Raw genomic sequence first — 65,401 nt, 5'->3', positions numbered from 1 at the left:
ATATCTGGAAAGGCATGCCTAAATTGGGCCTCAAAGTCTTAATTTCCCGCTGACAAGCAATATGTTACTAAAGCTGAATCAATAATGGGCTGAGGTCCTGGAATGAGGTCCCATAAATTCAGTTCAATGAATTGTGTCAAATATGAAAGGCGGGTGGCTTCTGGTTGTTGTGGCTTCTCATCCACTGGATTTTTAAAATTTCATGCGTTTTTTCCATTAAAATCATGATATGATATGATATATGAAACTCTCATTAGGAAATTTTGATGATTCTCAGCGTCTTAGTCAGATAAAGTAACATGTTTTGACTCAATGGGTAGAAAACAGATGGCTTGTCTCCATAAATTCAGTTTCATGAATTATGGCAAATGTAAAGGCTGGTGGCTTCTAATTGATGAGGCTTCTCATCCTTTTGCTCGTAAAATTTCATGCCTTTTTTCCATTAAAATCATAATATGATGTGATCTTATTTATGAAACTCACATAGGAAATTTTTAATGAGTGTTCTCAGCATCTAAGCTCTAATCAGATAAAGAAATAGGGTCTTTACTCTTTGTGTAGAAGTAGATGGCAAGAGCTAGATAAGCAGTCAAAGATGAGGGTGGTCTGAATGGGAAAACTATACTCCCAAGACTTTAGATCTCTGTTTGAAAAAACTTGGGATCTCGATGGGTGGGGAAAATTCTGCCAGATTTAGAAAAAGGAAAAATCAGCGTCATTGGGACTGGTTCTGTTCTCTCTGTGCTTATTACAATTTCAAATGGAGGGGTAGGTGTCGATGGTGCCATCAGAAGAAAAAGGCGTCACCATTTGTAGTCTACCGTCCGGTGAATGAGATACAGATTGAAAAAAGTAACAAAGACCGGTGGTGGCGCTGTGGGGATTGGCTCTGCTCGTCCTGCAAATATGTTTACTTTAAACGACGAACCAGATGTTGCTGGTGTCATCTGAGTAAAAAGGAGAAAGTTCCATGCTCTGCACCACCCCCCACCACCCCCCACCATATCAGGGGTTGGAGGTTTGGTATCTCCGGATATTGACCCTTGGCCTGATTTTGGAGTAATCTCCCCCTCTTCGGGGGAAGATGGGTCATTATCCCTTTCTATTTCCGGAAAGGAGGTGAAAACGAGAATGGACTCCCTCAAGGCCTGTTTGGTGGGCAGAAGGAAGGATTTGTCTGGATCCCTTCAGAACCTTTGGTCGTGGGCCAAACGTTCCTGGAATATCCCCACCCTCCCTTGTCCTTGTTTGCTCTCTAGGATGAAATCCTCTTTGTTTTTTACTCGGGGGAGATGGCCTTAAGGGTTTTGACCTTAGGGGCTGTGGCTTGGGGAGACTATTTATCCTCTCTCTCCCTCTCCCTTTGGTCCCCAGATTATATTCAGGGGTTTGAGGTTTTATGGGTTAGGTTCTTTGGCATCCCATTACATGTGTGGGCTATATCGACGGTTGAAGCTTTGGCAAATCTCTTTGGGCAGGTAATAGATGTGAAAATGGAAGGAACCCATAATCAGTGTATGAGTTTTATATCTGCCAAAATCATGGCCCCTAGATGGAAGTTGGTTTCTCCCTCAATGAAGCTATGGGTTTCCGGCCAACGCTACACAGTTGGAGTCTCAATTTAGGATTCTACAGGACTTCAACTGCTCCCTTCGGATAGCCTGAGCGAACCCCCTCTGTCTGATTCTCCCCCAACGAGTAGGCCACCGGCGATCCCCCTTGAGAACCAGTCCGAGGTTCTGCGGGCGCCCTGCGATCAGGATTCTAATTTCAAAATTTCAGAGGTGAGCGGTGGAAAGTTGCTAGGCTCCCTTCCCAAACCTATCCCGAAAGGACATCTGGGTCCCAACCTAAGCTCTCTAAAGCATGGATCTGGCTTACCTTGGAGCAATGGATTGAGTGTAGACTTATCTAAAGTCAGGGTTAATCAAAATTCAGGAAATATGGCCCGGATTTCTAAAAGTCTCCTCTGCCCTTTCACGGAACACGTGGCCGGTTCAGTCTAAGGGTAGGTTGTTTCCCCTGACAAGATCTAGTTCGTTTGACTCTTCTGGAGGCCTGTAGCTGTCATTAAGAAGACGTATGTTGGTGCATTAAGGATACTACTGAAGAATGTAGATCTGTCTTATCCAGAAGCTGTATAAATAGTGTTTTTTTTTTTGCGTGCGAAGTTAAAAAGCCTAGTGTATATGGGTTTTGGCGGTTATATTAATGTGCAATCCCTCAAAGGTAATGAGGTTTGCACGTTGAGAAATGGCAAGGACACCTGCTCTATTACGATTGGAGGATGGTTTAAGTGTAGTAGGGATAATCTTATAACCCGAAGGAAGAATTAATGAAGCTCTTGGGAAACGCCACTTTGGTGCAATTAATGTGGCCTCATGATAGCGGGAGTTTTTTCACAGATTTGGTTAACTGGCCCTCCCTTAGTACCCACTCTAACGTGGTTCGTTTCTTTTCTGGTTCATTACCTCCTTTGCTTCCTCTGGTTTTGGGGTCTTGGATTTAAGATGGAAAAACAGAGGGGTGCATCATCTCCTCCCTCTTGACCTGCCTCTTCACTTCTAGGCAAAAAGAGAAAGTTGCCAGTGGATTTGTTTGAGATGGAGACTTCACTAAGACTCCTAAAAAAGATGGCATACCTGGAGGGAACTGCATCTAAACATTCACCTACTCAAAGAGAAGTTACTAGGGACTTCTCAAAACGGCAGTGGAAGCTATTTAAGGAGGATGCAAACAGGATGCCGGAAGTGGTTTTCAGTCAAACTGGTTTGTGCACCATTAAAGAATCTCATTCCCCTCTGCACAAGCACCCCTTATTCATCACATCAAATTATTGAAGGAAGAATTGACATCAAGGCGCCTTCGTTGGGAGGAGGATAAGAAGATGGGGATTCAGAAGCTAGAGGCAACGATTTCTAGAAAAAGAGCATCAAAAGAGAAAGCTCCATCTGATGAAGAGCTCTCAATCTTGAGTCTTGATGAGGAGGCTTTAACTTCTGAGGTGGTGAGCCTTATTCTGGAATTAAAGAAATCCTCTGTCTAGATTGTCTCTTTGGGGTTTTTGGTGTAGAGCGATGCTTCAGACTTTTTGAGGTTGTTATAGTGGGATCCGATGGATCAGAGATAGCTTTGTTTTGGGTTTGATGATAGCCCTCGCGTCTGGAAATTGCTAGGGTTTGGTCACTTTTTTTGGTGAAGTTCGAAGTATCCCAACGGGGAGAATCAATTGATAGAGCCCCATTTTGGCTTGAGTGACCACGGTCGTTCGCCTAATGAGGCACTTCTGTCCACGGTCGTTCACCCACTTCAACTCCCCTTCTTCACTGATCTTTCTGTTTATATGCTTCCTTTTATCTCCATGGACAGAAGTATACTTCTGACCACCTTTAAATTGATGCTATGTAATACTTGATGGGACCTCTGGTCCCCAGTGTATCTTTCACAGTATCAATGAAATTTCTGTCAATTTTCAAAAATAAAAATAAAAAAATATTCCCAAGACTTTCAACATGCTTATCTTCCCAACCACAAAAAAAACTGACTTGTGTTATCCATGTAATCACTCCTCATTATGTGGCTTTGGATGTTAGAGGACGGAAGAGATTCCCTTTGTAGAAGAGTTCTTATGGGTAAAAAAGGGGTGAGGGTTGGGATGGAATGCGAGAGATTTAGGTAGTGGTAAAGGCTCGGATGCTTTGTTGTTAGCTTGTGGCGGTAAAGCTGAGTTTTCTTCTGTTCATAGGTTAAGGGTGGAGACTGGAGAGGGAGGATGAGACTAGATTTTGGGAAGATTTGTGGTTAGGTAGTGTCTATTTGTGTGAGCCTCGTGCACTGGGCCGCCCTTTTAGTGTCTATTTGTGTGATGCCTATGTCTATTTGTGTGATGCCTATCCGGGTCTTTATAGGTTAGATTGTGAGAAAAGGGTATGTTGTGGACTGTAATTAGAGATTGGTGGTAAGGGTAGTGTTTTGGTGGCCTTTATGGCATAACTTCAGAGGATGAAACTACGGACTATGCCTCTCTTCTTGGTGTCCTTGATGAGGTGTATGTCTCCTATTCCATTAGGGATAATGAGGATAAGGGCCTTAGATCTCAAAGGAATGGTATTTTCTGGTTCTGTCCTTTTTCTATAGCCTGGTGACCTGGGACCAGCCATCTTTTGGTTGGATAAGGGTTTGGAGTTCGGGTGCCTCTCCTAGAGTCTAACGTCTATGTTGGACTGTATGCTTGAAGTCTTAAAAGAGGAAGAATTTTTCTTGAGGCCCTGTTTATTGTGGATTTTGACAATCGTTTGAACCCAAAACTGATTATTTGACTCAAAATTACCTTTGTGAGTACAAAACTGATTATTGGATTGGGTGCCCCTTCTTAGCAAATAGGTGTCTGCATTGCAACGAGAGCAGAGAGACATGCAATCATATCTTTATGACTATGAGTGTGGATTTTTACTCTCTTTGGTATCTAATTGATGCTTCCTTTGTCCTTGATTTGGTGGAGAGATGGTGGTGACTTGACATTAGTGCTAAAGGACATAACCCCATTTATTTCCATAAATTTTTGTGTGATTTTTGCTAATATTTTTCCATACGTTTCATATGTTTCTCACGTATTTCACACATATTTCACGTAAGTTTCTCATTTGTTTCCCATGCATTTTGGAAACCTTTCCCACTCCCTTGAGATGTTTCCGACAACTATGATTGATTGTTTGGGATGATAAAGTTCACTTTTAGGGGATGGGTCAGCATTAGGAATGAGTTGGATGGGTATTCCATCCATTATATAAGGATGGAATGATGGAGAACAGCCTAATGTAGTAGAATCTAATTTGAGGTTGAAGATGAAGTACATCAGCATGTGCAAAGGATGGAGTGTCCAAAGGTTGTTAAAACATACGCAAGGAGAGTCAAGATGGGGATTAATTGTGACCCAAGACCGGCATGAGTCAAAGAAGAAAAAAGTTACTAATATTTCGAATGATGCAAAACTTGTCTCTAAAACCCAAACTTTATTAAATTCTACAAGATTTTTGTAGTTTCGCTCTATTAAATTTTCATTCTTTTAGACTGGTTATCAATTGAAGGTTAGTTGCTGAAATTTTCTACAGCAATTTAACTTGGTTGATTCTAAATTTAAAGTATGTTGTTGATATTTATAATCAGAAGCTACACATTGACTCTTAAATTTTATTTACGTTAATAAATTGCAGTATAATATGATATTAAAGCTACCAGAATCAATATTGGTATCAATTTCGACCTAGAGTTATATTTCCTTTCATGCCGCTCCTACATCGTTTCGCATCAGTGCATCAATTGTAGATTTGTCCCGCATTACTTAAGCTCTTTTCTTTTAAGATTATGACAACCGATTCCGAGTCCAAAACCAATTATTGGACTCAAATTTTTTTGTTCTACCTGTTGCTTATATAATTTTATTGCCATTTTTTTAAAAAATTGCCTACTGGCTCTGTTTGGTTGCACATAATCCAGGTATTTTTGTGGGTTTTAGTTGGTTTGGGGGTGCAGCTCATCAAGAACCACCGCTTGGTTAACAATTACTATATTAAAGAAGTCCTCGTCTTGTGGGCTTACCTGGCACCCTGTCCCCTGTAGGGTACTGAGATTCGTCCCAGCAAAAGTCTTCCATATCTGAGTTTTAGTATTTTAGCAGTTGCTGTAGAACTAGAAAGACCATGTTAGTACTTAGGAAGCTCATAAGAGTTGATATTATAGTGAGGAGAAGTTTGGTAAGCCCTACCCCTTCCCCCTCAAACTTTGGAAATTGATTTTAATAAGCTCTCCTAAAAAGTATCAGTGGGCTTCGCTTTTTATACATGCTAGAATGGGGAATTTTTTGGTTTAACACATTAAACCCTAAACCATAATATGCTTTTGTTTCTATATGTAGTACCAAAATCCTAAGAACGCCATTAACTTCAATATAAAAAATGTTAGAGACATTATGCCAATAGAAAGTCCCATTGTTCCAAAGCATCCGAACATTAATGGACAGGATTTGACCAATTCAGCAGCGTCCGATCCATATCCTAGCCACAAATGGTGCGTCCTAGATCTGAATGGGGTTGCCATTTTACATTTTACAATTTTATTCAAAACCACAAGCAAGATTTTATTTCGTGGCTTGCATTTCATTTTCCCTCTGCCCAACCCTAAGCCTTAACTGTGTATAATGTAAATAGGTGTAGTCGATTCTGATGGGCAGTTCGATTCGAAAAGGATCAGGACCCAACCTTAGAAAGTAGGATCTAAAAAGTATTCCCAAAAGGATCCAACCGATGAGAGATATGAATGGATCGTGACAGGAAACCAAGTGCAAGATGAGCATGGCAAATGCTGGCCTGCCAAGATATCCACTCACAACCTTGGGGACCAACTCGGGCCGGGTCGGGTGGAGGCCAACCACAGATAGCATTCCCACAACTCTAACCTGAGCCTAAGGTCAAGGATGGTAAACCCTAACTCAACCCCTCTCTAAATCTCTCGACCTCAACCCAACTTGTTTTTTCCAAATTGGGTCAGGTTAGCCTTGGGCAAAAACAAAGAAAGGAAAAGAAAGGGAGATGATATTTTCACTCCCGCCCTACATTATGTGCACACCCCCTCTTATAACCTGATTTGACGTGAAAAGTGGGCAACTTTATGTCAAATCACATTACAAGGGGGTGTGCAAGTACTGCAGGGGGTGAAAATATCATCACCCAAAAGAAAACATAACCCTATAATTTTTAAAATCATGATATAATTAAAGGATGGAGGTCCAATTTGGGTTGTCCAAGGCCTCAACCCTAACCCAATCCAAAATTAAACCGGCTTCGCTTTTCTCAACTCTATCCCAACCCAATATGAGCTGAAATTGGGTTTTATCCGTCAGGTTCAGGTGGAGCCTGACCTAAAATGCACCATTATCTCAATCTCCAACTGTACGTTTGATTACGATTGCTCATAAATCACATACTCGGGCACTGCTTGTTTTGGATTTTGAGAATCGATTGTAAGTCCAAAACTGAGTCTAGGACTCAAGCCTTGATAGGTGTAAAATCCATCCTCCTATAAGCGCATGACACGTGGCAGCAAACTGATTTTGGGAAAGACCGAACTTACCAATTAAGGAGGAAGGGCAAAGAAGTATTTTCGCACCCCTCATATTAGCAACTCCATTCATTAAGATGGGAAAGCGCCTAACTAGGGATTGAGCCCTACAACGAAGCTTTCCTAAAAGCTCGGAGGTATAAATAGAAACTGAGTTCCGTACGGAAAATTTAGAACCCTTGGGTAAATACGGAAACCGACCACATAGGGAAGTCAGCCAAGCACTTTAAGCTGCCAAGGACTCTGGCTCTATAAAAAAGACCTCCACGCTCAAGGTAAGTAATCTAAGCTCTAGCATTTGTACCCTTACTCTACTCCTTTATTGCTCAGTTTTCTACCGATGTGCCGATTTCTGACTTGAGCGTCGAATGGTCTTCTCGAGACCTCTAACGTTGTATTCTCTGAGGGCAGAACGGGCATGATCCGAAGCCATCCATGATTCCTCTTCACCAGATCAGATTTCGGCACCAAAAAGCCTATTCATTTAAGATTGTTTAAGATTATGACAATAGCTTGTGAGTCCAGAATGAACACGACCTTAGGTAGGTGGTTATGATAGAGCATTCCGAGTCAGATCCTATTGTAGGGATTACCGATGTAGGGCCCAAGAGCTTAGTGACTGCTGGTGCAGATCAGACACATGGGGGATACAGATGTTGTAGATGATCCTATAGTCACAAAGGAGACATTGGCAGATATTGTTCATATTGAGATGGTATTGCCGACAAATGAGATCTTTGATGCGGATATTGTTAGTTGACATGGACGACCACTATATCTTTACCATTTTCACCAGATATTTGGATTGATCCAGGTCACCATTTCACCATTCCGTTGTACACATTAGGGTGGACTAGGGGTGTCAATTTTGGCTGGGGCTTGGAAGCTTGCTCGAGCTCGGCTCGAATCCTTAACGAGCCGAGCCGAGCCGGCTCGCCAGGCTCGTTAAGAATTTAATGTATTTAAATATATATATTATATATTAATATATACACTAAAAGGGTTGTCCAGGAAGTGAAAGGGGGAGGCAAAATATGTCACTTCATTTTAGGAACCCCATTTGTTACTTGGACCACCCCCCATAGTGTAAAAAAAGTAGTGAAATTACACTATATAGGGCTGTCCAGGGAAGATGAGGGGTGTGAACTTAATATAACCCAAGCTCGGTAAGGCTCGCGAGCCTGACCGAGCCCGAGCCTGGTTCGAGCCCGAGCCGAGCTTTTGAGCTTAACGAGCTGAGCCGAGCCTGGCCAAGCTCGGCTCGACTCGGCTTGTTTACACCCTTAGGGTGGACTGTTTCTTATTTTCTTTCTCATGGGAAACTACGATGGTCTTATATTCCTACTTCGCAAGTGGGTCATTTACATATTCGACCCAAGTGGACTACTACGATGATAAGGCTAGTTGGGAACTCGAGGAAGAGTTCTTTCAAGAAGGGGAGTTAGACGCAGGAGCACTCTATGGCATTTCTACATCAACCCTCAAGTGCTCATTAGTACATGCTTTTCTTTTGTTATTAGTATGTAGGTCATTTTAGTGGTTTTACATGTACTTTTGTGTCATTTACATTTGGAGGGATAGTTACGGAAATTACATTTCGTTAGGGGTATTATGTACATTACATTTAAAGCCTCATCTCATGTCATTTTGGGAGTTTTGCATGATTTTGAGATGTGGAGATTCTCTTACGGAGATACTATGAGAAAGAGAGTTTTCTCTTCTCTTTTATCCATATTTCCTTAGCGTTTGGAAATTGAAGTGCTAATCTTTTTTCTGAATCTTTCATAATTTTTTTTTATTTCTTGTTGGATTCAAAAGCCCTGCCTCAACGATTTCACGCATGATTTATGTCTTGCGTCCCCTCGCTCGTGATGAACAATAAAGAATGAAATATCTTCCTCCGAAGAAGGATCAATTTTTCAAAGAATCCGAAGACAGCTTCCGCGGCCACTTGCATCAATGTCCCATCGATCTACCAAACCTTGTTTTGTTTGTGGTTGTAAGATGGGAATGTGGGATTGAATCCCCGACCTCTAGGTCAAAAAACAAACCCTTGACCATTTGTTCCACCAAACCTGACGTAGCAGGAGGACAGTGAAAAGGAGTAGAGGACATTCTCCAAACCATTTACAGGCCTTTCCTTTTCTTACGCATAGGGCGGGACCAAGACCAAATGTATTAGTCGCTTCTTGGTGTACTACAAGATCAACGGTCCAGGATGTAGGATGTCGCACCGTGGGCCCCTAACTTTTGTTTTAGCAATAATTGGAAAAGTGAACTTTGTCAAAAGGGATTTGCTAGTGTTCATCCCAGAAGGCATTTCACGGATGAGCTGCTGCATGTGAGAGCCGCCACCTCATAAATGAAGACAAAATCTGCTGAAAAGTGAGCATGTTTGATGGACACTAGCAAATCCCTTCTCAAAACCGAAAAAGACGAGTAATCTCTAACAAACAACCCCGATCCAATTGCGTCGCCCAAATGATAAATCAAAGCGGGCCCATCCCAACCTTACCGATTATAATAGAAGGATCAATTACCAATGGGGGACAAAGTTTAGGTGGAATTATCAACAGAACCCATGCTTTTCAGAAATTATCAACGAGGGACAAAAGATGTCTTCATTAAAAGCTGGACGAAAATGCCATTTTCTTAAGCAACACGTTTTACTTTTCCACTTTTCCCTCCTTTTTTTTTTCACTTTTGATTTTCAACTTTGTTTTTTTAACCTAACAAATCATCTTCTTCATCATTTAGCCACCATTAGAGGCGGGAAAACTCAAAATTTTGAAACACGAGTTCATTCCCATCTATCTCTCAATATCTAGGTTTTGTTTTTCATTTGTTTTAGCGTTTTGCATTTCTCCTTCTCCCTTTCAATGGAGGATGAGGAAGATGAATCGTAGGGTAGAGAAAGAAAAAAACGTGAAAATGAACGAGTGAAAAAAAAACATGAAATAAAAACGTGTTCATAAGGGACTTGATAAGCCCATTCGGAATTTGGTAACCCCATTTTGATATTGGATAACCCCAACCCCAGAGACTTGAAAACCCCCTTCCAAAACTTCAGTACCCGTGGGCAATTTTAAGGGACTTGATAAGTCCATTCGTAAATTGGTAACCCCATTTTGATACTAGATAACCTCAATCCCAAATACTTGAAAACCCCCTTCTAAAATTCTAGTACCTTCAGCCAATTTTCAGGGGCTTGATAAGCCCATTCGGAAATTGGTAACCCCATTTTGATACTTGATAACCTCAATACCAGAGACTTGAAAACCCCTTCCAAAACTCCAGTACCCTCGGCTAATTTTCAAGGACTTGATAAGCCCATTTAGAAATTGGTAACCTCATTTTTTATACTAGATAACCCCAATCCCAGAGACTTGAAAACCCCCTTCCAAAACTCTAGTACCCTTGGCCAATTTTCAGGGACTTGATCACCTCATTCGAAAATTGGTAACCCCATTTTTTATACTAGATAACCCCAATCCTAGAGACTTGAAAACTCCCTTCCAAAACTCTAGTACCCTCGGCCAATTTTCAAGCACTTGATAAGCCCATTCGAAAATTGGTAACCCTACTTTTGAGAGTTTGCTAACCCCCTTCCAGAGAGTTGATAAATCCCTTCTGCTACAAAACTCCCTGCTCATAGCAACTCTTCTATTGGCATTACAATTTTACTCATGATAGAAATAACAAAAGAAATGGATGTTGTTTTCATTAAATGTGCTTCATGTATTACATCCCAATTTGTGTATTACAAATAATTTTTTTTTTTTAAGTAAATCAAAACATGTGTGGCCATCCATTCATGTATTACATCAATTTTTCCTTATACAACCACTTGTCTTCCAAAAAAGTGAGTGAAGCCATCCATGCATTATCTCCAGAACTCACCCTAAAACACAAATCGCTTAAACCCTAAACAAGAGTAATAAAAAATAGAGGAATGAAAAATAGTCCAAAACCCTAAAAAAAAGAAAAAGAAAACCTAAATACAAAGAGATAGATGGTAAGAACTCAACATTCAAGTTTTTAAGATTTGCCAGCAACAATGGTGGTTGAACAAGGAGGAAGATGACTAGTAGGGTAAAAAATCAAAAAAGTAATAATGGAAAAGTAAAAGAAGAGGGAAGAAGAAAAAAACAAGTTCAAAACATATTGTAAATGTCAAAGGGCATTTTCGTCCAGCTTTTACTGATAAGACCTCTTTTGTCCCCTGTTGATAATTTGAAAAGCATGGGCATGTTAATAATTTTGCCTAATGTTTGTCCTGCATTGGTAATGGCATTGATAAGACCTCGAACTCCTCATTGAAGTCCACATTCAGTCTCCTTCAGACTTACAAAAGGGCGATCATATTTTCACCCCTGGTAACGTGATTTGACGTCAAAAAGCGTTAAAGTTCCGTACTGCAGGGGGGCGTGGGGTGTGTGTGAAAATATCATCTCTGCTCTCTTTTTACCTGCTTCTGTATTAAAACACAGGGACATAAAAAATAGCTCTCACCTCTTCCAGTAGAACTACAATCTCTCTTCCCTTTCCATGGCCACCGAACCAGACGAACAATCTCCTTTCATAAACGAACCTCTCTTAATCCCCGACCTTGATCAGCAGTATCAGAATCGCCAATTAAACCGTAGATCTGCTTCAAACATCACTTCTCAAGTCGCGATCATAGGCGCCAATGTCTGCTCTATCGAGAGCTTGGATTACGAGTAAGTTTTTCAGATCTGAGATTTTCCTCTCTCTGTTTTTCCCTCTGCTTTCCTGAATTTTAATTTCCTTTTGACTCGCTGCATAAGTGATGTTCGTTTGTCTTTTCAGGATACCGGAAAACGAGTTCTTGAAGCAGGACTGGCGATCTCACGATCGGACTCAGATCTTTCAGCACATCATCATGAAATGGACTTTCTGCTTCCTCGTTGGCATTATTGGCGGTCTCATTGGATTTTTTAATAATCTTTCTATTGAGAACATTGCCGGTATCAAATTCGTCATAACATCGAATATGATGTTAGCAAAGAAGTGAGAATTTTGTAATTCCAGGCTATTTTATTGTTTTTAATTATCCTGAAAAAAAGAGAGATTCATAGATGTTGGCAAAGAAGTTGAGAATTGAGTAATTCTTCTTATTTTCTTGTTTTTAAGTATCCTGAAAAAAAGAAAAGAAATTCATAGATGCTAGCAAAGAAGTTGAGAATTGAGTAATTCTAGGCTTTTTTTTACTATTCTGGAAAAAGAGTAATTCATAAGGTCGAGTATGATGTTAGCAAAGGAGTGAGAATTGAGTAGTTCTAGGTTTTTTTCTTGTTTTGAAGTATCCTGAAAAAATAGAAATTCAGAGATGTTAGCAGAGAAGTTGAGAATTGAGTAATTCTTGTTATTTTCTTGTTTTTAAGTATCCTGAAAAAAAAAGGAATTCATAGATGCTAGCAAAGAAGTGAGAATTGACTAATTTAGCCTTTTTTTTTTACTATTCTGGGAAAAGAGAAATTCATAAGGTCGTGTATGATGTTAGCAAAGAAGTGAGAATTTAGTAATTGTAGGTTTTTTTTTTTTTTTTTTTAATATTTTGGAAAAAGAGAAATTGATGAAATTCTCTTCTAGGTATGGACAGGCGTTTGGTGTTTTCGCAGTTTTGAACTTTGTTCTTACTCTGTTCTCTTCAGTCATCACTGCGTATATAGCACCTGCGGCAGCTGGATCGGGTATTCCAGAAGTTAAGGCTTACTTGAATGGTGTGGATGCTCCGGAAATACTTGCGCTGCGAACTCTGATTGTAAAAGTAAGGTTTTTCAATGCCTTGAAGCTTCTTCTGAATTGGAATGATTCTCCTGTTCTTGATTGTTTATCCTGTATTGAGTGGCATAAAGTTAAATTTGTGATGTTCTGTTAAAGAAATATGAAAAGAAAGTACTGTAATTGAAAGCTGATTGGATTTACTAAAACTGTAAAAGTTAAAGAGTGACTGAACTCCTCCAACAAGCCACACAGGCTGCCATAGTGAGCAACTTGGGGATCTCCTTTATGATTACAGAGCTATGTCCTGATGAAGTTGGTAAAACCTAGCATTGTTGTTCTTTAGGGCATACAAGTAATACAACTCATTAACTATACATCAGATGTTTTAGGCAGTGGGCAAACATTAGCTTGTCACTTACATGTGATGTTGATTCCATCAGTTGAATAATCAAGACATGATAGCAAGCTTATTTGTTTCTGAATCATTCTTCTTGGGATCGTCAACTTCTGTTTGTTCAATCCTGCCACAGATTATTGGTAGCATTGGTGCTGTATCTGCGTCTCTGCATGTGGGCAAGGCAGGCCCTATGGTACATACTGGTGCATGTGTTGCAGCACTACTGGGCCAGGGTGGGTCCAAAAGATACGGCATAACTTGGAGATGGCTACGGTATTTCAAAAATGACAGAGATAGGCGTGATCTTGTGACATGTGGATCAGCTGCTGGAATTGCTGCCGCATTCCGTGCACCAGTTGGCGGTGTTCTATTTGCTCTCGAAGAATTATCATCATGGTATGGCATCAGCTATTTGTTTGCACTTGCATTTTCCATTTATGTTTCCTGAGTCCATATTTCAAAGTAGAGTTCTGAAGGGACCTTTTTTTTCCCTTCATTGGTTGATGATTCAATTTCAAGCTTCAATTTGGCAATTCAGTAAGGCTACGTTTGGATACCCACATGATTTAGATTTGGATTTTTGGCAGTTGAGATTTGGATGTGGATCAAATCCTTAAATTTCCAAATCAACTACAACAGTGAAAAGGATCTGATTTTCAAATCTGTTCTTAGGGGTGCAACTTGGGTTGGGTTCAACCCGAACTCGACGAATTTGGGTTAGGTTTTTTTTTAAAATCGGGTTGGGTTGGGTTGGGAAAAACCAACCCGAATTGGAAACCGGGTTGGGTCGGGTTGGGGTGTCGGGCAACCCGACCCGACCCGACCCGACCCGAAACCCGATTTCCAAATCCAATATGTATAAAATCTTTACTTCTATGTTTGTTTTGTCATTATATAACTCAAATCTAGAAAGAAATAAAAAATTTGGTGAAAGTTGTCCTAATTAACCCTCTTGTTGGGGACTAGGATGAGATGGAAATACAAAAATAAAATGGAGAAATCAAACAAATGGTGAAATCGGGTTGGGCCGGGTTGAGAAAATTACAAATCGGGTTGGGTTGGGTCGGATTGGGTCCAGTCGGGTTGGAAATCGGGTTGGGTCGGGTCGGGTTGGAAAAATAGGTTCCTTGGGTTGGGTCGGGTTGGCCTCAACCCGACCCAACCCGACCCGAGTTGCACCCCTATCTGTTCTGCAAGGACATTATTTGGGAATCCATATTTGTGGCAAATACCTTCACCCTTGCTGCTCCTCGACCTTGCTGCAGCAGAAGCAAAATGTCCCTCCCTCCCTCTCTCTCTCTCTCTCACACACACACACACACAACATGAGCATGAAGATGATTGATGTATTTTGTATCCAAAACTAAAATCCAAATCCAAAAAACATGAGGTATCCAAGCGTGGCCTAAAATATTCAGAATTTCAGATTACTAAGGCAATGAACACTAAGACAAACAAGTTATGCGAATGTCTTGTTTTTGTTCCACCTTCTAGTGTGAAAGTTTCTACTGCCTCTTTAAAATATGCCAGTGACAAAACTTGCAGGTCTTCTGATTTTTTGTAACTTGGATCCAGCACTATACAATAGACGTGGGTTTGCATCTATTGTCACTGGATCGAATCCCTTGGAGCCATGAACTTCTAATTGGTCTCTACACACTAAAGAACATCGTTCTGCATTAATTTCCTAATGTTGACAGCTAGAATTTGTTCGGCAGGTGGACGAGTGCCCTTCTCTGGAGAGTGTTCTTCACAACTGCCATAGTTGCTGTTGTGCTTCGGGTATTTATCGAGCTTTGTAATTGTGGAAAGTGTGGCTTATTTGGAAAAGGTGGGCTAATAATGTTTGGCGTGACCTCAGCAAATATTAATTATTACCTCAGCGACTTACCTCCAGTGATTGCTCTGGGATTCATTGGGGGAATATTGGGGAGTTTTTATAACTTTCTCCTGATTAAGGTTCTCCGAGTTTACAATCTTATTTATGAGTAAGGACTGGTTCCTCATTGCACTCAATGAATATTAACTTAAAATGTAGAAAGAAATTAAACTCATTTTCCCTTGTCATTTCATTGTTATTTCAGGAAGGGCATTGCCTATAAATTGATTCTTGCATGCTCCATTTCAGTATTCACATCATGTTGCTTATTCGGGCTACCCTGGCTTGCACCTTGCAGACCTTGCCCAGTTGAGGCTTCAGAAATTTGCCCAACAATTGGCAGGTCAGGTAACTTCAAGAAGTTTCAATGCCCTCCTGGTCACTACAATGATCTTGCCAGCCTATTTTTCAACACAAATGATGACGCAATTAGAAACCTCTTCAGTACTGGCACGGACAATGAGTTCCTTCCTTTATCTATCTTTTTATTCTTTTTCACAGCCTATTTTCTTAGCATTTTGAGTTATGGCATTGTGGCTCCTTCTGGTCTGTTCGTACCTGTTATCTTGGTAGGCGCAACTTATGGGCGCTTTGTTGGATTCTTGATGGGTTCACACACAAACCTCAGCCATGGTCTCTATGCTGTTCTTGGGTCAGCTTCCTTTCTAGGTGGAACGATGAGGAATACTGTGTCCATGTGTGTTATTTTGTTGGAGCTGACGAACAACTTGTTATTGCTTCCTCTGATTATGCTGGTTCTGCTCATATCCAAAACAGTAGGTGATTCTTTTAATGGAAATATCTATGATTTGATTGTGAAACTAAAGGGACTTCCATATCTAGAAGCCCATGCAGAGCCATACATGAGGCAATTGATGGTCAGTGACATCATCATGGGCCCATTGCAGTTCTTTAATGGCATTGAGAAGGTTGGTAATATAGTGCACGTCCTCAAAACTACTGGGCATCATGGGTTCCCTGTGATTGATGATGCTCCACTTTCAGATTCACCTATGCTGTTTGGCCTAATTCTCAGGGCCCACCTCCTTTTATTGCTGAAGAAGAAAGATTTTTCCTCCACACGAATGGTTATGGGCATTAATGCTACAAGGCAAGTCCGGGCTGATGATTTTGCAAAACCTGGTTCAGGAAGAGGTGACAGGATAGAAGATATAGAAGTGACAGCCGAAGAGATGGAAATGTTCATTGATTTGCACCCATTTACAAACACTTCACCTTACACTGTGGTTGAGACAATGTCACTAGCCAAAGCTCTCCTACTTTTCCGTGAGGTTGGCCTGAGGCACCTGCTGGTGGTTCCGAAGTCTTCTATTGTAAGCGACCTTGTCTCATTTGCTATTACTGCTATTCTATCACTATCACTGTTGCTACTGCTTTTGCTACAACTATAACCTATGTTGCATGGATTCTTTGCCCCCTATGCCAAATCCGTGTCGACACGTCTCCACATGCGAATCGGACATGGATTCATGTGGGACACACCCGGATTCTTGTCGTAGCCGTGTCTCGCACGAATCCTGTTTTTTTCGGGCGAATCCGATTCATTGTTGTCTCTTTTCCGCACGAATCCTATTTTTTTTTTCCAGGCGAATCCGATTCATCGTTGTCTCTTTTAAAATGCGAATCCTGTATATTTTCCCTTTAAATGTGTTTTCTTAACTTTTTTTTTTATATGAAAGCACCAGCTGTACTCTTTTAATGAAAAACCCTAGTGCCTCAACCGTCGAACATCAACCCCCTTCCTCCTTCGACTCTCTTAATACAAAACTCGCAACAAACCTCTACCCTCAATTTTTTCATGAATACACACACACACACACATATGCATATACATATATATACATATTTAAATTTTTTATTTTGAAAATTTTATTTTATTTAAAAATTACCAAATCCGAATCCTACTTTTGGGGCTTGCCGAATCCAAAACCTCGAATCCGTGTTGGATCCCGACACGCAAATCCAAATCCATGCAACAAAGACTATAACTGCTATAAGGTTTATTGTCTTATGAGCTTGCTTTTAGTATAACTGCTATAAGGTTTATTGTCTTATGAGCTTGCTTTTAGTATAACTGCAATGATTCGCACTGTTTCCTTCTGTATGATCTTACCCTACTAATAGGTTTACCTACATTGATATACTGCAGAGAGCACCTGTAGTTGGCATATTAACGAGGCATGATTATATGCCTGAGCATGTATTGGGGTTGCATCCTTCCCTGAGGAGTAGTAGATGGAAGAGATTGGATTTTCGGCACTTCAATTTCTGTAAATTATTTAGAGCTTCTTAAGAAGGCCTTTGACCTCTTTCTTAACATGTGTATAAAATCCTAATGAGCTGCAAAGGTACGTATTTTGTAGTTTTAGGCTGTTGACCTCTTTTTTAACACGTGTATAAAATCCTAATGAGCTGCTAAGGTATGTATTTTTTAGTTTTAATGTCATTCTTTTTTTATTTCCTTTCAATTTTTTAAGCTGAAGACCAGACGGGCGAGCTTGTTGTATTTGTGTGGTTGTTTATTAGCCCATCTCATGTGGATCTCATCTTCTCTAATTAGTTGGCTTATAATTTTTTCTAAGCAAATAATTTCCTGTTTTCATGACATAATATCCACTAGATTCTGATACATATACCATTTGTGACATGGAATAGAATTTGATTTTTGAGCAATGACAGAGTCAACTTTAGGGTCCAGTGAAGACGTAGTGCAAATTTGACCTACAGTTACAGCCAGTTACAGCCAGTCACAGTCTCACAGCATCAATGTTACCTATAAACTGAAATCCCCCTTCTCAAAATTCGTGACTGGTTTGTAATTGCACCTTTTGGAATGAAGTAAATACAATACATTGTGGCAGTTTTGTATTGGAGTGAATGGTGAATTTTATCTAGCAATGATGATTGCAAATATGTCTGAGCTTTTAGTATCATCCCTACTGTTGGGTCTTCTGTGTCTTGTTTCTCAAGAGTGGTGGGATCCATCTTGTAGTTTCCTGGTTTGACTAGCAGAAGCTCTCTTGGGTTTCCTAATATGTGTGTGTGTGTGTGTGTGTGTGTGTGTGTGTGTGAGAGAGAGAGAGAGAGAGAGAGAGAGAGAGAGAGAGAGAGAGAGAGAGAGAGAGAGTTGAAGGTTTCAAAAACTGCATAGAGAGGGTTTTGGATTAAAACCATGGTATATAAGGTTTATGATAAAACCTTATGAGAAGACAAGAGAAAAAAGAACGTGGGTTTTCTCGAGAGCAAGAGAGAGTGTGCCGTCTTTGGGCTTGAGACAGTAAGTAATGGCATGTGGGATTGGGTTTATCCCATTGTAACCTTGTCTTATTTCTCTCATACAGTGAAAGAATGTTATCCTGCCTGTAGACATAGGCTTTTGTGCCAAACCACATACAGCAGTCATGTTATCATTGTATGCTTATGTGTGCCGTTTTCTTATTTCTTTGCATATGATCTGATTTGTTTTAGCCCAACAAATTTCTACAAAATGGTACAAGAGCTACTGGATCAATCTAGTCAGAGAAGAACAACGGAGTTAGAAAACTTGGTAGGGAGATTCTTGTTGAGGTAGAGTTTCGCAAAGAGGTATTTATTATATAAACTTTTCTCTGTGATTTAAGAAGGTTGTTGAATTAATCTAGGGTTGTTTCGATTCATAGGTTTATGGAAAGAGAGTTTCTTGTTCTTGAGTTTTTTTTATCCTGTCGGGGCAACCCGACCTATGAGGGGCAACCAACTACTTGAGAGGGTGATATCTTTCTGTGAAGAGGCCAACTTTTAAAATCGCTGTTTTGAGGTGTGGGATGATCCCAATCAGGGGTAAAATGCCCAATTTCAAAGTTTGAGATAAAATTTTTGATGAAAAAATAGCTTTGCTCTTTGGCAGAGAAGGGTGGCAAACATCCTAGTTCAGTACGGCACAGCTAAGGTGTTAAATGGATAGGATGATAAGCTAGAGAAAGAATAACATTGAAATTATGGGATAAGTTGGAGAAATGCTGTATGTCAAAGAACCTGGCCAACTAGTTTTATCTGAAGCGCTAGTTTTACAAGTTAACAATGCTGGAAGTCGAGAATTTTCAAGAACACATGAACGTGTTCGATGGGTTTGTAGATAAGCTCTACAAAGTTGATCTAGAGAAACAAGAATTGAAGCAGTGGCTTTAATAGGACTTGAACTGACAGAAGCGATCTGACACTGTAGCGTAAGACAAAGTCTGTGGAGTGGAATGCGATCTTGAAACTGAGTTTAAAGATGATTAACTCAAGAAAAACGGAATTTACATATTATTTGTTTTCAACCTATGTTTTCCTTAAAATGGGATGGAAACCAGATCTTGATTGGAGTGTAAAGTTCTCTTCAAAAAGCATTGCAGAACAATCATAATTCCTGAATTTCCTGCTGTTTAAATTTTGTTAGCACTATCAGTTTGAACAGCAAACAGAGCAATATTTTTCCTTGTTTCTCTGACCACTTCAGTCGTGAGTTTTTCCTTTTATTAATAAAATTCCTACCATTTCCATAAAAAAAAAAGATCAATATTTGTCTCTTGACGTAGATACTGTTCTTTGTGCTTGATCTGATTTGATTCTAATGTGAGTTTTTTTATTTTAATTTCTTGTCGATTTCTTCTAACAGGTCACAAAACCAGTCTTTTGAATATAGCACATTTACAAAAGCAAGAAAAGAAAACAGAGGATAATCATCTCCAGGCATGACATTTGTCACAATGAATGTTCATTTTTTCATAAGAATTTCGCTTCCAAAGTTGTTTTTTCATGAAAATAACTTTCTGCGATGGACGCTATCAAATCCCTTCTTTCAAATGGTAAAGAAAAGTTCTATTAAAAGAAAAGAAGCAAATTACAAGAGTCATAGGGCATCCCCCTTCACTATAAGTCTATAATTAGGGAGTCTAATTTCACTGGCACATCTAGGAATGAAAGTAAAAGAAAATTTAAGTTTGCTACTCAAAGGTGTTTGGTTCTCATTAATAATCTTGGCTAGCTTCAAAGGACTAAGGAAACAATTCTTAGCTCACTATAAGACATTGGCGCCGCCCTCCACAAAGAGAATTCTGCTATTATGAACTAGTTTCTGACCCGTGCATTGCACGGTATTGGAGCAAGAGCTATTTAGTCAAAATCTTAAATGCAACAAATGTCCTAAAAAAGAATGAAGCAATGAAGAATTAGACCTTGCACACTTTATGAAAAAATCAAATAATATATTGCAAATTTAAGAATACACAGGCAGAAATGCTCAAGTTGTATCATCCAAAGACCATTTGACAAGTGGATGGCCACAAAGGTTAGGAGAGATTTTGTACAACATAGAAAACACCATTAGCTTAAGTAAATAAGAAAATGGAAAAGAATAATGAAGAAGCATTGTTGAACCTTAGTTGCAATTCGAGTTCTCTTTGTATTACTCGCTGACAAATAGCAAAAGCAAGAGAGAGTGGCTTTGCATTCATTAAAGTACTTCCTTTACTTCTGTTTGTTCTGTTAGAAAAGACTATTTCAATGATTATTAAAACTTTGTTCTAAAAGGCGTACGCCCAGGCGCTAGGCGCAGAAAAAATGCACCGCCCAGGCCCTGGGCGCTTTTTTTCGTTTAAAAAAGCGGTCTCACCGCCTAGGCGGCCGCCCAAGCGATGAGGCGGCGCCTGGGCGCTGAGCATCGGCTTGGGCAGGGCGGGTTTGAAGACTCAGATGAAGATAGAGTCTTGGTCTTGGAGGGAGAGGACAATTATTGGTGAAGACTGAAGAAGTGCTTGGATTTTAATCTTTTTTTGGTCATGGATTTGTGTTGTATTGTTAAATACTTAAATTATTAAGTACTTTATGCTTAATTTCTTATTATGTTTTTGACTTTTTTTATTATTTAATGTTTAGTTCTTATGCATAAAATGGTTTGGATTGTTATGTATTCGTAGGGAAGTTAGATTCAACGTGGCAGAGAGATTTAAAACTAACTTAAGATTGAAAAGAAATTATAACACCACTTTTTTGGTAGAGTGAAAAGATGGTGGTTCACGGGTTTCGATCCTCGCCGGAAGATGGAAGCGTATCTCTTCGGTGAGTATCGGTTGGATCGTATATTGTCGGTAGATTCTCTGAGTTGGGTCTTCCTGGAGTGGGGTTTAGTGGCCGGAAAGGCTCTCTTTGGGTGGTGGTGTCTAGTTCCCCTACTCTGGGTGTTTCTGCTAGTTCCGCCAGTACTCCTTCCCATTCAGAATCGGTCCCTGAAGTCTCTGTTGCAAAGTTTTCTTCTTCATATACATCTGGTTCATCGAGCTCATCGTCAGATTCTTCGAGCTCCTCTTCTAAATCTTCGACATTTTCTTCGATTTCGAGCTCTGCCTCTGAGTCGTCACTGCTTTCGGTGCCAGATTCTGGTGGGTCTTCACAAAGGAGTGGCCTACACATTTTCTGAAGTAGTGGGGAGGGTAGATTTCTTTCTGATCTAAGAAGAATGGTAGAGGGAAAGGTGGCAGAGGTCGTGTTCGGAAGGTATAGAGGGATCTCTTCAGGGATGGCGACAGGCTCTAATAAAATTCCATTAGGAGGTGTCTAAAACTCTTGGGCTATCGTGGAAAATAAGAGGGCCAAACGCGTTGCAAGAATTTCCAGACGCCGTTTGGAGGGCGGTTTGGGAGATTGGAGATGTTGTAGATGTGGGTTTAGGAATTTTCAAAAACGAAAGATCTGTCGGGAGTGTAAGAAAATTTGGTCCAAGATGGATTATAATTTTCCCCCATTCCAGTCCAGGACTGCCATGGAAGAAGGTCAGAAGAAGGACAGGAAAAAAATGGAGGCAATCCTGGTAGAAAGTCCCATTGCATCGAGGTTTCAGCCTTTGAGCCTCAGACTTCTGAAGGAGTGAGTTTCAATCTGGAAGTGGTTCCATTACAGTCTATTAGTAATGCTGAGTTAGGGATTTGGGGTAGAGTTTCTCCTAGGTGGTTAGGGGATTTAAAGGGTATGGAACGGTGGTTGAGAAGTAGGAAGGGTATTAACTGTGAAGTTATTGTGTATAAAATTGCCGATTTGGAGATTCTGATTTCTTCTCAGGTGGGGGTAGATAGACATAAGCTTATGAATGTATGGATTAATGCCATAAATTCACCATTTATGGAGCTTTCATTATGGGATCAGAAGTTTGGTTCTGAGGGGCGTATCTGTTGGTGGAGCATTGAAGGAGTGCCACCTCAGGCGTGGTGCGAGGAGAATTTTTGTCGGATTGGGGAAAAGGTCGGTAAAGTGGTGGAAATGGGTAAATCCTGTGTACCTGGTCAGGGTTACTCCATTGCTCGAGTGCGTATTTCTGTTGGAGGAAGTTTAGGCAAGGAGTTGGCTATCCAAGTTTCTTTGGATGGAGCCATCAGATGGGTGCGAGCTTCAAAGGAGGAGGAAAAAGGGAGGATGGATCCTGTAGAACTTAGCTATAGCAGGGAGGATGTAGTTGGTGTTGAGAATATTGTGAGGAATACCTTGGAGAAGGCGAGCTTTCCTAACCGCTGGGTGTTGGGGGAGGAGGAGGAGCTGGCGTCCGGAGCAGAAAGTAACAGTGCTGAGACGGTTCAGATGGAAAAGATGGCTCATGATAGAAAAAGGGCTATCCTACGCTGCATGGGGTGCAAGATAGCATAGAGACACATGGCGGAAGTTTTGAATTTCAAAAATGGTCTATCTCTTGTGGGTTACAGATGGCGAAGCATATGTGGAGAGAGTTCTGTTCATTCTGACTTACTGGGCCCCACCTGTCATGTGAATAGCTTTCTCGATATTATTAAAGCTATCTCTCCAAGTCCTTCTTTTATCTCTGAGACGTCTTTTCATCAGGATTCGGATCTCGATCCCTCTTATCGAGAGGCAAGGGATATGGGTTTTTTGCCACATGTTGCAGAATATGGGTATTGGGCTGAGGCCCATTTATGTGAAGATGGGCTTGGTGGGTCCAGTCGTATGGGGCCTGGTTTAAAAAGTAGCAATAAAGTTTGGCCAGAATCAGACTTTTCTGATGGCTATGTAAGTTTGGAGAATGCTCGATCAACCTCTCTCAGTTTTAGTCGGGATTTCCTGGAAGTTGGAGGAGGGGATTGTTTATCCCTTTCCCATTCGCCTCCCTCACTGCAAGTCAGATCCATGAGAATAGAGTGTATTTCTGCAGGTCGGAGGTCAGCGGCAGCTGGTTTGAGATCTGCTCTGTTTGAAGTTGTTTCTCATCTTAACTTCGATGTGGATCTGGAGGAGGAGATCATCTCGGAAGAAGAAAGGAGTATCATCGGGAGCAGTGCCCATTGGGGTGGTGGTGCGGATGAGGAATTTCTTCAGAAGGATGGTGACCAGTCTTCCCAGGTTGTTTCGAGCCTTTGTATGCGTGGTGGAGCTATGAGCTTAGTGTTCGAGGGGTTCGATGATTTTCGGGCTATTCAGAAATCAGGGAAGCTAGCTGTGGCTTTCAGAGTGTTTAGTCTTGGTTATTCTGAGCTGGAGCAATTCCGATTGCCTCCCTTTTATTTCGTGTCCAAAGAATCAAAGAGCCGTTTGTCTCGTCCTTGTGATAGCCCGAGGTGGAAAGTTGTCAAAAAAGAAACAAAGGAAACATCTCCTAGATATCCTTGTCTGAAGAAGATATGCCAGAGGGAAACCTTTCTTGGGTCAGAAGTTTTGGCAAAGGAAGTTATTCTTGGTCTATTAGGTAAGGGGTTGAGATCCATGAGGGCTTCGGTGGAAATAGTCGCAGTTTCTCCGGGTGATCTGGGAGGCGACAAATTAGATGGGGAAAGGTATGATTATGTTGGTCGTGTTCTGGGGGTTAGTAAGGAGCTGGGTGTGGTTTATGCAGGTTCAGAGGAAGATTTTATTTCTGAAATTCAAGCAGCTGAGATGAGAGACTCAGTGAGCAAGGAGGCTGTTTGAAAGGGGGCTGGTAGAGGGGTCGGAGAGTCTTCAAGAAGGAAAGATAGAGAACTACAGAAGCTAAAAACCGATCTAAATTATTCGCGAGAAGTGGAATTGGTCGGGGACTCTGTGGATCAGGCGAGAAGAACTCCTAGTGGTAGGAGGGGGAAGCGATCAGCAAAATCTGGTGCGTCATGAAAGTCCTCTCATGGAATGTCAATGGCCTGAATAATCAGGAGAAGCGAATTCAAGTGAAAGAGTTGGTTCGAAAGCTAAATCCGGATCTTATTTGCTTACAGGAAACAAAAATGGAGGTTGTAAATCGTAGTGTCGTGCTCGGATTGGGAGTGCCAGCGGGATGGGACTTTTCTTATGTGGGATCATCTGGAGCCTCGGGGGGGATCTTAGTATCTTGGAATGAAAATGTATGGAGACTCCAGGATTTCTGGAGGGGTAGGTTCTCTTTGTCAGTGGTCTTAAAAAAGGAGGACAATTTGATGTGGTTGTTTTCAGGGGTCTATGGTTCGGTTCTTAGAGCTGAAAAAAGTCTGTTTTGGGAAGAATTGGAGTCGGTTAGGGCATTTTGGTCCATTCCTTGGTATATTGGGGGGGACTTCAATGAGGTTAAAGAGGCGGGAGAAAGAATGGGCTGCGTGAGAACTAACTCAAATATAAAAGCGTTTGCGGAGTTCATTGCAAAATTTGAACTCATTGATATATCTATGTCGAGAGCTTTTTTTACTTGGTCTAGAGGCCCTTGTAGAAGTAGGCTGGATAGATTCCTTGTCAGTTCCGAGTGGATGGTTTTGAATCCTGAGAGTTATTCTAGAGCTCTGGTGCATTCGGTCTCGGATCATTGCCCCCTCTTTCTGGATCCGCGTATAGAGTCTTGGGGTCCTCATCCTTTTAGGTTCGATTTGGCTTGGCTTAAATATCCAGATATGGAGGAGCGTATGGGTAATTGGTGGTCGTCGTGTAATGTGGAGGGTCCTGCAGATTTGGTAATTGGGAAAAAACTTAGAATTGTTAAGCATAAACTAAAAGCCTGGGTTAAGGATCATCATTAGCTGAATCAAGGTTGGAAGGTGGGGATGGAAAACCGTTTATCAGAACTGTTAGCTTTGGAGGAATGCGGGTTGAGCTCAGAGGTCGAATGGGAAGAGTTGGAAAAACTCAAGCAAGAACACATTGGGTTGCTGCTTCGGGAGGAGATTTCGTAAGGCAAAAATCAAGGGTAAAATGGTTGATGGAGGGAGATAAGAATACGGCGTACTTTCACGCGATGGCTAGTGCTAGAAGAAGGTCGAATAGAATCGAGTCTATTGAGGTGAATGGAATTATGTTGAGTTCTAAGGAGGAGGTTTCCTCGGCTATTGTTGAATTTTATGCTAAGTTATATGCTTCAGAAGGAAGTTTACGGCCTATTCCTGAGGGAGTGGAGTTCAATAGTTTAGATATGGAAGTCTGTGCGAGTTTGGAACAACCTTTTGCGGAAGAGGAAATTGCGAAAGCCGTGTTCTCGATTCCCAAAGACAAAGCTCCTGGCCCGGATGGTTTCTGTCTAGCTTTCTTCCAATCTTGTTGGCCGGTGGTTAAAAGTGATATCTTTCGGTTCTTCAAGGAGTTTTATGAAGGTATGGGTCTTGATAGGAGCACAGGGGCTACCTTTATAACCCTAATTCCCAAAGTTAGAGGGGCATTAAGGGTGTCTGATTTTCGCCCAATCAGTCTGGTTGGATGCCTGTACAAGGTGCTGGCCAAGGTGTTAGCTGAAAGGCTTAAAGTTGTGCTCCCATTGGTAATATCAGATAGTCATAGTGCTTTTGTTAGCAAGAGGCAAATTCTGGATTGTTCTTTAATTGCGAATGAAGTCATTGAATCATATTCAAGAAATGGATCCGGGGGAGTGATTTGTAAGTTAGATATGGAGAAAGCCTATGATAGAGTGGACTGGGAGTGCCTGGATTACCTGTTAGGGAGAATGGGGTTCGGAAACCGTTGGAGAGGCTGGATGAGGCAATGCATTTCATCGGCTTGGTTTTCGGTCCTGGTAAATGGGTCGCCAAAAGGTTTTTTTAAGTCCTCTAGAGGTTTAAGGCAAGGGGATCCTCTCTCTCCCTTTCTTTTTGTAATTATTGCGGAGACCCTCAATCGGCTGATGATGAAAGGAAGCAGCAAGGGGCTGTTGGAAGGCTTTATCATTGGTCGGGACAAAGTTGAAGTGTCGCTCTTGCAATTTGCTGATGATACCATTTTATTCAGTGCCCATGATAGAGTGAAGATTTTAAATCTGAAGGCTCTGATTAGATGCTATGAGTTGATTACCGGGCAACGCTCAAATTTTCAGAAATCCAGCTTGTTTGCTATGAATTTGCCTCCATCAGTTGCTATAGATTTTGCAAAGGTGATGGGATGTAGATTGGAGACTCTACCTTCAACGTATCTTGGGCTTCCTTTGGGGGTTGGAAAGCCGAGAAAAGATCTCTGGACCCCTATTGTTGAAAGAATAGAAAGAAGGTTGGAAACCTGGAAAAGAAATCTTGTGTCTAAGGGTGGTCGTTTAGTATTAGTCAAGGCAGTTTTGGCAAACATACCTGTATATTATTTGTCATTATTTAGCTGCCCAGTGAGTGTCATTTTGAAAATTGAAAAGATCCAAAGAAGATTTTTGTGGGGTGGGTCAAATTTGAAAGGCGGGATTCCTCTAGTAAAGTGGGAAAAGGTTTGTGTTCCTATAAAAAATGGAGGGCTGGGGATTCGGAGGTTGAAAGAGTTCAATCGTGCTCTTTTGGGTAAATGGTTATGGCGTTTTGGTGTGGAACAATCTTCGCTCTGGGTAAAAGTGATAGGGAGCAAGTATGGATTCTTACAAGGTAATTGGTGTTCGGATGATAAGTATGGGAAGAAAGGAGGGACCATGTGGCGTAATATTTTGAGTCTCAAGCAAAAATTTGAGGCGGGAATTCGGTTTAAAGTATACATAGGAGATCGTATCAGATTTTGGTTAGACCCATGGTGTTCCGTCGAAACTTTGGCTGCGCTCTTCCCTGGGTTGTTTTCCGTGGCCATGGTCAAAGAAGTGATGGTTTCTGAGTGCTTCGTTAGAATTCTCAATAAGGTGGTTTGGTCCCCTTGTTTCAGAAGAAATTTTTTCGATCGAGAATTGCCGGATATCTCTCGATTGCTTCAGCTCCTTGAGGGGTGTTATATCAAAATAAGCGGGGTGGACAAACGGATTTGGATATGGAACTCCTCTGGCCTCTTTTCCGTTAAATCCTTTTATTTTCATTTAATGCCTGTTTGTGGATTATCTAAGTTCGCTGCTGTTTGGAGGTTTATGGGCCCCCCATCGGTTGTTTTTTTCAGCTGGGCAGTGTGTAACGGGAGGATTCAGACCATTGATTTTTTAAGAAAACGGGGTATGTGCTTAGTGAATTATTGCTCTCTCTGCATGGAGGATGGGGAATCGATAGATCACCTCTTCATTCACTGCAAAGTATCAAGGGCAATTTGGGATTTGATTTTGGCCAAGTTTGGCATATGTTGGGTCTTCCCCAAATCCTTAGCAGACCTATTTTCGAGTTGGGAGTTTGTGCCTTGGAAGAAAAAAAGGTAAGGTGCTCTGGAGGTTATGTTTGATAGCATTGTGGTGGGTCATTTGGAAAGAACGAAACTCGAGAGTATTCGAAGGATCGGCAAAGTCAACGTATTGGTTATATAATAAACTAATAGCGTTAGTTATTTTTTGAGCAAAAAGCATCCCTTTGTTTAAATTCGTCTCAGCTTTCGACCTTTGGAAGGGATGGATCATTGTGTGCTCTGAAGGGTTGCAAAGAGAGAAGAGAAGTCTGAAATGGGAAGCCCCTTCTGAAGGTTATATTAAATTAAATTTTGATGGGTCCTCTCTTGGGAATCCAGGTCCAGCTGGGATCAGAGGGCTTTGTAGGGATTCCCGAGGGGGAGTTTTGTGGGCTTTTGCAGGTCCCATTGGAATATCTGATTCGTCTGAAGCGGGAGTAAGGGCGGCATATCAGGGGATAAAGCGGTTAAATGTTGATTCTTATGACATGGCAATTGTGGAAGGAGACTCTTCAAACGTAATCGGTTGGTTTTCGGGGAAAGTGGATCCCCCGTGGAGATTTTTAAGTTTAGTGGAGGAAATTCACGATCTTATTGCAGAATCTTCGCTGGTTTGTAAGCATGTTAGGCGCGAAGCAAATGGGGAGGCGGATTCACTCACTAGATCTGGTGTTCTCAAAGAGGGTTTGGAGTGGTTTGATTTTTTTTCCTCCATGAGATGAGCGTGTTGTCAGTTCTGTTTTTTTTATTTTTTATGTTTGTCTTTGTATCTCTGATGGTCCATCTCGGCCCGCCTTCTTTTTATATGATCATTTCAAAAAAAAAAAAAAAAATTGAAAAGAAATTGAAAATTGATTAAAGAACAAAAGAGTTGAGTGGATCATCTGGATAAGTTGGGTGGAACATTTGGATAATGCAATTTTAGGGCTATTGATCTTAGCACACCTACATCTCGAGCAATTAATTAACTAACAAAGGAAACAAAGAAACGAAGTCAGTACAATGAAGAATTTCTTGAGTACCCAAAATCCCAAGATAAAAAATGAGAAAATAATAAAGTCTTATGTAAACAACATTTGGGGATAATTATGGATCAACATATCATAGTATATTCATGGGTCAACCAACCTACTAATTCACTCTATAAGGGACAGACATGTTTTATTGCTAATGTACTAATTGAATGCTACCAAATTGTTTATCTAGATGGGTTTATTGCTCAAAACAATACACTAAAACCAACAATCTATCCCCATAGATATAGATCAGTGATGGGATTTTGGAAGGGGAACTTATTCATATAAAAACTTATAAAATAATTTGTTCCTCTTTGCAAACTGTTCATGATTAGCATACACCAATATATTCATGTCTCTTTGCACAATGTCATCTATTAGAGATGTTAGCTGATATTATCATACTCGAAGCAAATTGTCTAACTACCACAATTTGTAATTGGGAAATGATATTTACGCCCCTTTTGATCACCAGGGACACCCAGTGCCAGTGTACGTTGCAATCAAATCCACTGGATTTTTTTGACATCAAGTACATTAGCCCCCCTTTTGTCATTGATACACTGACGCTGGGTGTCCCTGGTGATCAAAAGGGGCGTAAAAAGGATTATTTTACGCTCAAAAATTTTGTACCCTACCCCTCCCCCTCTTGTCACTTCCCTTTGTAATTTTGTAGTTTCACTCAGAAAGGATTATTTTTCTTTTGTATAATATGATTGTAAACAAAGTGTGAATTGGTGGTAAGTTAGAAATTTATGTGGAGAAAATATAGGGGAAGAGAAAATCTAATTTCCTTCATTCAATTCCAAAGAGTGAGATTATGTCGAGTTATATAGATACAATCCTACAATTGATGTAATAATTTGTATTAATCAGTTCCTATTAAATATTAGTGAATATTGAATAAAAAAGTTGAGAATCTCTTTAATAATTTATATAATAAACTAATAAAGTATTAGAGTTCCAATGTCATTTATGTTGTGCTAGAAAATAAAAAAAGACTTTTTTAGTCACTGGACTTTCTACCTTCCTAGATAAACCGGATTCCCTGTGACTGGAAAACATAAAATGCTGCACTCTAAGCTTGATTGTTATTAAGAAATGCATTCTATGTGTTTCTACTCCTTCATTATGATTAGTGCTACCTTGAGCATTCTCATAACTCATGTTGTGTTGTACCAGCAACCACTAGTATCCAATGCCCCAAGAGATATTAAATTCTTCTTTAAATTTAAAACGCGCCTTACTTCAGATAAAGTCCACACAATCACGTCATGCACTTTGATTTTCACGGTACATATCCCAATAGCATGGCAAGTCACATCGTTTCCCATAGGAACGGTTGCCCTGTTGATTGGCTTGTAAGTAAAACCAATCATTGTTAGGGCACATATGATGGAAACATCTCGAATCAAGAATCCATACATTTCGAAAACAACCCTTATCCACAGACACTGATAATGTTTTCTAGTAACCTGCTCTCCAATTGTTTCTCCACTATCATTGACTCATCATCATAAACTTATTTTCATTTTTTCAATTTCAAAATTGGTCTTTTTAGCTGCCTGTTCCTTCATGCATATCCAGTCTCTCTTTTCCCATTTTCATAGTTGCAATCACCCTTGTCTTTCACCTTTTTGTGCTTAGGTGCACTTGGAGCTCCTGTACTATCCTTGTGGCATGGAGAATGGATTTTCGAACCCTTTTGCCAATCCAAAGTTCTCAATGACCTCCTTGGAGAAGGCCCTTAAAAGTGGAGATGGGGCAGAGGTCACTGATAATGAGAAAGCATCCGCACACAGGAAACGAGATGTCATTGTGAGGGGAGTGCTTTCTGTGACAGTAATATCTGCAGAAGACTTGCCTTCCATGCATCTGATGGGAAAGGCTGACCCCTATGTTGTGCTCCAGATGAAGAAGACAGAAACAAAAAATAAAACAAGGGTATGTTTCAGTACGTTTCAGGTTTCGTTCATATATTTTCTTGTCAAATTTACACCTTTCTTGCCTTTTCAGGTTGTCAATGACAGCCTAAATCCAGCCTGGAATCAGACTTTTGATTTTGTTGTGGAGGATGGGTTACATGACATGCTAATATTGGAAGTTTGGGACCATGACACATTTGGGAAGGTAACGTTCTGCAATTCTCGTTAGTATTCTAACCAGTTGTTATCTATGATATGATTAACGCGATGTTGACATATTTATTCCTTTTCTATTATTACCTTGGAGTATCTTTTTTCCTTTTGGTTATGTTTCAAATGCCTTGTCAAGTAGCAGAAGTTCATATTGTGGCTGCACCACTTTTGTTTTGGCAGTCCATTATTGGAGTAGCCCTTAGTCAAAACCTTTGAAATAAGGCCCTGTTTGGATGGCAAGTATTTTGTGGATAAGTTTGGAAACGAAAAATATTTCTAAAATTTCCTACTTTTTTTACACATGAAAAAAAGATAATTGGAATCAATCCTATTCAAATTTTATTTAGAGGGACTTGCAAATTATCATAATATCTGTCGAATTTAACCGTAATCATATCATTTCCCTCTAAATTGTGGAAAGAAACCCATCAGAAATGTTTTTCTTGCTATCCAAACAGGGCTTAAGGAATAACCAAAGGAAAACATTTGTTGAGCGAGTCTTTCTAGTAAACCGGATGAGTCGGTTAATTCAGACTTAACTTGCACACTTAATGTGCTAGTGATAAATAAACAATTATATTTAACTTTTTGGTTCATCACTTCAGGATTACATAGGGAGATGTATCATGACACTCACTAGGGTTATAATGGAAGGGGAATACAAGGATACTTTCCCGCTCGAAGGTGCTAAATCGGGACGGCTGAATTTGCATCTCAAGTGGGCACCACAGCCAATATACCGGGATTCCTGATTGATAAAAGCCAAAGCCAAAGCCAACTACCACACCATCACATAGGATGATACAGGTTCATGGTATGCGTCCCTGATTCGAAGCAGGTATGCAAGGATATTTACTCATGTATATCAATCTATAGGACTGGCTTTTGGCTACACACCCACATGTAATGAGCTGGCAAATAAACCCTCATATCAGTCACTGCTTCTTGTATGTCTCATTTCCAGTGGCTTTTCTTTCTGTTTGAAATCTAAACTGATGCTTTCATACTTTTGGCTTTATAGTCATGAATGATACCATTTGCGCTTTAGGGTGCCCCCAAGATATGTTTTCAGAGATGCTATACAATTACAAACCATATTTACTCATTTTTTTCTTTTGAATGGTAAACCATCTTTGCTCATTGAATTGGTAAAATCTTAAAGAGGCATAGGAATTATCTTGGAAACATAAGGACAAGTGAGCATGGCAAGCCCTTTTGATTTTATAGAGTGATAGAGGCTGAGAAAATTCTGAGTGATGGAATAAATTATGGGGAGGCAGTGAAATAGGAATTAAAATCAGAACAAAGGGAGGTTCCTTTATTATGAGATTATCATATATTCAACTGCAATTATGTATATCTGGAAAGGCATGTCTAAATTGGGCCTCAAAGTCTTAATTTCCCGCCGACAAGCAATATGTTACTAAAGCTGAATGAATAATAGGCTGAGTTCCTGGAATGAGGTCCCATACATTCAGTTCAATGAACTGTGCCAAATATGAAAGGCGGGTGGCTTCTGGTTGTCGTGGATTCTCATCCACTGGCTTTTTAAAATTTCATGCCTTTTTTCCATTAAAATCATCATATGATATGATATATGAAACTCTCATTTAGGAAATTTTGACGATTCTCAGCGTCTTAGTCAGATAAAGTAACAGGTTTTGACTCCACGGGTAAAAAACAGATGGCTTGTCTCCATAAATTCAGTTTCATGAATTATGGCAAATGTAAAGGCTGGTGGTTTCTAATTGATGAGGCTTCTCATCCTTTTACTCCTAAAATGTTCATGCATTTTCCATTAAGATCATCATATGATGTGATCTTATTTATGAAACTCACTTAGGAAATTTTTTAATGAGTGTTCTCAGCATCTAAGCTCTAATCAGATAAAGAAATAGGGCCTTTACTCAATGTGTAGAAGTAGATGGCAAGAGGTAGATAAGCAGTCAAAGATGAGGGTGGTCTGAATGGGGAAACTATAATCCCAAGACTTTCAACATGCTTATCTTCCCAAGCACAAAATCCTGACTTGTGTAATCCACATAATCACTTCTAATTATGTGGCTTTGGATGTTAGAGGATGGAAGAGATTCCCTTTGTAGAAGAGTTCTTATGGGTAAAAAATGGGATGGGAGAGATTTAGGTAGTGGTAAAGGCGATGCTTTGCTGTTAGCTTGTGGGGGTAAAGCTAAGTTTCTTCTTTTCATAGGTTTAGGGTGTTGGAGAGGGAGGGTGAGACTAGATTTTGGGAAGATTTGTGGTTTAGGTAGTGTCTATTTGTGTGAGCCTCGTGCACTGGGCCACTCTTTTATTGTCTATTTGTATGGCTGACGTCTTAAAAGAGGAAGAATTTTTATTGAGGCCCTGTTTACTGTGGATTTTGAGAATCGTTTGTGAGTCCAAAACTGATTATTTGACTCAAAATTATCTCTGTGAGTACAAAACTGATTATTGGATTGGGTGCCCCTTCTCAGCAAATAGGTGTCTGCATTGTAAAGAAGGAAAAAAGGTACTAATATTTCAAACGATGCAAAACTTGTGTCTAAAACCCAAACTTCATTAATGGAAAACTTAAAGATTGCAAAGATTTATTTAGCAAATTCTACAAGATTTTTGTAGTTTTGATGTACCTAGATTAGATCTATTAAATTTTCATTCTTTTGGATTGGTTATGAATTAAATTTTCATTCTTTTGGTGCTGAAATTTTCTACAGCAATTTAACTTGCCGACAAATGAGTTCTCTGATGTGGATATTGTTAGTTGACATGGACGACCACTTTATCTTTATTCTTTACCTTTTTCACCACATATTTGGATTGATCCACCTCACCATTTCACCATTCCGTACACCAAGACCATATGTCGCTTTACTTTCTCCACCGTGGCCCCCTAACTTTGGTTTTAGCAATAATTGAAAAAGGTGAACTTTCTCAAAAGGGATTTGCTAGTGTTCATCCCATGAGACATTTCACGGATGAGCTGCTGCATGTGAGAGCAGCCACCTCATGAATGAAGACAAAATCTGCTGAAAAGTGAGCATCTTTGATGATGGACACTAGCAAATCTCTGCTCAAAACCGAAAGAGACAAGTAATCTCTAACAAACAACCCCCATCCAATATTTTCAGTCTCCTTCAGACTTAGAAAAGGGCGATGATATTTTCACCCCCCTGCAGTACGCATTCGCCCCACCTGATAACGTGATTTGACGTCAAAAAGCGTTAAAGTTCCCCACTGTGGGGCGAATGCGTGCTGCAGGGGGAGTGAAAATATCATCTCTGTCTCTCTTTTTACCTGCTTCTGTATTAAAATAAGTGACTCTTTCAGTAGAACTACAATCTCTCTTCCCTTTCCATGGCCGCCGAACCAGAGTGACTCTTTCAGTAGAACTACAATCTCTCTTCCCTTTCCATGGCCGCCGAACCAGGCGAACAATCTCCTTTCATAAACGAACCTCTCTTAGTCCCCGACTTTGATCAGCAGTATCAGAATCGCCAATTAAACCGTAGATCTTCTTCAAACATCACTTCTCAAGTCGCGATCATAGGCGCCAATGTCTGCTCCATCGAGAGCTTGGATTACGAGTAAGTTTTTCATATCTGAGATTTTCCTCTCTCTGTTTTTCCCTCTGCTTTCCTGAATTTTAATTTCCTTTTGATTCGCTGCATAAAGTGATGTTCGTTTGTATTTTCAGGATAGCGGAGAACGAATTCTTGAAGCAGGACTGGCGATCTCGCGATCGGACTCATATCTTTCAGTATATCTTCATGAAATGGTCTTTCTGCTTCCTCGTTGGCATTATTGGCGGTCTCATTGGATTTTTTAATAATCTTTCTATTGAGAACATTGCCGGTATCAAATTCGTCATAACATCGAATATGATGTTAGCAAAGAAGTGAGTCTATGTTTTTTTCTTGTTTTTAAGTATCCTGAAAAAAGAGTAAGAATTGAGTAATTCTTGTTTTTAAGTATCCTGTAAAAAGAGAGATTCATAACGGCGAATATGATGTTAGCAAGGAAGTGAGAATTGAGTAATTCTAGGTTTTTTTCTTGTTTTTAAGTATCCTGAAAAAGAGTGAGAATTGAGTAATTCTTGTTATTTTCTTGTTTTTAAGTATCCTGAAAAAGGAGAAATTCATAACCGCGAATATAATGTTAGCAAAGAAGTGAGAATTGAGTAATTCTAGTTTTTTTTTTTTTTAACTATTCTGTAAAAAGAGAAATTGATAAAATTCTCCTCTAGGTATTGGCAGGCATTTGGTTTTTTTTACAGTTTCAAACTTTGCTCTTACTCTGTTATCTTCGGTTAATTCTTGTTATTTTCTTGTTTCTAAGTATCCTGAAAAAAGAGAAATTCATAACGTCGAAAATGATGTTAGGAAAGAAGTGAGGATTGAGTAGTTCTAGGTTTTTTTTTTACTGTTTTGGAAAAAGAGAAATTGATGAAGTTCTCCTTTAGGTATGGATGGGCATTTGGTGTTTTCGCAGTTTCGAACTTCGTTCTTACTCTGTTCTCTTCGGCCATCACTGCGTATATAGCGCCTGCGGCAGCTGGCTCTGGTATTCCAGAAGTCAAGGCTTATTTGAATGGCGTGGATGCTCCAGAAATATTTGCGCTGCGTACTCTGATTGTAAATGTAAGGTTTTTCCATGCCTTAAAGCTTCCTCTGAATTGGAATAATTCTCCTGTTCTTGATTGTTTATATTGTATTGAGTGGCATTAAGTTGTATTGGTGATTTTCTGTTTAGAAATAAGAAAAGAAAGTACTGTAATTGAAAGCTGATTGGATATACTCAAACTGTAAAAGCTAGAGCAATTTATTTTATAATTTATCAAACGAAAGAAGTCCTGTTCTTTTTCCTTTTTCTCAAATTTATAACAAGAGGCAGAACTGGTCCACTTCCGATCACCAATACGTATATGTTTTCAACATTTTATTTTATTTTTCAATATAATTAGTTGTTTTGTACATTTTACTAAATACTGAAAATCAATGTAGTTTCCAGTTTTCTTTGATTCTTTTAAACTTGGTGCCCTCGAACATCCAAAGCATGGCATATGTTGCTTTATGGAGGGAAATTTGTCCTTTTTATGAATTTGACTATATAAAGTCATAGTCATTGTTCAGGCCATCAAGTTGTTCGAATGTACGACATCCTTCCAACTACTTGAGATGTGTTTGCAGCATCCATAAAAGAATGCATAGGACTGGGAGTGTGGTGACTGAGCTCCTCCAACAAGCCAGACAGGCTGCCATAGTGAGCAACTTGGGGTTTATATCCCTTATTATTACAGACCTATGCCTTGATGAAGTTGGTAAAACATATCATTGTTATTCTTTAGGGAATACAAGTAATACAACTCATGAACTGATGTTTTAGGCTGTAGGAAAACATTAATTTGTCACTTACATGTGATGTTGTTTTCATCAGTTGAATAATCAAAGCATGATAGGAAGCTTATTTGATCAACTTCAGTTTGTTTAATCGTTCAATTCACGGACCCTAGTTTGTACTTACCACCTGAAAATGTTCTGGTAGACACCATGGGACAAAATTATTTACATTCAATTTCATTGATCTGATCTACATGCGTGGAACATGCGTGGAAGGTTTTTTCCCCGTAACTGATTGCCCATATATTCTTTAGTCAAGCTAGTTTTTAATGTTTATGTATGGGATGATGTCTCGTCACTCATTATGAAATACGATTCCTGAAAAGAACTTGAAAAGAAAAAAAATTCTCGCCAAAAGTGCTTGAAATTTCACCAGATCTAATTTGAATATTGTGAAAGGGAGAAAATGCTAGGACCAAAAGCAGAAAACGATCAGCTCTCTGATGGCAATAGCAATAAACTATTCTAGTTCTTTCTGTGTGTTAGTAACTTGTTATACATCCGGTTTGGGATTCCACTCAGTGTATATCTTTTTAGGGGTTCAAGAGTCTCATCATTCTATATGAATGTCTGCATTTGGGTAGCTTATGCAGTCATCCTCCAGGAATGGCTCAATTCGTTGTTGTAATAGCTCGCTCTACTTGGGTCTTTGAAACACGTATGTAGTTTATGGTGTTATTGTCTGTAGAAATCTTAAGCACTCTAATTTCCAAATTTAAGTTTGTTCCCATTTTTTGGACCATCTTGTGGTTTCTAGTCTTTAAAATTTTGCAGTATTTTCTTGTTTCAGTCCAGCAGGGCACGGGTAAGTGTACCTTAACATGAACCTTTGTCCTTGAATTTTTATGTGCATCTTGATTTGACATCACAAGATTGCTATTCATAGGTGATCTATTTCCTATTTGAGTTATAGTTGTTTGGTGGTACTGGTTCACAGCAAGCCATATTCGAGTTCTTTATGGAATATCTTTATATATTTCACTATTTCTGTACAAAATGCAGTTTTTTGCACTTTAACATAACAATGCACTAAAGGAAATACTGTGCGTGTTATCCTTCACAAGAGGAAGCAAAAATACCCCCCCAAAAAAAATGCTCCAGTTTTAAAAGAGGAAAGGGCCTCATCTATATGTTGACTTTGTCACAGATTATCGGTAGCATTGGTGCTGTATCGGCGTCTCTGATTGTGGGCAAGGCAGGCCCTATGGTACATACTGGTGCATGTGTTGCAGCATTACTGGGCCAAGGTGGGTCCAAAAGATATGGCTTAACTTGGAGATGGCTACGGTATTTCAAAAACGACAGAGATAGGCGTGATCTTGTGACATGTGGATCAGCTGCTGGAATTGCTGCCGCATTCCGTGCACCGGTTGGTGGTGTTCTATTTGCTGTCGAAGAATTATCATCATGGTATGACATCAGCTGCTTGTTTGCACTTGCATTTTCCATTTATGTTTTCTGAGTCCATGTTTCAAAGTAGGCTTTTGAAGGGACCTTTTTTCTCCTTTGGTTGGTGATTCAAGCTTTAATTAGACAATTCGCTAAGGGCCCGTTTGGAGGCTGAGAAGATTTTGATTTGGATTTCTCACATTTGCAGCTCTTTTTGGGTTGTGATTTGGATCCGGATCAAATCCTGGGATTTCCAAATCAGCGACTGACAGTGAAAAAAATCAGATTTCCAAATTTGCTGTGTAAATAAGTAATTGGAAATCCACAGATCTGGCAGTTTCCTTCACCCTCTTTGCTTCTCAACCTCTCCGCTCCAGTAGGAAGTACCCCCTTCCCTCTCTCTCTCCCTCAGCATGAGCTGGAGGATCTATTCATTTTGTATTCAAAACTCAATTCCAAATCCAAATACAAAATATGAGGTATCCAAACGGGCCATAAATTATTCACATTACTAAGGCAATGAACTCTGAGACAAACAAGTTTTGCTAATGTCTTGTTTTTGTTCTGTCTTCTAGCGTGAAATTTTACTGCCTCTTTAAAATGTGCCAGTAACAAAACTCGCAGGTCTTCTGATTTTTTGTCTCTTGAATCCAGCACTATACAATAGAGGTGGGTGCCAAGGGGCTGTGTCCATTTGTCACTGGATTGAATCCCTTGCAACCATGAATTTCTAATTGATCTATTTCTGATTGATCTCTACACACTAAAGAACATCGTTCTCCATTAATTTCCTAATATTGAGGGCTACAATATGTTTGGCAGGTGGAAGAGTGCCCTTCTCTGGAGAACGTTCTTCACAACTGCCATAGTTGCCGTCGTGCTCCAGGCATTTATCGGTCTTTGTAATAGTGGAAAGTGTGGCTTATTTGGAAAAGGTGGTCTGATAATGTTTGATGCGACCACGGGAAGTATTACTTATTACCTCAGTGACTTACCTCCAGTGATTGCTCTGGGACTTATCGGGGGAATATTGGGGAGTTTTTACAATTTTCTTCTGGTTAAGGTTCTCCGAGTTTACAATCTTATTTATGAGTAAGTGCTGGTTCCTCGTTGCACTCAATGAATCTTGACTTTAAATGTAGAAAGAATGTTGAACTCATTATCCCTTGTCAACTCCTTGTTTCAGGAAGGGCATTGCCTATAAATTGATTCTTGCATGCTCAATTTCTGTATTCACATCCTGTTGCTTATTTGGGCTACCATGGCTTGCACCTTGCAGACCTTGCCCAATTGAGGCTTCAGAAACTTGTCCAACAATTGGCAGGTCAGGTAACTTCAAGAAGTTTCAATGCCCTCCTGGTCACTACAATGATCTTGCCAGCCTATTTTTCAACACAAATGATGACACAATTAGAAACCTATTCAGTACTGGCATGGACAATGAGTTCCTTCCTTTATCTCTCTTATTATTCTTTTTCACTTCCTATTTTCTTGGCATTTTGAGTTATGGCATTGTGGCTCCTTCTGGTCTGTTCGTACCTGTTATGTTGATAGGTGCAACTTATGGGCGCTTTGTTGGATTCCTGATGGCTTCACACACAAATCTCAGCCATGGTCTCTATGCTGTTCTTGGGTCCGCTTCATTTCTAGGTGGAACGATGAGGAATACTGTTTCCATGTGTGTTATTTTGTTGGAACTGACTAACAACTTGTTATTGCTGCCTCTGATTATGCTGGTTCTGCTCATATCCAAAACGGTAGCTGATTCTTTCAATGGAAATATCTATGATTTGATTGTGAAATTAAAGGGACTTCCTTATCTAGAAGCCCATGCAGAGCCATACATGAGGCAATTGACCGTCAGTGACGTCATCATGGGCCCATTGCAGTTCTTTAATGGCATTGAGAAGGTTGGTAATATAGTGCATGTCCTCAAAACTACTGGGCATCATGGGTTCCCTGTGATTGATGATGCTCCACTTTCAGATTCCTCTATGCTATTTGGCCTAATTCTTAGGGCCCACCTCCTTCTATTGCTGAAGAAGAAAGATTTTTCCTCCACTCGCTTGGTTATGGGCATGAATGCCATAAGGCAATTCCAGGCTGATGATTTTGCAAAACCTGGTTCAGGAAGAGGTGACAAGATAGAAGATATAGAAGTGACAGCCGAAGAGATGGAAATGTTCATTGATTTGCACCCATTTACAAACACTTCACCTTACACTGTGGTTGAGGCAATGTCACTAGCCAAAGCTCTCCTACTTTTCCGTGAGGTTGGCCTCAGGCACCTGCTGGTGGTTCCGAAGTCTTCTAGTGTAAGCGACCTTTTGTCTCATTTGCTATTACTGCTATTCTATCACTGTTGCTACTGCTTCACAACTATAACTGCTATAAGGTTTATTGTCTTATGAGCTTGCTTTTAGTATAACTGCTATGATTCGTACTGTTTCCTTCTGTATGATCTTACCCTACTAATAAGTTTACCTACATGGATATACTGCAGAGAGCACCTGTAGTTGGCATATTAACGAGGCATGATTATATGCCTGAGCATGTATTGGGGTTGCATCCTTCCCTGAGGAGTAGTAGATGGAAGAGCTTGGATTTTCGGCACTTCTATTTCTGTAAATTATTTAGAGCTTCTTAATAAGGCCTTTGACCTCTTTCTTAACATGTGTATAAAATCCTAATGAGCTGCAAAGGTACGTATTCTTTTAGTTTTAGGCTTTTGACCTCTTTTTTAACACGTGTATCAAATCCTAATGATCTGCTAAGGTATGTATTTTTTAGTATTAATGTCATTCTTTTTTATTTCCTTTAATTTTTTAAGCTGAAGACCAGACGGGCGAGCTTGTTGTATTTGTGTGGTTGTTTATTAGCCCATCTCATGTGGATCTCATCTTCTCTAATTAGTTGGCATATAATTTTTTCTTAGCAAATAATTTCATGTTTTCATGACATAATATCCACTAGATTCTGATACATATACCATTTGCGACATGGAATAGAATTTGATTTTTGAGCAATGATAGACTCAACTTTAGGGTCCAGTAAAAACTTAGTGCAAATTTGACCTACACCTACAGCCGGTCACAGTCTCACGGCATCAATGACTCAATGTTACCTATAAACCGAAATTCCCCCTTCTCAAAATTCATGACTGGTTTGTAATTGCAGCTTTTGGAATGAAGTAAATACAATATATTGTGACAGTTTTGTATTGGAGTGAATGGTGAATTTTATCTAACAATGATGATTGCAAATATGTCTGAGCTTTTAGTATCATCCCTACTGTTGGGTTTTCTGTGTCTTGTTTCTCAAGAGTGGTGGGATCCATCTTGTAGTTTCCTGGTTTGACTAGCAGAAGCTCTCTTGGGTTTCCTAGTGTGTGTGTGTGTGTGTGTGTGTGTGTGTGTGTGTGTGTGTGTGTGTGTGTGAGAGAGAGAGAGAGAGAGAGAGAGAATTGATGGTTTCAAAAACTGCGTAGAGAGGGCTTTGGATTAAAACCTAGGTATATTAGATTTATGATAAAACCCTATGAGAAGACAAGAGAAAAAAAGAACGTGAGTTTTCTCTTAGTTGTGAGATTTTCTCTTGAGAGCAAGAGGGAGTGTGCCGTCTTTGGGCTTGAGAGGGTAAGTTGTGGCATGTGGGATTGGGTTTATCCCATTGTAACCTTGTATTGTTTCTCTCATGCCAAACCATGTAAAGCAGTCCATGTTATCATTGTATGCTTGTGTGTGCCGTTTTCTTACTTCTTTGCATATGATCGGATTTGTTTTAACCCAATAAATTTCTACAAAATGGTATAAGAGCTATTGGATCAATCTAGTCAGAGAAGAACAACGGAGTTAGAAAGCTTGTTTGGGAGATTCTTGTTGAAGGTAGAGTTTTGCAAAGAGGTATTTATTAGATAAACTTTTCTCTGTGATTTAAGAAGGTTGTTGAATTAATCTAGGGTTGTTTAGATTGATAGGTTTATGGAAAGAGAGTTTCTTGTTCTTAGAATTTTTTTTATCCTGTCGGGGCAACCCGACCTATGATAGGGGCAACCAACTATTTGAGAGGGTGATATCTCTCTGTGAAGAGACCAACTTTACAAAGTGCTGTTTTGAGGTGTGGGATGATCCCAATCAGGGGTAAAAGACGCAATTCCAAAGTTTGAGATAAAAAATTTTGATGAAAAATAGCTTCGTTCTTTGGCAGAGAAGGGTGGCAAACATCCTAGTTCAATAGGGCACAACTAAGGTGTTAAATGTGTAGGATGATAAGTTAGAGAAAGAATAACATTGAAATTATGGGATAAGTTGGAGAAATGCTGTATGTCAAAGAACCTGGCGAACTAGTTTTATCTGAAGCGCTAGTTTTACAAGTTAACAATGCTGGAAGTCGAGAATTTTCAAGAGATGGATTTGTAGATCAGCTCTACAAAGTTGATCTAGGATTCTAGAGAAACAAAAATTGAAGCAGTGGCTTTAATAGGACGTGAACTGACAGAAGCGATCTGACACTGCCGCATAAGACAAAGTCGGTGGAGTGGAAGGTGATCTTGAAACTGAGTTTAAAGATGATTAACTCAAGAAAGACTGAATTTACGAATTATTTGTTTTCAACCTATGTTTTCCTTAAAATGAGATGGAAACCAGAACTGGATTGGAGTGTCAAGTTCTCTTCAAAAGCATTGCAGAACAATCATAATTCCTGAATTTCATTCTGTTTAAATTTGTTAGCACTATCAGTTTGAACAGCAAACAGAGCAATATTTTTCCTTGTGGCTCTGACCACTTCAGTCGTGTGTTTTTCCTTTTATTAATAAAATTCCTACCATTTCAAAAAAAAAAAAATCAATATTTGTCTATTGACGTAGATACTGCTCCTTGTGCTTGATCTGACTTGATTCTAATGTGAGTTTTTTTATTTTAATTTCTCGTCGATTTCTTCTAACAGGTCACAAAACCAGTTTTTTGAATGTAGCACATTTACAAAAGCAAGAAAATAAAACAGAGGATAATCATCTCCAGACATGACATTTGTCACCAAGGAATGCTCCTTTTTTCATAAGAATATTAGCTTCCAAAGTTGTTTTTTCATGAAAATAACCTTCTGCGATGGACGCTAGCAAATCCCTTCTTTCAAATGGTAAAGAAAAGTTCTAATAAAAGAAAAGAAGCAAATTACAAGAGTCTAATCTCACTGGCAGATCTAGGAATGAAAGTAAAAGAAAATTTTAGTTTGCTACTCAAAGGTGTTTGTTTCTCATTAATATTCTCGGCTAGCTTCCAAAGACTAAGGGAACAATTTTTAGCTCACTATATGACATTGGCGCCACCCTCCACAAAGAGAATGCTGCTATTATGGAAACTAGTTGCAGTCCCGTGCGATGCACGGGGCGGGAAAAGAAATAAAATATTATAGTTGTATTCCTTATCTATGCGATTGTGAAATATTATTTGGAAGCATAGCATAGGCTGATGAACATCTATGTTTTACATGGAGCGCTGAGTAGTAAAATATGTACATAACCATTAGACTATATATCTGTGAAATTTTGAGTAAAAAAAATCAATAAATAGTACCATTTATAAAATTCCATCTAAATGAAAAGTAAAACCACAAGGCAACAAATAGACATCATTTTTTCTATTTATAAATAGAAAAAAGAAAAAGAAAACAGTGATTTAGATTTCAAGGTAGAGAGAGAGAGAGAGATTAACTTGTAACGTAAACTATCACAGTTCAAATTTTAATTAGGGGACCTTCAATTCATAATTATATCCCTCTAATTAAAACTTCTTTTTGTATTTCTTCACTGTTCCAATTCTCTTCCTATTTTGTTTAGGTTATTAAAATAAAAATAATCCTTTTTACTGTTTTGTGTTTTCCAAGGACCAGCGTACCTGAAAATATACTGTTAAAAAAAATAATTCAAGAAAACATAGAGGGTGAAATTGTAGAAACACCAAGAAAACCTCAGAAATCAGCGAAACCTAAGAGAAAGTGAGATAATAACCTATTGGTATTAGGAATCCTCATCCAAATCCAATGATGAATAGGGCGGTGTCATCCTCTCACTTTCAACATCAGCTGTGAAAACCTGCAGAAAAAATCTAGAACATGGAGAGAAACAATAGGAGAGAGAGAGAGAGAGAGAGAGAGAGAGAGAGATCACACAAAAGGCAGTCACTGTACAGAGCTATGAAGATACCCATCAAAAGAACCATGTAAATCAGGACAAAAAAGCCAAGGACAGAAAGTAACCTAGAACATTAGATGTGCTTTTTTAGTTCGTACGTGGAGAGAGGGAGGGAGAGAGAGATTATGAAGATTTTGATAAACTTCCCATACGTATAGGGGGAATATATATATATATATATATATATATATATATATAGAGAGAGAGAGAGAGAGAGAGAGAGAGAGAGAGAGAGAGACCAAACACACACACACACACACACAGTAAGTCCTAGTTTTAGTTATGTGACTCTTTGAAACTAGTTTTAGTTATGTGACTCTTTGAAACTAAAATAACGTTTGGGAATCTTGTAGCTTTTCCTATTCTATTCAAACTCTACTAATTAAGGGTAATTAACTGCTAAAATAAAGGTTTAATTAAGAAATTAAAGGAGTAATAAAATCCAAACAGAAACGTTTGAAATGGAATAGGGGGAATTTAATATACGGGATGGAGAAATATTTATGGAGGGGGTGACACGTGGCACCACCACGGCTTAGAGGATTCCGCTTTACTTATATATATGATAAGATAAATGCGAATCATTTAGGGGCCGTTTGGATACACGGATTTTAGAATCCGGGATTTCTTTCAAATTGTAGCTAAGAGACAAGAGAAGAAGTGGACCAGCCGTCGTTTTTGACCTCTCGCCCTTCTTTCCGACAGCAAGAGAACTGGCGACCGTCCCATGTTTCCAGGTTTTAGAAATCGTAGGATGCGGGAGAGATTTCTAAAACCTGGTTTTCTCACTTAAAATCCAAGAAACGCTGCCAGGACAACATACCAGCAGCTTGATCATGACCCTCTTTTACACTGTTTTCAAACTAAAAACCTGGATTCTAAAATCCGCGTATCCAAACGGCCCCTTAATGTCAAAATCAAAATACAGATAAAAAATGGTAAGTGAAGATGAAAAAATAGAAAATAGGTGACAAAACTTGGATCCCGTTCCGCAACCTTTCTTGGAATGGCTTATGTGGATTTTCTATGCCGAGAAGGGAAAAAACCAGCGAATGAAGTTTGACAACCGAATCCGACGGAGCCTGTTTCTCCCATTTCCACTTAATGCAAGGTCAAAGTATGCGGAAAAATGAAATTTTACGGAATGTAGAAGATTCTGATTATCCTGTTATGTTCAAATTTTCAGGAGAGACTGAGAAGCCTCACTGAAGACGCCGTTTAGTAACTCTAATAATAATTAGTGAAATAATTAGATTAACATTTATAGGTAAGCTGGCACTAATCCTCTATAAGAGAATTGAAGGCACCAACAATTTTCACTAAAAAAACCATATGTAGGGTCCAAGCTCGATGAATCTGAAGCACCAGACGTAAATGAACCCAGACGGTCTGATACACAGATCTCAGAAAATGGATTCGGAGGATAATTTTAATAGACAGATCCTTCATGGATCGATATTTCAATATTGATTAGATTTGAACAACTATGGATTCGGATTGACATGTCCAAAAATTCAATAGGTCCGATGACTTAAGAAAACTCCTCACAATGTTTTGCATGATTTAGTATAAATTATAAGATTATTTAAATAATTTATATTACATAGTTTTGTACATGGATATTTTGATAAATTTATGTAACGAATACCTAAACATTTGCCGATTGCAAAGTTAGTAACCTATTGATAGTAAAATTATTTTGGGAAGTGATATATCCGCCCCTTTTGATTACTTGGGACACCCAGCAGCAGTGTACATGGCAATCAGCCGCATTGAATCCTTCTGACGTGAAGTACATTAGCCCCTCTGCAGTCATCGATATACTCCTGCCGCATTGAATCCATCTGACGTGAAGTACATCAGCCCCTCTGCAGTCATCGATATACTCCTGCCGGGTGTCCCAAGTAATCAGAAGGGGTGGATATATCACTTCCCATTACCTTTTGTTTTGTTGTTGGATCCTAAAGAGTCCGAATCCAAATGGAATGGAATTCAAACACTAGGTGCATTTGAATTATTGGAATTGGCATTCTAGTGAGATTCCCTGTAAATGGAATTGAAAAATGCCAATAAAAAATTAATTCCGACTCACTACCTCTTGGATGGGCAACAGATTCTGGAAAATTTTTCCCAATCTATTGTCAACTGTAGCCAACCGCTCAGCCATCAGACAACTACTTACATTTTACTTGGGTCATTCTTGGTTGCCTAATAAGTGGACCCACATCCGCACAAACCGGACCCACACCATGCCCCATTCATAGAGACATGTTACAAAAGAAGTGAATGACAATACCAAATACCAAATACCAAATACCAATACATAATTATATTTATACAAAATTCCTTTAAAAGTTTCTTCCTTTAAAAGTGAATGAACGAAAAATGAAGTAAATTTTGTTTAAAATGTAAATCAACTTGTGAATACTGCTCTTTCTCATCTAACTCACAAACGGTGTAATTTGAGGTAGGACTATTACTCCCTTTCTCTTCTGACGCTCCCAAGATAGTCTATCCTTATTCCCCACAGATGTTCTCCTACTACTTTCATGGTTGGCCGTTCATACCGTGTAGGAGCAGCACATTGAAATGCCAAACCGAGCATTTTTGAGAGAGTCTCCTCCTCCACTGCTTCCTCCATTAAAGGATCTAAGACTTCCCTTATATTGCCTTCACTGTACTTCTTGAAGGCCTGAAACAGGAGAATTGCATAGCTTTCAAACAAAATATAAACAACAATAACAGCAATGCAGTGCCCAAAGCATATCCAAATTGAAGCCCATCTACTTCTTTACTGATAAAGGAAATCAGTTTAGATAAAATGCAAAAAACAATTTAAAAAAATTGCATCTTATGCCTCTTTGGTGCCACTCAAAACAAAAAATGATTTCAGCACTACTATGTTTTGATACATGCGCTCATGTATCTTGTCTTTTAGCATTTAATTGTCACGTAAGAGCTTTTTGTGAACCGTAAAAACCCTTTTACAGCTCTTTAAATACTAAAAGACAAGAAACATGAGCGTCTTGTATCAAAACATGTTTGTGTTGAAATCATTTCCCTAAGATTATATGCAAATAACTTTTTGAAGTATCCAAAGAGAATCTCTAGGATGCATAATATTGATATTGAATAGTTTAAACCAATATGAATAAGGACCCTTCAATCAACCTCTCTGGTGTAAATTCTTACCCATCTGAGGGTGACCCTTTCATCCATACTTTTGTTCATCTCTACAGGGCGTCGCCCAGATAAAATTTCTACGAGCAAAATGCCGAAGGAAAACACGTCGCTCTTGGGTGTGAGTTGATTGGTCTTTAAGTATTCAGGGTCGAGGTACCCAAGAGTTCCTTTCACTTGGGTCAAAATATGAGTTTGATCTGCTTCCATTGGACCAATCCTTGCAAACCCAAAATCAGCCACCTTTGCTCTCAAGCTCTCCGTTAGCAGAATGTTTGATGACTTGACATCTCGGTGGATTATGGGCTTTTCTGTTGGAAGATTACAATTAAGTAGGAGCATTTTAATGTAAATTCCAAGAGCTCAGCAAAAAAAGAGATAGAACACGTACAGAACTAAATAGAGTAAGTAGCATATCACACCAATGAGCTCAGTGGATTTTTTTTTTCTTGAGAAAGATAACAAAATTTTATTAATATGGCAATAACCAGATTACAAGAATGGGGACGAGGTGTCCCACTCATAGAAAACAGCACCTCTGCCATACCCCAATATTTACAGTGATGTGCCCAGTGGAATGATTCCTGCAAATAAAATGGATGCATGCCTAGAGTATCAGAAAAAGAGGTGATAGCTGATTAGGAAGAAGAAACAGGAGGAAATAAGAGGAAAGAAATAATGAAGAGAAAGAAGGAATAAAAGAATAGGAAGTAGAGGGGCAGTCTTGTTAGTGAAATGGCACGATTTATTGTTTGTTATCTCTTGTTATTTCTCTACACACAAGGGTACATAGTAGTTATGTTTTCCCTATGGAAATTTTTTGTAAAATCACTAATATTTAAGTCCTTGCATGGTGTTAAAGTCAAAGGAGACTCAATAACCAATTAGGAACTGCAGTTCCATGTTTCTGATTTAAAGTTCATACCTCGCCTACAACACATCCAAACACTACTTCTATTTTGTGCAGAGTGCAAACCAATATCCAGATAACTATGCAGATCAAGGTATAGATCGCCAGAAAACATGCTGGTTTTATACAGTATTTCCTAATGTGAGGGCTGATTATGCAAGCAAAGGTGCTGATTAAACCGCATTGTGTGCCCCCCTCAGGCCAAAATTCTTTCCGGTGACTCATGGCAAAATGTTCAGCCATGCAAGATTTTCAAAAGAAACACTAGAGTGTGTTATTTGATGAAGTTTTTTTCAAAGAAAATCAAGTAGATATACACCACACTCATCCGACAAGATTTTAAAATGTGGCATGCCAACTATAATAGAGAAGCTTTTACAAAATGACCAAGTGTAAATATGACAAATTTGGACAGTTAAAATATGAGTTTCTGTAATATTCATTTGGCATAACATAGAAATATATGCTGTACTGCACTGACAAACAAGAATCTATAATGGTATCCGGTACACAAGCACATGCTATGGGTGCAATTCTTTTCATTTAACGTAATATATACATATACACAAAAAATGCAATGCTTCCTTACCTGTATATAAATGGAGATAAGTTAGGGCATGGGCAACGTCGATGGCTATTTCTAATCGTTGCTTAAAACCTAAAATTTTTCCACGCAGACCTGACAAACAGAACAAGGTTTTACCATTCTAAGTTACTAATTAAAATATTAATTAAAACTTATAAAGTTAAAATAAATGTGTCTTACCATCTAGATGTTCCCTGAGAGTACCATTTGGAACAAACTCAGTTATGAGGATGCGCTCATGTCCTTTATCAAAGTAACCAAGTAGCTTCACTAAATTTCGATGTTCAATTTTGGCAAGCAATTCAACTTCACTACTGAATTCAGTTCGTAGAGCATCACAGTGTTCCTGTCCAAAGTCTAACATCAACAGAGCACCACCAGAAAATATTTCTGAAGGAAAATGCTAGAAATAAAGAAACAATTTAACAAATACAAAAAAAAATAAAAAAATGATCAATTGCAAATTGTTATAAATGGAAAAAGGAATGAGAATTTCCTATGACCAAGCAGTACACAGCAACCAGAAGCACGTTCCGAACCCATTTTAGAAAATTAAACTTTAAGTGAGATTATTTTTTTGAAGAAAGTGGCACATCATTGAGGTAATCAAGAAACACAGGACAATCACCCAACATCTGAGCTCTACTCTTGTCCCTTCGAGGGTCAATCAAACCCATGTCCATGTGTGATCCCAAAAAAAGGGACCATGGGGAGCCACAAAAGAATTGGCTGCAAGCTAAATAACAGTTTCTACTCTGTACAATAACGATATTCTTCTTGTTAGGTATGCATTCAGTAGCAACAAAATCTCTAAATTATGCTCGTGTACATGTGAACAAGAAAAAATAGAAAATCTTCCTAAGGAATTTGCTCCCCCCCCCCCCCCCCCCCTCTCTCCAAATCAACATCAGCAGTATTATTATAGTAATATTAAATTGCTATATTTCCAAGCACCAACAGTATTTCAGGATTTAAAAAGAAAAAAGAAAAAAAAGACAATTACCTTCTTTGCTCGTTTAATAGCGACGACCTGACCATCTTGCAACTGAGCCCTGTAAACAGTACCAAAACCTCCTTCGCCTAGCTTTAGCGATGGTGAAAAATTATGGGTAGCTTTGTTGATCTGACTCATATTCAGATGTATTGATGCAACTCTAGTCAATTGTGGGTATGAAGAAAATCGAGATGGACTAGCAGCTACTTGAAGTGGACTGGCTGGGATCCTTTCAGAAGTAGAACTCACATTGAAAGAGGAAACTGAATCCAATGCAGCAACAAAGTTATGAAATATGCAAGAAAAACGCCAGCTTCAGTTATAGGAACAGTAAATAGCTGCTATTTACATAATGATGCATGAATAAAATTGCTATTAGTTGAATATATTTAGCCAGTTTTCATCAACTCATGTCCCCCTAGCACGGACTAATCTAGGATAGGCCAGCCTATCTAAATATGTCTTACTAAGTTCTTGTCAAGCCGCCCCTTTCGGTACATTGGTTAGGGATGGCAAAGTGCTAATTACCACTTTGTATAATCTGCATGTTCTCCCAAAGTGCTATTAACAGCTTCAAATAAAACCATTCAAAAAAAAAAAAAAATAACAGTTTCAAATAGACGAATATTGAACATGGGCCTAATGATTGTTGAATGGACAAGAATTCTGGTCAGTATGTCAAGTACTTTCTATACTCGCATCAATAAGTAACAGACTTGAGACTCGTCTAAGCATATGAATCTAATAGTATATTTGAACATGTCATAAAGATGCAAATTAATATAATTTGAAGAATCTTACAGGCTTTCACCCTTAAATATGTGGAGTTTTTTCAATAAAAACAAAGCAATAAAGCCTTGTTCAGATTGTGAGCTGATGAGTTTATCATCAAGTCTTCAAATCAAAGAAGCTCCAATGTTACATGTCAATATGGCAATAAAGCCTTGTTCATATTGTGAGCTGATGAGTTTATCCTAGAGTCTTCAAATCAAAGAAGCTCCAATGTTACATGTCAATATGTGGGTGTAATGATCAATTTGCTGGACTCATATTTACCATGTGGATACGGGTGTGTGCAAGTCTCGCAGATTCAACATTCCTGGACATCTGTTGACTCGTGAGGCTATATTCCAAATGGAGAGAGTGAGTCTATATTCCAAATGGAGAGAGTGAGTCTATATTCCAAATGGAGAGCCTTGATAACACTGGTCAAAAGTATGTTTCCATGAGTATAGACACAGTGAAAGAATCTTATAAATAGATTCATTCGCATCTTTCTAGTCCATGTCTATCCGGAGAAATAGATAGTTCAGTCTTTAGCAAACTTAGTGGACCCTTGCCACAAAGTTTCAGATACTCAAGTTGGCACTTCAGCTTTCTGGGGATAGTTTGGTCTTCATGGATTACGGATTATATTTTCATCATTCATGTATCTTTACTAGGATAGAAAGTAGACCTGCAAAGCTAGAAAAAATTTCCCACAATGCTACCTAAAGATGTAACATGGAATACATAAAACATTTTCATCCAAATAGTGGTTATTTCATTATTTAAATACATCCTAATCCTAAAAGAGACTATGGATTTAATGTTAATAATCAATATATAGAAACAGAGAGAGAGAGAGAGGGGGGGGGGGACTAGCTGGCTTTTATTTATTTATTTATTTATTTTTTACCTTTATTATTCCAAAAGGTACCAAATAAGGGACAAGTTGTCCCCCAACAGGCTACAACAATACCACCCCCTACACACACAGTAGGAATAGTTTACATATCCAGTATATGCTACCCATCCCCATTCCCCATTACATTACCCAATAGCCTAACGTGTACAAAAGTGCCATATTTGGGGCTAGCTGCCTTTTAAATAGAGTACTGGCTACAAGTATAAGACAATTGACAATTAATCCACAGAGTAGTACACTACAATATCTAATTTTCATTGAAAATTGAGGTACTTTAAAGTTAAAACAATTAAAGAAGTACTAGAATGTTGGCCTCTTTCATCAATTGTATTAAATAATAGAAACAATGGGTTTGTGCAAGGAAAGCAATAGCCCAAGAAGTTAAGAGGTATTAGAAGTCGCAAGGAGAAAAATGTGCATCCGTTTTTACCGTGTAGTGTCTCAGTTATAGTCAGAGAGATGCAGGCAGAAATATACTAGGAATAGAGAAATATACTAGGAATAGAGAAGGCAACACAAAGCGGTATTCATCTAATGCCATATTCAACATCTTCTAACGTAATAAATGAGAAACTAGATACAAATTTAAGGGAAGAAAATAGACTTAACATGAATGTCATTTTGACTCACTTAAATTCGGCTCGTTGGGAAGAGCTCCATGAGTAGTCTGTTTCCTTCTTGCATGAGAGCATGGACAAATTAAAATGCAACATAGAAGGAACGTTCCCGATATCGCCATGACCATGTTCTTTGGAACTGTAGAAAAAGAGTGATGGTGTTTTTCCTCGCTCGATTGACTTGGTCTTCTAGGATTGTGAGTAATGGGGTCATTTGTTGTCAATTGTAGCAGAAGTTTTCTCCCCACTCTCTGGTGTGACTCCTCTACAAAGGATATCATAACTAGATTAGTAATGTACACCTTAAAAAGAACTAAGTCAAGATGAAAATCTGAGTGAAAAAAGCAACACCAGGAAATTGAAGAGAAATGCATAAACTAGTGATACCAAAAATGGGGCTCATGTAAGAAGGTTGAGGAGAAATGCATATACTAGCAATCACATGTGAGAAGGTTGCCAATCACGGAGTAATCACTATTAAGAAGGTCGCCAATCAAGAAATAACCACAAAACCAATCACAAGATCAAATCATGATAACTTTTGATAGACATAGAGGAAGTTGTTGTATAAAACAAGTAGTTTCCTCGTATAGGTTGTGTTTCTAATTTTAGGAAATAGGAACCCCAGTTGAGAGAGCTTTCTCATTCGGAAATCGTTGGCCCAAATTTCTATAACCAAAGCATCAATTATACTAACATGATAACATGTTTTCAATTCAAGTTTCCTATTTGTTAGAGTCTCATTCGTTATTCATACCATAAGAAGATGTAGACAGACAATTCATAGAGAATCAACACTTTATGACCAAAAGCATACTTTGGGACCAATACTAGCAACTTTAAGCTAGATTCAAACAAAAACGACATGATTTTAGAACACAGAAAGTTTGTATTGTTTTCTAGTAGATGGACAGAGATTACATTTATTGACAATGAGAAATGGTTTGATCTAGTTACCATAGCTGCTAGAGTGGGAAGCGCAGGAAAAGTAGAAGCGGGAAGAAAGAGGTCCAAAACAGAAAATATGGAAAGCAAAAAACACTAAATAAAGAGAAAACATATGGGAATCGACATTTAAAGTAAATATGAAATATTCAATAAGCCTCATTAGAAGAGAACAAGAATTACATATAAAAATATATAAGGTTGCAGTAGGTTAGGGAGGAAGGTTTAACGTTGATTAGGTTTTTTTTTTTTTGAATGGTAATGTTGGTTAGCGTTCAAGTAATAAAGTAGAAAGCCTCACAACTGATTAGAATTACAAGCTTTAGGAATTTATAGTTTTACATGTTTTATTCGTGTAGTTTCTTTTTAAGTATTTATTCAGGTAGGTATATGTTATGTTTTTGAAAAAAAAAAAAGAAGATCCCCAAAAGTTTTATTTGAAACTTAAGATGAGTTTTTTAGTTCTAACCATGGTTTTAAATTTCGACCGGATTTCGGTGGGGACCGAAACCGAAATTTACCAAAATTTCATTTTTTGCCATTTACCGAATTTCGGGTCCGAAATTTCAATTAAATGCCATTAATTATTTTTTTTTTAAAAAGAGTTACAAAATTTCGGCCGAAATTTCAAAAATTCAGTCCGGAATTTATAACCAAATTACCAAATTTCGGATTTCACCAAAATTTCGGTTTTCGGAGGGGTCCGAAACGGTTCCCGAAACCGAAATTTTAAACCATGGTTCTAACTACACTAATTTGGTATACTACAAGATGAGATTAATTTTCTTAAAAAAAAAAAAAAACACGTAAATAGGAAGTGTACTCTGCTATTTACAAGTACCAAAATATGCTAAATTATTTATCAGATGGAGAAAATACTATTAAAAATAGCAAAATAGTCCTAAAAAAGAATCCACCCAACTAAGAAAGCTTCTAGTAACTAAGCTATTTGCAAGTACGAAAATAGTAAATTATTGATGATACGGTAGCTAAATTGGTGTTTAGCCCTTTAAACTGAAGATTATTAAAATGAATAATACAATCACATCATGATACCTTGAAAAAGGATGCATTCTAGATTGGTAGTAACAGGAAGCTCCAAACCACAATATTTCTTCCCAACTCTTCCCCACTCTTCCATCTCAGAATCGCAGAAACGCGAATTGAAGAAATAAAATTCCAGGGCTTTGCAGAACAAGAAATTGTCTATAGATTTCCCATTCACATAAAACAATTCCCCATCTGAAGACAGGGAATAGGAGAACAAATCTGTTCTTCCATCCTTTGACCCCACTATAAAACCAGGCAATAGAATCAAAAGACCCAAAACTAATACACCCATTCTCATAGGATTTAACACATAGGGGGGGTGTATTCTAAAGGATATATTTTCAAACCCTAGAAGGAGAAAAGGAGATGAGGAGAAGGCTCAAAACGCCGACTTTGTAGAAACATAGTTGGTTGGGTTGAAATAGGTGAGGATGCAACTGCTGCCACGTCAGCATCCTTGAAAAAAACACAAAGCACGCGCTGGAGAAAATAACGAGTTCAGTAGGTGTGATTGGGTGTAACTTTTGACTAAAAAGTACTGTAGGACCACTCCCTAGGATGATCCAAACTGTCATATGGCCACACGCCATATAAAAACTCTTAACTCGGGCTTCATTGTGAACCCAAACCGATTGAATTCGAGGCCTTAGGCAACCTGATCCGACCCTGAACCCAACACCTATTCTTCTTAATTTTATTGTAATTTGGTCGCAATTTTTAAATCTTTGGAGTATTACTTTTGTATTTTTAAAATTTTTTTCCCATGGCCAGCAAAAACTTAACTCGACATAACCTACTGCAATTTGGAAAATCAAGTTAGACAAGCCGGGTTAAGAGATTTATAGGTGGGTTGATTTAGGGTTGACGATCCCTCGACTTGGGTTTGGTCAGGTCGACTTGGGTTTGGTCAGGTCAAGGTTGAGGTAGCTAAGATTGGTATCAGCCTATTACCCTATCCGGACTTGCACCGATGACCCTACACGTAGACCTGGCAAAGAGCGACATGGACCCGCGGGTCGACCCAGCCCGCCCATAATTTCTAGGTCCGGGTCCACCATATGTGACCACTTTCTAAGATGACTTGCGAGTCAACCTGGCCCGGGTCCCGTGCCCGTTAAAAAATAGAATATATATTTTTTCAAGTTTTTCAGACAGCAACCGAGCTCGAAGCCTGAAAGAGCGTTTGACTTTTGCCTTCTTTTCGGAATGCAAATAATGACGGCGGCTAGAATGACGCAAGGAAGTGGGACCGTTTTGAATTTAGAGAAACTGAGAGGAACGAAATGACCATTTTACCCTCGTAATGCAGATTTTTTTATATAGAAAAACTCACGTAGGCTTCTGAGTTCTGACACGATACAGCTGGGTCAGTGTCCATGTGTATGAAGGGTTGAGAAGAAGGAAGCTATTAGTACTTCATGAGTTCTATTTTTAGAAACTGTTGGCTGTATAGTTTTTTGAGTGTCCCTGGACCCTGTTCAATAACCATAAATACATGCTATTTGATGTTACATTTGGATGATTGGCTTGAATTTTGACCCTCCAGAGCAAGGCCTGTCAGATGGACGGTTCATGACTTCATGTAGTCAAAAGCAGGACCATGGAATATAGTACCATGTGTCCATTATGCCCTGGTATTGAGGGCATGCTTTGGTTTCCTTTTTGTAGGGTGGGGTCATTTCATGGGGTCCCACTTCTTCTACTAATAGGATGAGTAGTCAGATGGATTTAATGTGGGCCACTGACAATCTGTGTTACAGAAAAACTAAAAATCGATATTTTTGGTCGTGTTTAGTAATCATTCTCTTGATTCCATATCTAGGGTGCAGAATCGCACTATTTTGAAATCATTCCAACAGAGCGTGGAATTTTATAACCAACTCATTTCTTGCTTTGTGCTTTTAGAACGAAATTGTGAGCCACATTCCTGTTTGGTTCGCTGAGAGAGAGCAGTGGAAGTAGTAGTCAACAGGAAAGTCACGAGGATGGGAGATGTGTAGAGTTTGTCTAGAGGAGAATAGGGAAAGAGTGATAGTGTGTTTGGTTGGGCGTCAAACTATGTGGAAAATGTAGAGATGTTATTACCAAAATAGATAGTAGAAGAGAGAGAAAGATAGAAAGAGAGAAAAATTTAATGATTACACAAGACAAGACATATTGTACTCTTCTCCTTCTTAAATCCACAAAAAATGGAGGTTTTCCATTGAAAGATTTGTTGGGAAAGTTGCTTATTTCCCACCCATGATGATTGCTTGGGTGGGAAGGCAAAGGCAAAAATAGAGATTTCTATTTTTAGCTTTTGGAGAAAGCTAAACTATAAAAAGAGAAGTGTTGTTCTCTTGGGTTGCGGCGAAACAAGACGTCTTTGGTGTGCAGGCGGCCAAAGGAGAGAGAAAGGGAGAAGAGGTTTTTCATCTCGAGGTTTTCTCTTAGGTTCTTTTTCGGGTTTATCTCTCGCGTTATCTCTTGTGTACGGTCTTGGGTTTGAGAAGCAAGGAAAGGGTTGTGGGTTTGCGATTAATTCATTTTAATCCTTGTATATTGTTTTTCTCATAGTGGAAGATCGTGTTTCTCGCCCGAGTAAACTTAGCCGAACCACGTAAAATATCGGTGTTCATCTTGTGGCTTGTTTTATTTTATCTTTCCGTTTAATTTGTGCACGATCGGATCGAATTGCCCGGCGGATTTTTCTCAACAAGGTTAATAATGATGTCCTCTCCATGTCTTGCAGTCAAATGAAATTTGAGCTCAAATTTGGCAACCAAACAATATCCTGCATTTCATAATCTGAAAAATGCCCAGCCGTCTTCCACGTATTTTGCAACCAAACAGGGTAATGCTTTGATGAGGGACACAATAAAAAAATTGCACCACAATTCCCAAATACAGTCCTAATGATCGCAATTAGGATTCTTTTCTATCTTGAGCATACAACTCAACTCAACTCAACTAAGCCTTTGTCCCAATCTAGTTGGGTCGGCTGATGAATACTTATCATGAGCATGATAAGGGTTATCTATATTGTGAGGGGCCACAAGTTCAGCCCATTGGAGCTAGTCTCACGGTCTCACCTTGGTCAAATGATTTTAGCAACTTGATCTATAAATCGATGATGGGTCATTCATATTCCACCAGAGAAGCTAAAGTGAGGATTGCTATATAAACAAAAAAGACGAGACACCATACAACAAAAAGGGAGTAACGGTGCAACCTCATTATTTTAATTAAAATAAGCAACTTGAGGGCCAAAATATAAACAAATAATTAGATCTCAAGCGAGAGTTTGAAGAAAACAATCTCAACTGTTGTCTAGCTTCATTGAAGCTTCCTCTGCTCTTCCTCCCCACAATCAGATCTCAAGCGAGAGTTTGAAGAAAATAATCTCAACTGTTGATTCCTCTCTCTCTTCCAATGGAAAAAACGAAAATACCACTCTTTTTTCAAACCAGCCTGAAAATTTTCCCCCTCTTTCGGCTGGAAATCCCATCTCCACCCTTCAAAATTCGAGTCATTCTGAAAATCTCCCCCCAAAAGCCTTATCCAGTGACCAGTTGGTCAAATCCCCTACCTTCTTGCAGGGAGTCTACCCTAGCACCTCTGTTTCCTCTAACATCCCCTCGAATACAGCCAAAATATCTGAAAATGGGCGATCAACTCAATCTGTCAATCCTCCTCCCCCCCCCCCGATCTTCTCTCCCTCCTTTACTTCCCAACCCACCCTCTGTAATCCGGGAAAACCCCTGGACTAGCCTATTTAGCAGACCAAAGCCTTCAGTTCCGGGTCTTACCTAAAAGCTCCAGAACTAACAAGACCATCATCTCCTTCTCTTTAGATGAAGTAAGCAGAGGCAGCAACAAATGGGAAAACTGCCTTGTGGGGTTCTTCCTGGGTAGAAGACCTTTCGTCCAGAATCTTCAGGAAAATCTCCAAAAGAAATGGAGCCTTAAAGGTAATTTAAAGGTTTCAACCTTAAGAAACGGCTTCTTTCTTTTCCGTTTTAGCTGTGGGGAAGACTATGACCAAATTCTGGAAATGGGCGGCCATACTTATGCTAGCAAACCCCTCATTCTTCGTAGATGGTCGCTGGAGATTCCTCTCGAAAAACCTGATCTCCCATCCATTCCTATTTGGATAAAACTACCTGGGCTTCCTTTGCAGTACTGGAACCAAGAGGGTATAAGCAAAATTGGCAGTGCGATTGGAAATCCTCTTTACATGGATTCAAAAGCGGCTGAAGAATCCAGGCTAAACTTTGCAAGACTCTGCGTCGAAATTGATGCCGATGATGATCTTCCGCACTCCATAGAGATTCATTCACCCCTTGGTGTGTCAACCCAGATAATATAATACGAATGGAGGCCGCAATCTTGCAACCTCTGCAAGGTTTTCAACCACTCAACTGAAAAGTGCCCTGTAAAGGAAAAGCCAGATCCCACACCTCCTCTTGAATGGAGACCTGTTTCTCGAAAAGATTTACCAAAGGAGACTTTCGTTTCTCCACCTCTCGAGGTTTCTGAATCCACCCCAGAATCCTCAACTTACCATCTCCTCTAATTCCCAAGGCAATCCCCCCCATTGTTCCAACTCAGAATCCTTTCGACATCCTCAATGCAGTTGACCCTGATGAGCAACTTTCTGAATTCATTTCCGGGGAGGAATTCGATGATGACACCCCTGGGAATTTTGCTAACCTCAGGAAATACTGGTCTCCGGGGCTACCTAGCTCAAATTTGCTAAATTCCTCCTCTCGCCTTCCTGTCCTTTCAAACCCCCCTGATGTAACAGAGAAAATCTTCCCTTCCCCCTCGGAAAAGCCCCCCAATGAAATCACCTTCCCCTCCTCCCCCTCATCCTCCCTCATCAATCCTGAAACCCAATTACCTTTCGATGATGCTTCTCATCCGATCCTTCTTGGTAATTCCAAACCAGCCCAATCCCCCCACTTGCAAAATACCTCATGATTAAGCTAGGGATTTGGAATATCAGAGGGCTAGGAACCAAAAACAAGAGAAAAGAAATTAGTGACCTCATCCGAAAAGAAAATCTTCCATTTCTAAGTATCCTTGAATCTCATGCCCCCATTCATAAAGTCTCTAAATACATGGCAGAGATTTGCAACGGTTGGAACCACTTAGCCAATTATAATTATTCTGATCGAAGAAGGATATGGATCATTTGGAATCCCAATTTGGTTCATGTCAGAATCATCCAAGAAGCTGAGCAGCTAATGCATTGTGAGGTTCGTTTCCTTCAAACCAATACCTCCCTTCTCGTCACCTCTGTCTACGCCCTTAACAGAGGTATTGGAAGAAGAAATCTCTGGAGCCAACTTTCCCTTATTGCCTCTCATACTACTCTTCCCTGGACTGCTTTAGGTGATTTCAACATCATCCGATACACCCATGAATTTCTATGGGGTACTGGCCCTTCTGCTCGAGATTTGGAAGACTTCAACTCCTGGATCGATTGCAATTCTGTCGAAGATCTTAGATCTTTTGGCCAAACTCTATCTTGGAACAACCGGTCGAATGAAGAAAACTGGAAATTCAGAAGGCTTGATAGAGCCCTTGTAAATGAAGAATGGCTCTTCCAATATCCCTCATCTTTTGCTTCTTATCTCTTACCTGGGCTGTCAGACCACACCCCAATCATAATTCAGTTTAACCAAACATCCCAAATTCCCAAAATCCCGTTCAAGTTTTTTTCTATGTGGCTCGATGATCTCTCAGTTTTCGAAGTAGTGGAAAGAGCCTGGAGTAAGAAGATTGAAGGCTCCCCTCTATTCGTAGTTGTCCAAAAGCTCAAAGAAGTGAAAGAATGTCTTAAAATTTGGAACCGTGATGTGTTTGGCAGAATTGACATTTAAGCCCCTCGGAGAAGGCATCAACTTGAGGCCATTCAAGCTCAGATAGCTATATCCCCTCTCGATCAGGCTTTAAGAGAAGAAGAAAATCGCATTAAGGATTCATATGTCAAGTCTGCTAATAAGGAAGAGGCCTTCTTTAGACAGAAATCAAGAATTCAGTGGTTGAATCTGGGTGATTCAAACACTGCTTTCTTCCATTCAGCTATGAAAGCCAGGAAAAATCAGAATTCCATCCAAGGAACTGGCACTGCCGATGGATCCATATCTACCAACCCTGATGAGATTGCTGATACAATGGTTGCCTACTTCAAATCCCTCCTCAACAAGGAAGATTCTGCCCTTCCAATTCATCCCAACAACTTTCCTAATCCTTCCAGAATCCTCTCTGAAGAAGACTCCTTGCAGTTAACAAATTTTTTTTCTGCTGCAGACATTTGGAATGTCATTAAAAACTCTGATGGAAACAAGTCCCCGGGTCCTGATGGTTTGAATGGCCGCTTCTTTCAAGCTTTCTGGTACTTGATCGGCCCGGATGTTGTCAAGGCTATTCAATTCTTCTTTCGTAAAGGCAAGATTCTCCCTCAGCTTAATGCAACTTTTATTTCTCTGCTACCCAAATCTCCTGAAGCTAGCTCACCTGAGAAATATCGACCAATATCCCTCTGCAATTTCCTTTATAAAGTCATTTCCAAGCTTATGGCAAATAGACTCAAGCCCATCTTGAATAAGCTCATTAGTCCCTTTCAATCTGCATTTATCAAAGGAAGGAGTATTCAAGACAATATTCTCATTGCCCATGATCTTTGCCATAATTTTCATAGGAGAAACCAGGAAAAAGCCATGTGTATTAAAATGGATCTCAAAAAAGCCTTCGATAGTGTTAATCGTTCTTCCTTGCTTACTTTCATGAGAAAAATAGGTTTCCCTGAGATCTGGTGCAAATGGGTTCATGAATGTATTTCTACTCCCTCCTTTTCGGTCCTTGTAAACGGCTCCCTTCGGGGCTTCTTCAGGTCTTCCAATGGTCTCAGGCAAGGAGATCCTCTATCCCCCTTACTCTTTTGTTTTGTTATGGAGATGTTCTCCTGTCTCCTTTCCTCCTTCCATGCCCAGGGCCTTATTTCTTCTCCCTTCTCCAAAGGAGACCTAACTATCAGCCACACTCTTTTTGCTGACGATGTAATGATCTATGCAAACCCAAACTCAATTTCTGCAGCAGGGATCATAAATTGCTTAGATTCATTCAAATTATGCTCTGGCTTAGAATTTAACCCCATCAAAAGCGAAGTCTTTTTTGCAGGTATCCAAAACTGTACCAAGAGAGTTATTTGCAACATCCTCAAGATTGAAGAAGGGAAGTTTCCCATCAAATACCTGGGCTTACCTCTAATTACTTTCAGGCTCTCCTCTCGGGATTGTCAACCCATCATAGACAAAATAAGGCAAAGGATCTCCTCTTGGTCCACTCGTCTTCTTTCCAGAGCTGGAAGAGTTGAGATGGTCAAGTCTGTCCTCTCCACCTATCAAGTCTACTAGTCTGCAGCATTTCATATCCCCAAAGAAACTCTCAACAAAATAGAAAAAATCCTCAGAGACTATATTTGGTCTGGCTCCAAGCTTGAGAAATCTTACCATCCAGTGTCTTGGAACACAATTTGCAGCCCCAAATCTAAAGTTGGATTAGAGATTAGAAAATTGGCTGATTTGAACTTAGCATCCCAGATTAAACAACTGTGGCATATCTTATCCATGAAAGATTCTCCCTGGGTTATATGGTTTGATCGGAAATACATCAGAGGTAGAAGTTTCTGGAGCCTCCCTATGCCTACTTCTCCTTCTTGGGCCGCTAGGAGTATATTGAAAGCTCGAGACTTTGCTTCCAAGCACATATGCTACATTGTTGGATCCCAGGCTCCTCTCAAATTTTGGACGGATCCATGGCATCCAAAGGGTCCCCTCGTCTCCCAGTCTTCAATTGGCTCTATCATTAATTTCATCCCTCTGAAGGCTACCATTGACAAAGCTAAGTCTCAAGGGTGGTGGGACATGATTCAAGAGCATCCACAACTCCTAGATCTAAAGCAAGTCATTAATTCCGGTCTCTTCTCTGAATCTGTTTTGACCTTTCCGATTTGGAAGCCAGAATCTGATGGAATTTTCAGGCTTAAGAGTGCCTGTAATTCCATCAGGACTATTAATCCTAAACCTCCTTGGACTTCTTCCATTTGGTTTGCAGGACACACCCCAAAATTCAGCATCACCTCTTGGCAATCAATGCAAGATAAACTATGCACCAGAGATAAACTCCATTTCCTCGGTCCCAACCAAGACCATTCATGCCTCCTCTGCTACTCTGCTCCGAAAAGTACCAACCACCTTTTCTTCAACTGTTCTTACTCGGCCTGGATTTGGCGCTGGATTCTTCGCTGCATCTCTGTTAGGAAGAAGCAAAAGAAATCGCTCTCTGATGAGGAAAGCTGGATCCGGAATAAATTCAAGAAGAAGGGGCAGACATATTCACTTACCAGAATTCTTCTCACTGCTTCTATCTACCTAATCTGGCTAGAAAGAAATGCGAGACTCTTTGAAAACAAAAAAAAAAAAAAAAAACTCACAAAAGGATCCTTCTTAGCAGAATTATCAGCACTTCGAGGTCTCGTATTCTGTCTCTAAACCTGGAAGATGAAACCTCCGAAGAAAATTGCAAAATTGCGAAAATTTTCAACCTCCCTCTGGTCAGCAAAACCCCAGAAGCTAAGTTCTGTCACTGGGCGCCCCCCTTTGAATCTGAAGTTAAGTTGAATTCTGATGCCTCCCTTGCTTGTGGCTCTGCCTCGGTTGGAGGCCTTCTCCGAGACCACCTAGGGACCATTCTCTCTTTCTTCTCTGTCAACTGTGAGCCTCTCCCAATTCAGGAATTAGAATTTGAAGCTATTCTTCATGGAGTCATTCTTGCCTGCCAACTTCCAGTTAAGAATCTATGGATCGAATTTGACTCTCTCCTTGCAGTCATGGTTATTCATCGCTGTAGACACCCCATTTTGACCGAGCCCTATCCCCTTGTTTTACCCGAGGCATCCTTCTGTGGGATAAAAGAGTGGTCATAATTTTTGCCAAGTAGGGCTGTCCGGTAGAAAAGGGGGTATGAATTTATCATCTAAACCTAAGCTTGATATAATGCCGCATGTCCATGTTAGCAATTACAGCCAATTCACATCACAGAGTGATCTAAGCCATGTATTTGTAGTTGGGTTGAAAATCAAGAGGGCCATGCCCCAATTCATCTGTATGGGCTGATCTGGAACCTACAATGTGTGATGGAGATTAATATTTTTTTTTTACTCAATAATCTCCTTAGATGAAGGGCTGAGATTCTTTTGGGGGAATGCCCTAGCTATAAAAGACAAGGCAAGGATGGTCGGTTGAGAGGAGAAAAAAAAAAGGGTTTTCTTCTCCCCAGCAGGGAGAGCCTCATTTTCGTAGGAGGGATTTTTGCAGCCGCAGAGAGAGAAGGGGAGGAGCCACCAACTCCACGGCCCATCTCCATCTTCGCCGATCATCTCTGCCATCAACTCCATCTCCATCTTCGCCGCTCACCTCCACCATCCCCGCCTCTTTTCTGCAAATCCATTGATTCCGGCAATCTTGCCGGAATCCGATCGATTGCCATTCAATCCGGCCGCCTCATCGCCGCTGTTTAGCACCACCACCTACTCCATTATCTTCTTCTCCACCGGAACTTCACCGATCCCAACTCCTCTACACCCCACAGCCACCATCTTCAACCCATTTCAGCAAACCCATCTCATCATCTTCCCCTCTCCATTTTCGCCCAGCTCCGCCCAAAACCCACTTCTATCATGATTTTTTACAGCCACCAGCAACCCAATCGGAGCATCATCACCCACCTCCATCATTGTCATTCACAGGGGGTTTTTCTTCTTCACTTAAAGAGCAGGGAGAGAAGAGGAGAAGTTGCAGAGTTTGGGTCTCGGATTCCCTTTCTCCGACCATCTAGCCGGCCGTTTTCGACAACCAAAGCTCGTCTGCTACCTCACTTCAACACCGATTAAACCCTATTCAATACCTTCGGCCATCCCCTTCGATCCAGCCTTTGCCCATTTCCACCATCATCTCCGATCATCTCAATTCTTCACCTCCGACCACCATCTCCATGGATTCCGGCCTCCACCCAAACCCACTCCACCACAGACATCAAAACCCCCTTTCCAGCATCAACCTCCATTTATTCAGGCAAGAATCTTGCCGGAATCTGACCGTCCTAATCTCCATCATCATCACGTCCTCATTCCACCTACCTTTATACTTCTCCCATTTTCAGCGTATGATCGGAATGAGCCGGATTGCTATTGCTCCATTCTGGCGCAGATTTTAGGGGGGGTTTTCATTTCATTTTGGAGGTTTCCAGCATAGAGAGAAAATAAAAATTAAAAAAATAGAAAAGGGTTTCGCTGACAGTTCAATCAAATTTTATCGCATTCGAGCATCATTTCCAGCAGTTTTCTACCAATTCTGGTGATGTCCACGATCTCCGGCAGCTCATTTCCGATAGCTTCATCGCCGGCCAGCCATCGTTCATCACTGTATCGCACCCAAGAAGAGGTAATCGCCAGCTTACTTTATCTTTTGATTTAGTTCATTCGAATGAATTGTGTTAGCCATGGCTTGCTTCTCTGTTCTTTGATTCCCTAACTTGTTGCTCTTCATCTTGATTTCTATTGGAAATTTGCCCTTCATTTTTATCTTAATGCAATGTCAGTAGCAAGGTTTGTTTGATCTTATTTCTAATTGAAAAAGAAGAATAATAGAACTTGGTCTTTGGGGTAATGGTAAAGTCGCATCCGTTGTTGAATATATGATTCTCGGATATACTTTTGGGACAAGTTTCATTTTGCTTTTGGTCTTTGATCTGTGAGGAGGGGTTTAATTCTTCACTTTAGTTTGGTTTGGATTTGAGGCTCTTAGCCGCCTATATTTGATGGAAATGTCTCTTTTCTTGAAAATCGATGTCTATATCCCCATGTTTCTATAAGGACATTAGCCCGCGCGCTCAGAGCCCCACTCTTCTCTTCCTCTCCTGCTCTCCCCTCGGGTTTTGTGTTGATATCTGAGTCTCGTTTCTGAGCCTCTTCCCGTATGTGTGATTTTCATCAGAGTTTTGGATTGTCTCCAGCATTTGATCTTTCCATGGGTTTTCAAAAATCACCCTCTCAGATTAGGGCGATGAAGGCGCTAGCCCAAGCCCATCTTTGGGGGACTCGCTCAATCCAGGTAGCGCTCCCCTCTTTTGTTTAGTAGGCCTACCCAACCTTTTGGATTTCTTTTAACCATTTTTTTTTTAAAAGAACCCTTCTCTGGGCAATGATAAGGTTACTTGGAGCCCGTCTTTATGTTTTGTGGCTCACCGCTTCGCACTTGGATCTGCACAAGTTGATCTCCCCTGTATGCACTGAAATTTTTACTAATTAGAATTATCATAATCTTTTGATATTTCTAATACTCTTCTTATCTTAAGCATTGAGTTAGGTTCTGAAGACAATAATGAATGGACTGTTCAGGTGAGATTATCTTGAAGCTTATCATATTTGTTTAATTTTATTTAAATAAATTGTTTTAGGAAAGAAGGAGATCAGATGACTACTCTATTCGATATTATCGACATGAGTACTGTCTGATTTCAAGGCGGGATTAGAAATATTATCATGTGTATTATGATATCAGATGATTACTTTAGCATCATCTGATTTCATCCCCATATTGGG

General features: G+C 39.6%; 5 protein-coding genes across 7 annotated transcripts; 4 read left to right on the top strand and 1 right to left on the bottom strand.

Annotated features, from left to right (window-relative positions):
• Nucleotides 1–11,502: 11,502 nt before the first annotated feature.
• Nucleotides 11,503–30,451, top strand: LOC143879459 (putative chloride channel-like protein CLC-g). Of its 2 annotated transcripts, none has more exons than XM_077381856.1 (8): nt 11,503–11,837; nt 11,947–12,147; nt 12,730–12,907; nt 13,395–13,657; nt 14,980–15,249; nt 15,346–16,474; nt 17,311–17,509; nt 19,801–19,875. In XM_077381856.1, the coding sequence occupies exons 1-7, from the start codon at nt 11,665–11,667 to the stop codon at nt 17,452–17,454; spliced, it is 2,358 nt and encodes a 785-aa protein (XP_077237971.1). In that variant the 5' UTR covers nt 11,503–11,664; the 3' UTR covers nt 17,455–17,509; nt 19,801–19,875. The 2 variants fall into 2 exon arrangements, with proteins under 2 accessions (XP_077237971.1, XP_077237970.1); XM_077381855.1 differs by lacking the exon at nt 19,801–19,875 and adding an exon at nt 30,314–30,451 and having other exon boundaries at nt 11,505–11,837.
• LOC143879460 (synaptotagmin-5-like) lies at nt 29,573–31,944 on the top strand. Its single transcript, XM_077381857.1, has 3 exons — nt 29,573–30,610; nt 30,683–30,796; nt 31,410–31,944. The coding sequence occupies exons 1-3, from the start codon at nt 30,347–30,349 to the stop codon at nt 31,554–31,556; spliced, it is 525 nt and encodes a 174-aa protein (XP_077237972.1). The 5' UTR covers nt 29,573–30,346; the 3' UTR covers nt 31,557–31,944.
• A 1,082-nt stretch (nt 31,945–33,026) lies between these two features.
• On the top strand, nt 33,027–40,385 carry LOC143879458 (putative chloride channel-like protein CLC-g). Of its 2 annotated transcripts, none has more exons than XM_077381854.1 (7): nt 33,027–34,388; nt 34,499–34,699; nt 35,264–35,441; nt 37,348–37,610; nt 38,412–38,681; nt 38,869–39,904; nt 40,093–40,385. In XM_077381854.1, the coding sequence occupies exons 1-7, from the start codon at nt 34,216–34,218 to the stop codon at nt 40,234–40,236; spliced, it is 2,265 nt and encodes a 754-aa protein (XP_077237969.1). In that variant the 5' UTR covers nt 33,027–34,215; the 3' UTR covers nt 40,237–40,385. The 2 variants fall into 2 exon arrangements, with proteins under 2 accessions (XP_077237969.1, XP_077237968.1); XM_077381853.1 differs by having other exon boundaries at nt 33,032–34,388; nt 38,776–39,904.
• Nucleotides 40,386–46,082: 5,697 nt separating this feature from the next.
• LOC143879457 (calmodulin-binding receptor-like cytoplasmic kinase 3) lies at nt 46,083–54,152 on the bottom strand. Its single transcript, XM_077381851.1, has 7 exons — nt 53,758–54,152; nt 51,770–52,021; nt 49,462–49,715; nt 48,639–48,804; nt 48,462–48,551; nt 46,975–47,273; nt 46,083–46,474 (listed from the first exon to the last, which is right to left on the bottom strand). Exons 1-7 carry the CDS (start codon nt 54,047–54,049, stop codon nt 46,259–46,261), a joined length of 1,569 nt encoding a protein of 522 aa, XP_077237966.1. The 5' UTR covers nt 54,050–54,152; the 3' UTR covers nt 46,083–46,258.
• Nucleotides 54,153–58,853: 4,701 nt separating this feature from the next.
• On the top strand, nt 58,854–62,175 carry LOC143878157 (uncharacterized). Its single transcript, XM_077380464.1, has 4 exons — nt 58,854–59,508; nt 59,620–61,123; nt 61,280–61,733; nt 61,855–62,175. The coding sequence occupies exons 1-4, from the start codon at nt 58,854–58,856 to the stop codon at nt 62,173–62,175; spliced, it is 2,934 nt and encodes a 977-aa protein (XP_077236579.1).
• Nucleotides 62,176–65,401: the final 3,226 nt, after the last annotated feature.

This window comes from Tasmannia lanceolata, unplaced genomic scaffold (assembly GCF_043159265.1).
Source record: "Tasmannia lanceolata isolate RefF3 unplaced genomic scaffold, GAP_Taslan_0.1 ptg000006l, whole genome shotgun sequence".
In the NCBI taxonomy this organism is placed as follows: domain Eukaryota; kingdom Viridiplantae; phylum Streptophyta; class Magnoliopsida; order Canellales; family Winteraceae; genus Tasmannia; species Tasmannia lanceolata.
The sequence above is the reverse complement of the archived record's forward strand: the minus strand, read 5'-3'. Positions and strand labels throughout refer to the sequence as shown.

What these genes read in the sequence shown, in the direction of transcription:
- LOC143879459 (XM_077381855.1), top strand. Translation starts at nt 11,665, where the DNA reads ATGGCCACCGAACCAGACGAACAATCTCCTTTCATAAACGAACCTCTC. An exon ending in AATATGATGTTAGCAAAGAA is followed by an intron (nt 12,148 to 12,729) that starts GTGAGAATTTTG and finishes ATTCTCTTCTAG; the next exon opens with GTATGGACAGGCGTTTGGTG. An exon ending in CTCGAAGAATTATCATCATG is followed by an intron (nt 13,658 to 14,979) that starts GTATGGCATCAG and finishes TTTGTTCGGCAG; the next exon opens with GTGGACGAGTGCCCTTCTCT.
- LOC143879460 (XM_077381857.1), top strand. Translation starts at nt 30,347, where the DNA reads ATGGAGAATGGATTTTCGAACCCTTTTGCCAATCCAAAGTTCTCAATG. An exon ending in AAACAAAAAATAAAACAAGG is followed by an intron (nt 30,611 to 30,682) that starts GTATGTTTCAGT and finishes TTGCCTTTTCAG; the next exon opens with GTTGTCAATGACAGCCTAAA. An exon ending in ACCATGACACATTTGGGAAG is followed by an intron (nt 30,797 to 31,409) that starts GTAACGTTCTGC and finishes TCATCACTTCAG; the next exon opens with GATTACATAGGGAGATGTAT.
- LOC143879458 (XM_077381853.1), top strand. Translation starts at nt 34,216, where the DNA reads ATGGCCGCCGAACCAGGCGAACAATCTCCTTTCATAAACGAACCTCTC. An exon ending in ATCGAGAGCTTGGATTACGA is followed by an intron (nt 34,389 to 34,498) that starts GTAAGTTTTTCA and finishes TTGTATTTTCAG; the next exon opens with GATAGCGGAGAACGAATTCT. An exon ending in GTTTACAATCTTATTTATGA is followed by an intron (nt 38,682 to 38,775) that starts GTAAGTGCTGGT and finishes TCCTTGTTTCAG; the next exon opens with GAAGGGCATTGCCTATAAAT.
- LOC143879457 (XM_077381851.1), bottom strand. Translation starts at nt 54,049, where the DNA reads ATGAGAATGGGTGTATTAGTTTTGGGTCTTTTGATTCTATTGCCTGGT. An exon ending in TCTCAGGGAACATCTAGATG is followed by an intron (nt 48,552 to 48,638) that starts GTAAGACACATT and finishes TCTGTTTGTCAG; the next exon opens with GTCTGCGTGGAAAAATTTTA. An exon ending in TTATCTCCATTTATATACAG is followed by an intron (nt 47,274 to 48,461) that starts GTAAGGAAGCAT and finishes ATCTTCCAACAG; the next exon opens with AAAAGCCCATAATCCACCGA.
- LOC143878157 (XM_077380464.1), top strand. Translation starts at nt 58,854, where the DNA reads ATGGCAGAGATTTGCAACGGTTGGAACCACTTAGCCAATTATAATTAT. An exon ending in GGAAGAGTTGAGATGGTCAA is followed by an intron (nt 61,124 to 61,279) that starts GTCTGTCCTCTC and finishes CACAATTTGCAG; the next exon opens with CCCCAAATCTAAAGTTGGAT. An exon ending in CCGGTCTCTTCTCTGAATCT is followed by an intron (nt 61,734 to 61,854) that starts GTTTTGACCTTT and finishes TTTGGTTTGCAG; the next exon opens with GACACACCCCAAAATTCAGC.